The sequence below is a fragment of the Microtus oregoni genome, unplaced genomic scaffold (assembly GCF_018167655.1).
Source record: "Microtus oregoni isolate MIOR12 unplaced genomic scaffold, Mior012 000121F_000, whole genome shotgun sequence".
Taxonomy (NCBI): Eukaryota; Metazoa; Chordata; class Mammalia; order Rodentia; family Cricetidae; genus Microtus; species Microtus oregoni.
Window position 1 is genome coordinate 185,104 of NW_024544750.1, and position 72,089 is coordinate 257,192.

A 72,089-nucleotide genomic window follows, 5' to 3' on the forward strand; every position below is an offset into this window, starting at 1 on the left:
TATTCATAGTGTTACAAATGGATTCCATTTAGTTTTATGATTGAACAGTGTTCTGCTGTGTATGTACCACATTTCTTTGGTCTATTTCTCAGTTAATAGAAACTTAGATATTTCTGTTTCCTACACATTGTAAATAATGAGAAAGTAAACATGGGAGCAAAGGTATTGCTTCTGTATGTGTCTTCCTTTGGGTTTATAATAGTAAGCATTTCTCAGAAAATTTTGGCCATTTTCTTGCATTGTTTTTGAAAAACTGACCTTATTAATTTTAATCTAATCTTTTTTCTTGTGAATTTGGGGAGCTCCCCATATATTCTTACTACCAAGCCGTTGCAAATATCTGCTCTCACTATGCATGTTGTTTCTTTTGAATTTTTTTGTCTTTTATTTAATTTTTTGTTATTGTTGTTGTTTCTCTGGACAGCATTTCTCTGTGTAGCCCAGGCTGTCCTAGACCTCACTCTGTAGACCAGGGTTGCCTTGAGAAGTGCCTGGCTCTGCCTCCCAAGTGCTAGAATTAAAGTCATGTGTCACCACACCTGGCATTATATATATATAGTCTAATCACATAGCACATGCTGGTCTTGAGCACAGCACAGCCAGCCAGCCTCTAAAATATGGGTATATGGCCACAATCCTGGCTCATTTTTATCATTTTCATTTTCCTATAATTTTATAGGTTGTGTAATTTGTTCTCTAATGATACAGAGGAAGATTTAGTTTGATATAATTTCATTGTTTGTATTTCTTATGCTTTTGGGAAATCTGTCTAAAAACTATCTGCTTATTCATATGCCCTAAGGCATTTCCATTTTATCCTAGGATTTATGTTCTTTAGTTATTTTCAGTCATTCACTGTTTTGAATTGATTTTTGTAATTAGTGAGCAATAGTAATCTCGTTGCATTCTTCTGACTACGGGCATCCAATTTTCTCTCACTGCTTATTAAAAATATCCTTTCTCAAGAAACCAGAAGCTATGAATTTGAGAGTAGGGGCAGGAGTAGACATATGAAAGGGGTTGGATAGAGAAAGAGAAAAGAGAAAATTATGTAATTACATTTTAATTTCAAAAAGAAAAAATAATGTTCTCTCTTGAATGCATGTTGTTGGTATCATCAAAATCAGTGATTCAAACAAATGAAGAAGCGTCATTCAGGACACAATTTCATCCCACTGTTTTGCCCTTCTGCTTTTCACTCTGACACATTTTTAATTACTTCAGTTTCATGGCATATTTTAAGAACAAAACGTATGAATACTACAGCCTTAATTTTCTTTCATGTTTCCTTTGGCTATTACAGGACAGTTCCTTAGAAATATAACTTTATTTTTCCTAGTTCTCTAGAAAAACAAGTTTTTCTAAGTAGCCAAAGTATGGGTATATGGACACAATCCTGGCTCATTTTTATCATTTTCATTTTCCTATGATTTTATAGGTTGTGTAATTTGTTCTCTTATGATACAGAGGAAGATTTAGACATGGACTCACAATTCTACTGCTTCAGCTTTCTGAGGGTAGGGAGTACAGATACATGCTACCACAATAGAATGTATCATTGGTGTTTTGACAAGGATTGTACTTTATTGGTGAATAACTTTTTGTTGTAGGGAGATGTGGGCTGCGTTCCTGCCACCTAGCTCCCAGCCACTGGCTAGCTTATGCCCCAAAATATCAACACACAAACTGTATTCTTTTAAACACTGCTTGGCCCATTAGGTCTAGCCTCTTAATGGCTAATTCTCGCACCTGGACTAGCCCATTCCTAATAATGTGTGTAGCACCTCAAGGTGCAATTACTGGGAAGATTCTAGCCTACGTCCATCCTGGGTCGGAGCTTCATCGTGTCTGCCAGGGAGAGGGGAGCATGGCGTCTGTCTGAGGCGTCTTACCTCACTTCCTCTTCCTCCCAGCATTCTGTTCTGTTTACTCCACCCACCTATGTTCTAACCTATGAGGACCAAGCAGTTTCTTTATTTTTTAACCAATGACCTTCCTCCATCAACTTTTAGTAGCATAGAGCCTTTATTAATTCATTTTAAATTTAATTTTGAGGAATTTCATACAGATACATAATATGTTTTGATCATATTCACCTCCTATTCATCTCCTCCAACTGCCCACAGACAGCCCTTACTTCAAACTTTGTTTTCTTTTTTTATTATTAAGAGTTATATATCACTGAGTCCAATTAGTTCCATATATGGTATGTTTGGGGCCACCCACTGTTCCATGAACAACTTACTAGTGACTATCCACCCAAAGAAAAACTGGCTCTCCCTCCTTCAGCAGCTGTCAGCTATAATAAATAGCTCTTTGGCTAATGGTGGGTCCTCATGTGTCCCAACCCATTCCTGCAGGAATTTTCACTTTCTTGATCTAGTGCTGTTGTGAATTCATAAATGGAATGCCAATGCCACTTCTAAAAGATAGTATTTTACAGTACCCCTTACCATCCTCTGGCTCTTACAGTCTTTTTGGCCCCATTTTCATGATATTCCCCAATGTAGGGTAGTTGATACAAAGATAAGCACTCACAATCCCTTTCTCTCAACACTTTAACCACTTGAGAGTCTCTACATTAACCACTACCCATTGTAAAACAAGTTCTTCTGATGAAGGTTGACAGTACTACAAGTATATGAGTATAAACATAAATGTTTCAAAAGCAGTTTGAAAACATGACCACTTAGAAAAACAACAATACTAGGTCCCCACCCCCAAATGCTTATGACCTCCCCCTGATCTTTTGTCCATGCTTATAATACCAGGCATGTCTTCCTTCTTGTGGAGCAGACCTCAAATCCAATAAAGTTGTTGGTTGCCCCATGATATTCATACACAATTGCACTAGTGGAAAATTCTTTCCTAACAGGTCATTATTGTAGTATGCAGGGCTCAGTGCAGGGTCTAACCATTGATATTTTTTCTTCTCCAGTAGGCTGCACAACACCTCTGGCATTATGAATGTTTGTCAGGATGGAAGAAGTTTCCAACTCAGTCCAAGATTGATTTTTCTATGTTCTACCTGCCTAAGTATGTTATGTGTTCAGCAATAGGATCCCATCATCTAGTTGTGGTGGGCAACAAAGATCACTGACAATAACCTATGTTGTTTTGTGGGGTTTCAGGGCCTCTCTGGCCAATAACTCATAGAGATGTATCTTATACTGTGTTGGCACTTGTTTTTTAAAGACAAGGTCCCAGGTATCCCAAGCTGGTTTTGAATTCAATAAGTAGTTAAGAATGACCTCGAACTTCTCATCCTCCTGCCTCTACCTCCCAATTTGAGATTGCAGTTAAACACCACCACCCCCAGAATGTGCAGCAATGAAGGCTGAAGTTAGGCCTTCATGAATGCTTCGCAAGCACTCTACCAAATGAGCTATGTATGTCTCTACCAGATCTATTAACAGTAGTAAATCTTTCACATTAAGAACATTGGAGATCATTCCATTTTTGTACATTCTTCAGTTTCTTTCATCACACTATCATAAGATTCATCCTAGAGATCATTAACAGCTATGGCTAAATTTATTTCTAGGTATTTTATATATCTCTTGGTTATTAGTGTGATTTTTGTTCATGATGTCTTCATCATCAACATCATTTTCCTTTTATACTTCAAACGCTATTTATCTACTGTATTACTTTTCCATGTGATAAGGAAACTAGATTAAAGAATATTGTACCCAATTTTAGTATAACAAAAAGAAAAGAGGGTGTGGAAGACAGCATGAATGAAAGAGTTGCCCATATCACCCTTCTTTAATGTCTAAGCACCAAACTTGTGCAACGGAGAGAGAATTACATACATCATCTACTACCCTTGAATTCCAGCACTAGGTCAACCATGACAAAATCTGGTTTGGGGGTTGAGCTTCACTACTATAACCAAAGGGCCAGTAGCTATAGATTGACACACTGGAAATGTATTATGCAGGTGACAAAGAAATGATCCTATTACTCCTTAGTCAAACTTGGGAAGCAGAAATAAAGCTAGCACTAGACCTCACAATGTCACGCAGTGTCAGAGTGAATATGATTACAACCACCACTGAGCAGAAAAACAGAGGACTCATATTTGGTCCAGAACACTAAGATACAGCCTGTAGATCTGTCCTAATATCAGGTAGATTCCTGCACAGTAATGGGGAAAACTAGAATTCCAATATACTTCACTGTCAGCTTTGCAGTGAACTTTCTGCAGTTTTCCCTCCTGAAGCTGTAAGTTGCTTCAATTATGAAACTTGGGGATGACTCAGCTTGCCATTAGCGCTGCTGACAAGTTCCCACTGTGATGGATAGTATTACCAACTTGGCAGAATCTAGAATCACCTGTTAGATAAGCTTCTGGTCATACTTATAAGGATTTTTTTATTACATGAATTGATGTGGAAAGACCCATCTTACCTATGGATATGACTTTTTTTCTGACCAGAGGATATTAGACTATATAAAATAGAGAAAGCAAGTAAAGTGTGAGCAAGCATTCATTGTTCTCTGTTTCTTGATTATGAATGCAGTATGATCTGTTGTTTCGAGTTTCTGCTGTTTTGACTTCCCTGTATTGATGGAATGCTACCCCTAACTGTGAGCAAGAATAAACACTTTCTCCCTCAAGTTGCATTTGTCAGTGTATTTTATCATAAAAACAGAAAAAGAAAGCAAGACAGAAGTTGGTAGCACAAATGGGGTCGTCTCTGCACTAAAATGGATCATGTGGTTCTTCAGACTTTAGGAATGGTTTTTGGCAGCAATGTGGAAGACTTAGGATGTTTGGATTAGAAAACCTTTTGAATTCTGTCAGTACAATTCAGTGGATTATTCTGGCTGAGAGACTGGAAGACAAGGACACCAAGAGAAATGTAGATCTTGGGGGCCCAGTTAATGTAGTTTCATGGGGAAGGAATAAGAAGTCTATCATAAACGTGGCTAGAGGTAATTCATGTGACATTCTAACATATAATTCACCTGTATTCTGACCATGCCCTGAGAATTTCAATGACATCAAATTTAAAGATGTTAGACTAATTTATTTTTTTAGGGGAATATTCAAGACAGGAGAACATTCAAGTTGGTACTGAGAAATCAGCTCTAGCTATTAGAGAAATCAGCATCACTGACAAGAAACCTCTTGTATTATGCTTTAACTATAGGAAAGATGTCCTGCAGGCAAACCCCCATCCCTTAGAGGTTCCATTTGGTTAAAACAGAGATTAATTTAAAGGCAAAGGGCCTAAGCTGAAGCATTCCTCCTGCTCCTTAAAAGCAACTGCATAGAAAAGTGTCCCCCTATGTCAGTACATAGATGCTGATATAGCTGGGGGCCCATGGGGCAGGCTGTATTTCATGCTGCAAGTACAACTTAGCAGTATTGTGAACATGGCACTGGTTTCGGAGACATGAGGGGTACAAGATTGAGGGGTGTCATAGAATGTTTCTCCACAGTTTCAAAGACTGACTGAAGTCAAGCACTGTGCAGCATGGTTGGACTCTGTAGGAAGGTGTTGAGAAGTCACTGCATGAAATTGTGAGGGTAACCCTGAGCTGCAGTGGAGACCTCAGGAAGTTGGAGATATCAGGATGATTTCTCCTGAGGAAACCGGCAGGAATGAACTGTAATCAGCATATAAGAGAATGTATGTATGTTTAAGGAAGCCAAGGTGGAGAGGTGCAGCCACCTAAGTCTTCTGGAGCCACAGCTGATTTCATCATGAGTCCCAGACTCAGGATATATAGATACAGGGTATGTTATTTCCCATGCTAAACATTGGGCAGATGACTCTTTGCTAACTCTGATTCTTTTCTTTAGGAATAAGAATGGATAAGATCAAAAAAACACCAATGATAGTTTATGCTGGAGAGGATTTGAGTAAGGGGAACACTCCATCATTGCTGGTGGGAATACAAACTTGTACAACCACTTTGGAAATCAGTATGACAGTTTCTTGGAAAATTGGGAATCAACATACCTTAGGATCCATCAATACCACTGTTGGACATATACCCAAAAGATGCTCAATCATATTACAAAGACATTTGTTCAACTATGTTTGTGGCAGCATTATTCATAACAGGAAGAACCTGAAAACAACCTAGATGCCTCTCAACCAAAGAATGGATAAAGAAAATGTAGTACATTTACACAATGGAGTATTTACTCAGGGGTTAAAAAAAAGACATCTTGAAATTTGCATGCAAATGGATGAAACTAGAAAAAAAAATCCTGAGTAATATAACTCAAACCCAGAAATATGAACATAGTATATACTCATTAATAGGTGAACATTAGCTGGAAAGCAAATGATAAGGAGCCTATAGTCCATGACCCCAGAGAAGGTAAGTAACAAGGAGTACCCTAAGAGAAACATATATAAATCTCCCTGGGAAGGGGAAATAGACAAGATCTCCTGAGAAAATTGGGAGCATGGGGGTGCGGGGAGAAGGGAGAGTGAAGGGGAGGAGGAAGGAAGACGGGGAGGAGGAGGAGAGCTTGAGGGTACAGAATAGTCGAGATGAGGGAATGACAGAGACGGAGAACAAGGAAAGAGATATCTTGATTGAGGAAGCCGTTGCTAGCAAGAAACCTAGCACTAGAAAAATTACCAGGAATCCACAATATGACCCTAGCTAAGACCCTATGCAATAGTGGAGAGGATGCCTGAACTTGCCTTGCCCTGTAGTTACATTAATGACTTGAATGTTTTCATAGAATCTACATCAAACAACTGATGGAAGCAGATGCAGAAAACCACAGCGGAGCATTGGGCTAAGCTCCCAAAGTCCAGTCGAAGAGAGGGAGGAATGAGAATATGAGCAAAGAGGTCAAGACCACAATGGGGACACCCACTGAAACAACTTATCTGAGCTAATGGAAGCCTTCCAACTCTGGCCTGGCAGTGAGTAAACCAGCATAGGACCAAAGGAGGCCCTCTGAATGTGGCTGACAGTTATGGCTGGGGAAGACTCTGGGGCCACTGGCAGTGAGACCAGGATTTATCCCTACTTCTTCTTTTGGCTTTTTGGAACCCATTCTCCCTGGAGGTATTGGGGGGGCTTGGTCCTTCCTCAAAACATTTGTTGACTCCCCACGTGAAGCCTTACCCCTTTCTGAGAAGTGGATGGTGGGTGAGAGGGGATAAGGTGGAGGGAACAGGAGGAGGGGGGGGAGTGGGAAATAGATTTGGCATGTAAAGTGAGATAGTATTTTTTAAATAAATTAAAATAAAAAAGTGATGTATCTGGATACCAAATTGTTGAGGGGTGAAATTATGATGGTTCCTGTCAATTATCTATTTAATGGAATGTAAGCTCACCTGGGAGCCAAGGCTTCTTGCCAAGTCTTGCGAGATCATCTTGCTTACATTATTTAATGTGGGAAGACCCATTTTGATTATTTCCCAGATGGTATTCAATAAAGAAAGCAAGCTGAGCATTATAAAATATTTATTGCTCTTTGTTTAACTATGGATACAATGTTACCATCTGCTTCAAGCTCTTGCTGTCTTGACTTTTCTGCCATGACAAATTCTCCCTTGAACTGTGAGACAGAATAAACCCTTCCTCTCTCATGTTGCTTTTGTCAGAGTGTTTTATTATGACAACAGAAAAAGAAGATAAGACATTTACTCTCCATAAACATAGGAAGAACAGCTGCTTCTCCTCTTCTGTGCCAGATGGATCTCTACAATGGCTCAGGCCCCAGACAGAGACATGTGTACTGTCAGGACATACATAGTTTAAGCCTGAGTCAGAATGAACTGCACCATGAGCCATGATATGCTCTCGAGGCTGTGCTTCTCCCAGTAGTTTTGAGATAAAGGTGTGGTACAGTTCAGCATCAAACTGGGCAATTGAAAGTTATCCATTCATGGTACCCCAGACACAAGCAGAAATAGCAAAAAGCAGTGCCACTTTAATGGGAGGATAGGTCTAGGTAATGAGCTCTGAACACAAACACAACAAGCAGATCTAGTCTGTCATATTTCTATCCCACCCAGAAATACGTATATTTGTTAGCAGAAGTTTGGGGGTCACAGGTGTACCTCAGCATAACACTATGCATCCCACAGCAGTGTGAGCCTTGGACTATCACCAGTGATATGCTGATATTAGTGGCTTGTGGGTCAATAGTTGTAAGAAAGTCTGGTGGGATTGATGATCATAGATGTGACATGGGAATCTAGACTGTGATACAGTGAAAGCTGCTCTGAATCCCACAGTTCCTTTCCAAAGGCTGCTGGATATAGATGAGATATTTGGAAATAGCCAAACCCCAGGACAGGCTTGACTTGATGAAGCACCCTTTCTAGGTCATTACTCTTCTCCACTCTAAAGATATTAAGGATTTAGAATAAAAGCAAGAATTAAAAACACAAAAGAGCAAAAGAATAAAAAAAAGAAAAAAGAATTAAAAACACTCTATAGTGTTGGAAATTGGCAACATACCATATAGCAGAATCATAGAAAATTTGGAGTTGAGAACTATCTCTTTGGTTGGAACCCCTAGCTCACTCCTTTTTGATCTGGAAAGCCCCATTCTGCTCTCTCTCTCTCTCTCTCTCTCTCTCTCTCTCTCTCTCTCTCTCTCTCTCTCTCTCTCTCTCTCTCTCTCCCTTTCTCTCTCTTTCCCTCTAGACCTGACCTTCTCAGGGAATATCCCACAAATAAAAGTTGCCAAAAAGCCCAGTTCTGAATTTTTGGCTGCTATAGCAATTTCCTCCCCTATTGCCACAAGCATCACAAGTCCCTGCCTAATGTTCTCAGCTTTTAACCACACTTGGCCACAAACCCAGTTTGTTACAGACACGTCATCACCCCTTGCCTACAACCTATATAATCTTCCTGCTTTCATTAGTAGGCACTGTTTCTCTGGCCTCCAATCTCTGGGACTGGAGAATCTGTCTGGAAGTTGCTTTGCTCAAATTGTTGTACTTTTTCAGTTCCACTTGATCTGGCTTACTGCGTCAGTGAGGAAACTTATTATTGGCAACTAAAAACCTATTACTATCCAGCAATGAAATAGTGACATTAATTTGAAAAGAAAACAACCTGCCCAGAATTTCCAGGAAGTCAAGCACATAATAGATGAGCTAGTGGAGAGTGCAATGAATACATGATCATTCAATGCTCAAATGACATTAAATGTCAACATGCATAAAGAGTTTCATGAAAGACCAGGTGTGGTAATTCCAGCACTTGGGAAGCTAACGCAGGAGAACAAGCTTGAGGTCAGCATGGCTATACAGAAAAAAAAAACCTATGTCAAAATACAACCTGGCAAAAAGCATTTCAGAAATTTGAACACATCTTAAAAGCAAAATACTGTGCTAGACAAGAGACTCTTCATAAAAGAAGAAATTTAAATGTATAACACTTTGCTGAAAACTGTTCGATATCATTAGCCAGGGTGGAAAAGCAAATTAAAACTGTAATAATACAGTATCTTGTCTAATTAGAATAGCTGTTATAAAAATATAAAAATTCTGGTGAATATGTGGAGAAAAGGGAACTCACATAAAGTGTTTATCTGAGAGCCTGAAGCTGGCATTTAGAAGTTGATCTTGCTGAAAAGCTTTGTCTCATCCCTTTGACCCACAAGGTAACTGTTAGGTTTCAAACACAGGACAACAATCTGAGGCGCCATTTTAACATATCTAAGCAGACCTTGCCTCCATGCTTTTTCAGCATCCCTCAGTCCCTACCTGTTACAAGGTATAGTTGGCATACCCTGCTCTCTATTCTGAATCTATTCAGCCCAGGGTTGGGCTGCCCTTCCACCACAGGTTTTTCCCTATATAATCCAGACATTTTGTAATTTGGGGACTCCTGGCTGCTGCACCTGGTTCCTCTCTACCTCACTTCCCCTCCCTCAACTGCTCAGAGATCTGGGGGAATGTGGCATTTAAATATGTAATTATTAAAAGACTTTTCATAACAAAAAGAGACAGGTTGGCTCCTAGCAGCAACACTCTATTTCCTCCAAAGAAGACAGAAGACAAATGGACACAAAACAACATCCATCTGCTCATCATTTCAACTGCCAAGTGCTGACCACTGGGCACAACTGCCTTTTATCTAAACCGAAGATTGGACAGTGGACAGAATCACTGGAATCGACAGACTAGCTGCTCAGGTCAAAGTAAGCTTATCTTCCTACAGATTTCTTAGCCCACAGGGTCTTCCGGAGCCTGGCAGGCCCTGCACTAAATAGCAAAAGGCAAATTTGACCCTCAGTGAACATGAAGGACTCTGAAGAGTAGCTCTAAGTGCCAAGCAAGTAAGTTCTCTGTCATTTTTTTAATCAATAACTCAAGTAAAATTTTTTCCTTCTCAAAGATCTCTGATGCAGTTTGACAGCTGAGAGGTTTTGTCAGCTTAAAAGGACAGTCTCATCAAAGAAATTTCAACAAAATACAAATACAAGTTATTAAGGTGTATACCTACAAGTTATAAAGGAGTGAGGACAAATACACACTATGAAATTACTCTCTCAAGTTCCCTTCCATAGTCTTAAAAATACTTTTTATTGTGCAAAACCATCTCTCACAACCATTCTGCTGCTGTCTAAAACTTCTGTTTTCCCAAACCCAAAGAATTCTTGTGAGTTCCAGGGAGCTTAATTGAAGGATCCACCTTGAACAGGTCAGATACACCCCTCCCAAATCCATGGTCCTAATTTTTTCCCTAAACTTAACTTTGTCCTCTGTTCTGCCAATACCTTAAACATGTATAACATACACCAGATATTTACATACCACAAACACCAGACAGGAACAGAGACCAACTACCCCAGGATGTGACCAGCACGCAGCTGTCTCAGGCTCCCCCCCCCCCAAGATAACACCCACAAATAAGCAGAAAGCAATCTTGAGAATCTGTAGCCCCAATTCCTTTAACCTGTGGTGCTTAACCTCAGGCCTTTTTATTATAAAAAAGATGGGAATGTAATGGTCTGTTCTGTCCCTTTAAGAGACAAGTCATGCCCCCTCCCTTCCCCATCCACTGAGGCAAGCTGATCTTCAGCTTCCAACCTTTTCTGTCCTTCTCAAAGAAGCAGCTCTTGTCACTCCCTTCTCCCCACTTCTCCTCTTCCCCCCTCTGTTTCTCTCTCTCTCTCTGCTCTTCTCCCCTTTTCTATTTTCCCCTCCATAACACACCTCACTCAGCATGGTGTACCTATCCATGTCTCTGTTTCTTTCCCACCACATGGCTCCCTGCCTAGAAACAGCTGTCTTCAAAGACCTGCAGCATGATCTCGTGGCTTGCCCATCAGTCTTTCTCTCCTTGTGGAACTAGCTGCTCTGTAGAGGTCTCTCACCCACCATGCAGCTCCCTGCCTAAGACTCACTGCCCCTCATGGCCCACTGTAGCCACTTGAGGAACTACACCATCCTGGGACTGGCTGCTCTAGGGACCCACTGCCATCTGCCTGCCACCACCTCAGGGACCTGCAGCATGGTCTCAAGACCTGTAGCCCACTGCTGCCACTCAGGGACCTGCAGCATTTTACGTAAACACCTTTCTCCTCCGCTATACCTAGAAATAGTCATATCCTTTCCTTTCCATCTTATTTCTATTGTCATTTAGTAAGTGTTGTTCCCTTGCAACACTACAACTCCCAACATCCCTCTGGACTCCAGCGCACGCAAGCGCGGGACACATTTCCCAGAAGCCTTTGCATCCTCCGTTAAAAGCAAGGACAAGCCACAAGTTCGCCCCTTCTTATCCCTTCCCTTTGTCCCTTCCTTTTACTTTTCCTAGTGTGTTTTCCCCTCCCATTAAAAAGTGTACCACGTGGTACCGCCGCATGTCTGTGTCTTTTCTAGCGTAACCCTCGTCTAACCCGCAGGAATTAAGAACAACCAGCAGGAAATTAAGAACAACAGTAAGTAAATGTAGAATAAAGTCCGGTACTTCTAAATTTTTGTAATTGTCTCCTTTACTTTGGGTAACCCGTTTTCTTCTGAAAATTGCTATGTGATTCGTTAAAGGAGTGTTTGTAGAACCTGTTTTCCTTCAAGGCTAAAGGCACAGAAGTAAGTTGTTTTAATCCAAGTCATAGGCATCTTGGATTCCAAAGAGAAGATTTTAGAGGACCCCTACTCCCATTAAGGCAATTATCCATGAGGGCAAGCTTTAACCCCAAAACAGAAACAATCATCACCCGAGAGTCACTTTGTCCTCTCTAGTCATTAGGACTTCTTTCACAGCAACAGGGCTGAAACAACAATCAAGGAGAGCCCACACCCAAACCCAGAATGCTTAAACATAAAGCCCATTTCCAGTTCTTCTCTGTTGTAGCCCCATGTCTTTTAAGCAGTTCTTAGCTCTTTAACTGGAATATTGGAAATAAATGGCTAAGTCTGGCTTGTTGGGACTAATTTTCTAAAATCTTAGGTTACAAGCCCAGTACTAGTCTTGCTATGGTTAGATCAAATACACAGTAGAAGCTCCAAGCCCCATATTCAGGCCAGAGTCTCCAAATCCTCTTTGGTATTGGTGGAGACCTGAGACTTTGTATGACAAAGATGAGGTTTAGTTACAGCAGTTCTAGCATTGGAGTAAGCCTGGCGGGGGGAACATCTGCTACTCTTCTAAAAGAATGCAAACCCCTAAAGCCATTAGGACTTACACTACTGCCGCTGAGCACAAGCCTTGGGTGGTCAACACCTGGCCCCACAAGAAATTCCTTTCCCCAAGGCTGAGTATTTAGACAAAGCCACCATCCCCTCAGGGGCTAGAAGAAAGTTCCTACTTGCTAAAGAAGAGAGTAATTCTCCAAATCTCTGGCCTGAGGGACCTGTGGATCTTTCATTAACATATGAATGTGGCGCCTATTAACTTCTCAAGGACAATAACCACCCCTAAACTCCCTCAATCCCTACTCCAAAGGCCCCCTTTCTTCCCTTCTCATTAACCCTGGAAATCTTTCCCTTGTTGATTCTCCTTGCTTTCCAGGGAGACAGCCTTAGCAGCTTGAAACAAACTTTTCCCTTTTCACCCACAAACAGCTATTTTGGTTTCTTTACTAAACCCATTTTCATTCAGTCAAGGTGACTACCTAATAGTTTCAGGCAGCATAGTTACTATCCTTATAGTGCTCACAGATGGGACTCTTGAACTATGTCATCATCAGGCAGAAAATTATGGTCCAAAATGTAGAAGACTAAAGTCTCAGCCCACAGTACCACTGAAAGCTGAATGTGCCTGTGTGTCACTGAGATTAAAGATCTTTGCAGCTTGGAGACTTGAGCATGACCTAGTTCAGTCTCAGACTGCCTGATCTTGAAAACATGCCTAATATATCTACAAATTTGATTGTTATGTGTGACTAATTAGTAATCAGTTTCTTGATTATTCTAAATAGTTTATAATAATTGCTTTCAAAACTAGAAGTTTACCTTATATTTTTAAATTAACTGCATAGGAACAATACCTTAAACAAAAAATGTTGTAACAAAAACAACCTTATATTTGTATTAATATACAAAAGTCCTTTAAAGAAGAGTAGAAACATATGTACAGTATAACAAAAATTACCTTAAATCTGTATCAGTACACAAAATCTATACCAATACAAGATATTTGTGATTAATAGTTGTTTTTAGCTTAAAGTAGATTCAGTAATCTGCTCTTTTATCTTATTATTCCTATATTCTCCTAAATGATAACAAACATCTATAAGCCAACAAATAACCAAAGATCATCCACTCCATCTTTTTGGAATGTGGACATTGTCTTCTCTAGACTGCTTCCTGTTGTTTGTGGGTAAAGGCATCTTTAGGAGTCCTGAGAAAATTGAGGTAATGGTTAAGTTCTAGGAGGACCAGTGGTAATCTTTGTTGATATATATTACCTGTCAAGATTCAGGAGATCTCTCTTTATCAAACCTGATCCATATCAACCCTGAAGGAATTGACAGCCTCTTTTTTTTACCTGTGAAAATAAAAACAAAACCTCTTCTCCAAAGCAATGCATATTTTGAGCTACATTTTAATATTAAAGCATTCCTAAAGTATCTAGGCTGGTTTAATTTAGCAATCCAATTCACAATCCCATGTATGTAAGCAGTTCTCATTTGCTCATCAGAATTAAAAAAAATTCAAAATCAGCAAAATAGTATACAGGACCCATATTACCTGTGTATTTTCGATCATATGTGCCTTCTTCTTTTATATTACTTTCACTCTCTTTTAAAGAATTTACTTTATTATTTTAAAACTATGTATTTCTTTCTATGACTGTAAAAACCCATTTTCTTTCTTTCTTGAGCCTACACACATTGCAAAAGAAACTGCAATCTGTTTAGAGATTTTTTTTTTTCATCTGGTTGGTACTTCTTTTGCTCTTTACTCTTTGGGAGCCCACCACCTAGCTCTCAAATAAATACATGGTGTTTTATTCTTACTTAAGAATGTCCAGCCTTATCTTGGTTTGTTTCTTGCAAGCTTTTCTTAAATTATCTCATCTATCTTTTGCCTCTGAGATTTTACCTTTCTCTATTGCTGTATATCTTTGTTATCTTCTTATTCCATGTTTTACTGGATAGCTGGTTGGCTGACCCTGGAGTTCTCCTCTCCACCTCGATCCTTTTTCCCTCTCTTCTCTTCCTATTTATTCTTTCTGAATCCCAGCCCCAACTTTTTTTCTCTCCTGCCTAGTTATTGGCAGTTCAGCTCTTTATTAGACCAATCAGGTGTTTTAGACAGGCAAAGTAACATAGCTTCACAGAGTAAAATAAATGCAATATAAAAAAAATGCAACACATCTTTGCATCATTAAACAAATATTCCACAGTATAAACAAATATGACACATTCAACTAATATTCCACAACACACACTTCAGCAGGAGGCAACTCATAGTAGCTTAGCCACATATATAGCTCAATGTTTTGCTGGCACTAATAGACTGTGTGATCGGGATGTGACAAAACTTGGTGGCTTTGATGGGCACAGGTTGGACATAGATAGGAGATTTAAGTTGGGTCTCTACCCAGAGTTGAGCAGATGCTCTACTACTGTGGTTAGATCAAGTACGCAGTAGAAACTAAAAGCCCTATATTCAAGCCAAAGCCTCTAAATCTCTTTGATATTGGTAATAAATTGGTAACTGGATGTGGCATCTAGGATGACCCTAGCCACAGGGAGAAATTCATGGGGATAAACTTTTTTCTCGGTACTCCAGCTTTTTGTTTTGTTTTAAAATTATTTTTGTTGTTTCCTTCAATGGAATATTTGAGCTAAACCTGGACTTGGAGCTCCTTTTACTACCTTAATTGGAAAAGCACATCAAGCAACATCAGACCTTAGCGCCCTCTGGTGTTGAAATCATGAACGACATTACAGACCAGCAGTTTTCTCAGAATTTCTGCAAGGAGAGAAATTAAAAGTGCTGCACTGAAAAGATAGGCATAAATAACTTGTCCTTATATACTAAGTGGCTGTTGCACAGCAACAAGGATAAAGAGTTTTCAGGAAATGTATGACAATGCTAGTATGTATGTGTGTGTGTATGTGTGTGTGTGTGCCAGAAACTGACAAGGCAATTTTCAATGTGAAAAGCTCTAATAAAAAATATTTACATGACTGTTTTAAGGGAACTGAGTGAGTTTGAAGAACGCATGGGTGAATATTTCAGTACACAGAAACTTTAAGAAGGCATGAAAACAAATAAAACCTGTAACTCTAGAACTTAAAATACATAAAGTAAAACTTAAATTGTAGTAGGGGATATTAATAGAAGTAATAATTAAACAGAAGAAAGAATTAGTGAGCCCCAAAATAGGTTTTATGAAAATACATAGTCAAAAGACCAGGTAGGCTACCTGCAAAACTTCTCTACTCTGTTTCCCTAGACCCAGTCCTCAGGGTCATCACTGGCTGCAATAGAATACCAGCTTTAGCCATACCTCTCCTGTGGATCCCATAGAACATCCCTTCATTGCCTCCCTTCCCCCACTCCTATTTACTATGTCCCAGCAGCCAACTCAGCTGGGCATGCCATGCTCAACTACAGGCCATTCCAGAAGATCAGGTAGGGTGTCTGAGGGCTTTAACACTCTCTCTGTTTCCCAAACCCAATACTCATGGTTGTCCCTACCTCTATAACACAACAGCAGCTGTAGCCTCTTTGCTCTGCTGTTCTTGCCTCCTGTAGATCCAGCAGATCATCCCCATTCCCTGCCCTTCGCTTCCCCATCTTCCAACACCAGCAAGTATTCCCTGGGAATACATCAACTTAGAATGTCAGTAAAACAGACAACATAGAGCCAACATACACACTGAAAATGCAACAGAAAACAGAAAACAAGCAACAAAGCACCCACAAAACAAAGACAAACCCAGAAATCAGTACCTAGACCTATAATCCAGATAAACCAATGACAGATGCCTAAACATCAGCATACGGACACAATAACAGCCAGGGCAATATGTCTCCATCAGTGCCCAGATATTCTACCACAGCAGGCTCTGAATATTCCAACACAATTGAAACACAAGAAAAAGACTTTAAAACCAACTATATGAAGATGGTAGAGGTCCTTAAAAGAGAAAATGAATAAATCCCTTAAAGAAATTCCAGAAAAACAAGCAAACAGGTGAAGGAAATGAAGAAAAGTGTTCAATACCTGAAAATGAAAACAGAAGCAATAAAGAAAACACAAACTAAGGGAACTATAGAAGTGAAAAATTTAGGACAGATGCAAAGCTTCATTAACAGAATACAACAGATGGAAGAAAGAATCTCAGGCATTGAAGAAGAAATGGATACATCTGTCAAAGAATATGTTGAATCTAAAAAAATTCATGATGTAAATTATCCAGGAAGTCTGGGACACTATGAAGAGTCCAAGTCTAAGAATAATAGGAATAGAGGAAGAAGAAGAAACCCAGTTCAAAGGCCCAAAAACTATTTTCAACAAAATCATAGAAGAAAACTTTCCTAACCTAAAGAAGGATATGACTATAAAAGTATAAGAAGCTTACAGGGCACCAAATAGATTGGAACAGAAAAGAAAGACCCTTTGGTATATGGCAATCAAACCACCAAAACTACAGAACAAAGAAAGAATATTGAAAGTTCCAAGAGACAAGACAAAGTAACATGTAAAGGCAGATCTATCAAAATTACACCTAATTTCTTAATGGAAACTCTAAAAACCAGAAGGACCTGGACAGATGTGATGCAGACTCTAAGAAGCCACAGATGCCAGCGCAAACTACCATACCCAGCAAAATTTTCAATTGCTATAGTTGGAGAAAATAAGATAGTCTATGACAAAGTTAAATTTAATCTACAATATCTACAGACGGTGTTAAGAGGAAAACTCCAACCGAAAGAGTAAACTACATCCATGAAAACATAGGAAATAAATAAGAAAACCAAAAGAAGGGATATCCCACCACCACCACCACCAACAACAACAACAGGAGCAAAATAACAGGCATTAACAATCATTGGTCATTGGTATCGCTCCATGTCAATGGTCCCAATTTCCCAATTTAAAAAAATCTTCAGACTAACAGAAGGCTAAAAAAAAATAGAAGGGTCTATCCTTCTGCTCCATGCAAGAGACACACCTCAACATTAGAGATACAGATTACCTCAGAGGAAAGAACTATAAAAAGATGTTCCAAACAAAATGGACCTAAGAAGTAAGCTACTATAGTCATTTCATTATCTAACATAACAGACTTCAAAACAAAATTAATCAAAAGAAGTGGGAAGGACACTACAATACTCCTCAAAGGGAAAATCCACAACAATAACATTTCAATTTTTAATATTTATTATATATATATACATACATACATATATATATATATGGGTGATCTCTCTTTCTGGGCATCACATCTCATTACAGATGGTTGTGAGACACCATATGGTTCCTGGGAATTGAATTCAGGACCTCAGGAAGAGCAGCCAATGCTCTTAACCACTGAGCCATTTCTCCAGCCCCCTCAATTCTTAATGTCTATGCCCCAAACACATGGGCATCCACTTCTTTTAAAGAAACACTACTACAGCTTAAATACATATTGATTCTCACACACCAATAGTGGGAGACTTCAGTACCTCACTCTTACCAACAGAGAAACAGGTCATCCATCCAGACAGAAACTAAACAGGGAAATACTGTATCTAACAGATGCTAAAAATTAAATTGACCTAACAGATACCAATAAAACATTCCACACAAACACAAAAAGAACATACCTTTTTATCAGCAACTCATGGAACTTTCTCCAATATTGGTCACATATTCAAACCCCAAACAAGTTTCAACATATACGAGAAAATTGAAATAACGCCCTGCATCCTATCTGACCACCATGGATTACAGCTGGATATCAACAACAACAGAAACAACAGAAAGCTTAAAATCTCATGGAAACTTAAAATCTCATGGAAACTACTGAATGAAAACATTAATTAATTAATTAAAGACTTCCTATGATTGAATGAACATGCATGCACAACATACTCAAACTTATTAGGCACAATGAAAGTAGTGGTGAGAAAAATTCATAACAGTAAGTGCCTATTAAAAAAAATGGAGAAATCTCATGCTAGGAACTTAATACCACATCTGAAAGTTCTAGAACAAAAAGAAGCAAGCACACCCAAGAGGAATAGAAGGGAAGGAACTATCAAACTCAATTCTGAAATCAATAAAATAGAAACAAAGAAAAAATACAAAGAATCAATGAAACAAAGAATTGGTTCTTGAGAAAATTAACAAGATAGACAAACCCTTAACCAGACTAACCAAAAGGCAGAGAGAGAATATCCAGATCAACAAAATCAGAAATGGGAAGGGGCACATAATGACAGACACTAACGAAATTCAGAGATTCATAAGGTCATATTTTAAACACCTGCACTCCACCAAATTGGAAGTAGTCATTAAATAGCCGAACTACATAAAGACTCAGCAAAGAATAAAAATTATAGACCAATTTCCCTTATGAACAAAGTTGAAAAATACTCTAGAAAATACTTGCAAGCTGAGTCCAAGAATATATCGAAGAGTTGATCCACCATGATAAAATATACCTCATCCCAGATCTACAGAGATGGTTCAACACATGAAAATCAGTAAATGTACTTCACCTTATGAAAAAACTAAGAGAAAAAACAACAATAACAAAAATGATTGTCTCATTAGATGCCAAAAAAGTCTCTAGCAAAAGTCCAAATCCCCTTCTTGATAAAAGTCCTGAAGAAATTAGGGAAACAAGAGACATACCTAAACATAATAAAGACAATTTACTGCAAGTATATAGCCAATATAAAATTAAACAGAGAGAATTTCAAAGAAATACCACTAAAATAAGAAACAAGACAAAGTTGCTCATTCTCTCCATATCTACTCAAGTTGAAGTTATAGTCAGAGCAGTAAGACAACTAAAGGGATCAAGAGGGTACAAATTTGAAAGGAAGAAGTAAAGGTATCTTCATTTACAAATGAACACTTTCTGGAAAGTGACTGGATACAAGATTAACTCCAAAAACTAGTAGCCCTCCTACATACAAATAAAAAAAAGACTGAAAAATTATTCAAAGAAAGAACACCCTTCATAATAGCCTCTAACCAAGCAACTGAAAGAATTTTATGATAAAACTTCAAATCTTTGAAGAAAGAAATTGAAGAAATACCAGAAGATGGAAAGATCACCCATGCTTATTAATCAATAGGATTAACCATAGTAAAAGTGGCCATCCTACCAAAAGCAACCTACAGATTCAATACGATCCTCATCAAAATTTCAACACAATTATTTACAGACCTTGAAATGACAATTCTGAAATTGTCATACAAAAAAACAAAAACTTATGATAACTAATACAATCCTGTACAATAAAATACTGCCAGAGTATTACGCCATCCCTGATTTCACGTTGTACTACAGAGAAAAGTAATTAAAAAAAAAACACATGGGGGCTGGAGAGATGGCTCAGTGGTTAAGAGCATTGCCTGCTCTTCCAAAGGTCCTGAGTTCAATTCCCAGCAACCACGTGGTGGCTTACAGCCATCTGTAATGATGTCTGGTGCCCTACTCTGGCCTGCAGGCATACACGCAGACAGAATATGTATACATAATAAATTTTAATAAAAAAAACAACACATGGTATTGGTATAAAAACAAACAAGTTGAACAATGGAATCGAATCAAAAGCCTAGACATAAATTTACATATTTATGGACAACTGATTATTGATAAAAAAGCCAGAAAAATATAATGGAAAAAGAAAGCATCTTCAACAAATGGTGCTGGTCTAACTGGATGCCATCAGGTAGAAGAATGCAAATAGATTCATACTTATCACCCTGCACAATACTCAATTCCAAGTGGATCAAAGACCTAACATAAAACTAGATAATACTGAACCTGATAGAGGACAAAATGTGGAATAGCCTTGAGCTCACTGACACAGGAGACAGCTTCTGTAAGGCAAAGGACACCATCAGTAGGACAAACAGAAGCATACAGAATGGGAAAAGATTTTATCAGCTTCACACCTGATAGAGGAGTAATATCTGTAGTATACAAAGTACTCAAAAAACTAGGCATCAAAAAAACCAAATAATCCAATTAAAAATTGAGTACAGATCTAAACAGAGAATTATCTCCAGAAAAATCTCAAATGACTGAAAAACACTCAAAGAAATGTTCAATATCCTTAGCCATCAGAAAAATTCAAATCAAAACTACCTTGAGATTCCATCTAACACCTGCCAGAATGGCTAAGAAAAATAACACAAGTGACAGCTCTTGTTGGCAAGGATATGGAAAAAGAGGAACACTTCTCCATTGCTGGTGGGAATGCAGACTTGTACAGTCACTATGGAAATTACTATAGTAGTTCCTTAGAAAATTAGGAGTTAATCTACCTCAAGATCCAGCTCTTAGATACATACCCAAACCACACTCTGTCCTACCACAAGGACACTTGCTCAACTATGTTCATCGTGACTTTATTCATAATAGTCAGAAACTGGAACCAACCTAGATGTTTCTCAGCAGAGGAATGGAAAAAGAAAATATGGTACATTTACACTAGAGATATTACTTAGCTGTTAAAAAACATGACATCATGAATTTGCAAGCAAAAAGATAGAATTAGAAAAACATCAATCCTAGTGAGGTAACTCAGACCCAGAAAGAGAAACATGGTATCTACTTGCTGGTGGCAGTGTCAGAGGAGCAGCAGGTGGGAATTGAGGTTCAGGGTTTCAGCCCACCAAAAGGCAACCTCCTGATGGATAATTCTCAATGAGGCACAGTCCCTGAGATCACAGACCGTGGAATTTCTCTTGCTTCTGCTGTGTCCTTTACATGTTTACTGTTGCTATCCTTCTCCAATTTCTGGCATGGTTGAATTGGGTGTGGGAAGGTTCCCACTGCCTGTAAGGTAATGTGTTTATCTCACGGAAATATCCCATTCTGCTGGGTATTTTACCTGTGGATTATTATGAAAATGACTTCTTCCCTAAGTTGTACTATCTAGTTGATAATAATAATTTTAGCTTATACAGAGATTTGATGCATAAAAATATATGCAAGGATGTTTCACAGCTAAGGTCTGTAAGTTCTGCCTAGCAAGTGTAATGACTCTGTGTGGGAGGGACCTTGGTGGCAGGTGAAAGCCCACAGTGTGTGAGGGACAGACAAATACACCGTACAGACAGAGTTTAGATGAGTTTATTGAGAGAAACGAAAAGGGGAGGGAAGAGACCAGCCTCTGGGGACAGGAATAGTGGAAAAGAAGAGAGGAGACAGAGACAGAGAGAGATGCAGAGAGAGAAATGGAAAGAGAAAAGAGGGAAGTAGGTGGAGTTTCACTTTTTAAAGAGGCAGGATACTGCCTGCCCTGCACCTAGGTGTGAAGCTGGGCTTGATGCACTGTCAGGTACTCAAGGGGCGGGTTCTTGTTAGTCCAGATGTTAATAGAAATTGTTTTGGATCACAGCTCAGGTTAATGATTAGGGGTAAAACTGAAATCTCCAGGAGCCAGAATGGCCCTAATTCTCTTAATGTTTAAAAGATATTAACTTCTTAGACCCATCCCTGCCCTCAGTTTCCTGATGTGAGAAACTAGTAATAGATGGCTATACATATTAAAGATCTTGAAGTACAACTGACCGATTGTCTTTTATGTACAAAAGTTTAGGTTTGGGATTCCTTTAGGATACGGAACCTAAAGAAATCCTAAAGAAAGGAACCTAAAGAAAGAATGATTGTTTCTTTCTGGGTATCAACGATTCCTGCCAGCAAGGGACTTGGTTGTGAGAAGATGTTTTCTGTCTACTCATATTCTGTTGATCTGCAATAAGTTACTTAGACATAAGTGTACATGGAATATTGGGATGACTGTTTTCAATCATATAAGGGTTGCCTTGTCTAACCTCAATGAGGGTTTTTGCCTTGCCATATTGTATCTTCTTTTGTTGTGTTTGGTTGTTGTGTCTTGGAGGTCTGCTGTTTTTTGAAGGGAAATGAAAGATTAGTGGATGTGGGAGAGAGAAGGGGAGGGGGAAAGAGCTGGGAGGAATGGAAGAAGGGAAAACTGTGGTTGGAATGTATTGTGTGAGAAAACAATTAATTTTCAATAAAGAAATAAAAGAAAAGAAAATATATAGTAGTCAAAAGGGGGAAAACGGATGAATAAAAGTGAAGACAGATTAAGAGAACTTTGCAGGCAGTATGGAGAAAACAAATGTATGAGCTCTTCATGTCCCAGAACCACTAGAAAGGGCAATGTTTTAGAACACTACTGAAAGAAATAATTGCAGAAAATTTCCCAAACCAAAAATAAGATACAAATAAGAAATAGGAAGTTCAAAAGTAACCAGTCAAGTTTAATATCAACAAGTCTCCTCTAGAACATCTTTTTTTTTTTCAAGACAGACAGGGTAGGGGGCTGGAGAGATGGCTCAACAGTTCAGAGCACTGCGTGCTCTTCCAAAGGACCTGAGTTCGATTCCCAGCAACCACATGGTGGCTCACAACCATCTGTAATGAGGTCTGGTGTCCTCTTCTAGCCTGCAGGCATATATGCTAACAGAATATTGTATCCATAATAAATAAATATTTAAAAAAAAAACAGACAGGGTTTCACTGTAGCTTTGGAGCCTGCCCTGGAACTAGCTCTTGTAGACCAGGTTGGCCTTGAACTCACAGATATCTGGGTGACTCTGCCTCCCGAGTGCTGGTATTAAAGGTGTGAGTCACCAGTGCCAGGCTTTCCTTTAGCACATCTTAAAATGAAGTGAAAGATATGAGTTTCAAGGCTGCCAGAAAATAAAGCAAATAATACATGGGGGTGTTTTGATGCTTCAGAGAGATGATTCCTTAGGAGAATCCAAATAAGTAAATAAGCAATAAGAAGTAATTTCACTCCAAGCAACCACCCACATGACTTTTCTGTGCCCCATCCACCGCTCCACTTTGTGCCCAGAATCCTCACATCTTCCATCAGAATCTAATATGGTTCCCCCATCTTGTGTTTCAGCTTTGTCTGATCTCTCTGCCTGCACTGGAGGTATCCTGCCAGCACCCGCCCTATCTGCAAGTGCCCACAGGGCCCTTCTGCATATAAACTCTCCCCGTGGCATCCTCTAGGGTCTAGTCAGGTAATACCCCAGACCTCCCAATCCAAGGGTTTTCCCAAACCCTCCAGACCTAGTTTGGATTCCACAACCTGTTCCTTGGCCTATTCTGGACAGCTCCAACTTGTAGCAGACAACTTTTAGGCTTCCTTCAGTGTCCCACAACCATTGCTCCTGCATATTCTGATCAAAACCACTTGCACCAAAGGCAACCTCTAGGTTTTCACCAGGACTCACCTTACCTGCAACCACCTATAGGAAACTTCTGCACTGCCTCTACCATATCACTTGGTACCCAGACTTCCTATAGCCTCCTCCAATGTCTAGACTGTTTCCTTCTGGGTATCCCCCATGAACCCACTCAGTACACTGACTCCTCATGATCTCCTCCAGGGACCAGCAGGGGACCCACATGCTTTGCTCTAGCCTAGTCTGACCATCCAATACTTATACTGCAAACAAGTTCTCTGCTTCAAGTAGGACCCTTCTTACCTAGATTTCATGAGGGTCCCACATTGTTTACCTTGGCCCAGTCTGACCAATCCTGCCTTCCTATCATCCAGATCTAGGCTGCAAACAGGACATACCTTATCTGTAACCATCCACAAGTCCCTTCTGTGCCTTTTCACAACCCCACTTGATACATACACTTCCTATATCCTCCTTCAGATTATAGCCTGATCCATTTGTCATGGTCTCTACTACCCTACTTGGTACTCAGACTCCCTCGTTCCTCCACAAGGGTGATACATAGGTCTCGTACCATGCCACATGCCACACAAGCAGCATCCTGGGCTACTTTGCTCATCCTAGCCTGCACAGCAGTCAACGTTTAGGCTTCTTCAAGGTATCACATTCTTTTCACTGGCCTAGTCTGGACACCATGGCCTGTTCTTCAGACAAGCTCTAGGCTTCAGCCAGGACAGCCCTACCTGAAACCTCCTCTGGGGTCCTTCTGAGCAGCCTCTGTACCCAGACTTCTCATGACATCCTCCACGGTCTAGTCTAGTAAGTACACCTGACCTCCCTTCACACCTTTTCTGAAGCCCACCACATCTGAGCCTGGTTTCTACAACCAGTGCTGCGGCCTAGTCTGGTCAGCCATGCCTATTCAGCAGACAACTTCTAGGATTCCCCAAATGGTCCCACATCTTTTTCACTAGCCTAGTCTACGTACTCCACACTGGGACAGAGACAAGCTCTAAGCTTTAGCCAGAACCTGCACTACCAGCAATCACCTACAGGTCCCTTCTGTGACATAAAATAAACATAAGCAAATCTATTGTGAAGACCTGGAGAGGTCTTATATTAATAACTTAACACTACATCCAAATGCCTTAGCAAAATAAAAGCAAGCAACATCCAAAATGAGCTCAGGGGAAGAGATGATATCAAGGCTGAAATTAAAAAATAGAAATGAAAAAGAATCTATGAAAACAAGAGTATATTCTTTGAAGAGATTAACAAGATTGAACGATCTTTAGCTCAGTTAACACTCTCACATGGGGGAAGGAGGGAGAAGGGGAAGGAAGGAGAGAGAGAGAGACTCAATAAAATCAAAATAGTGGAAAAAGGGAAAAATTATGACTTACTGAAAAAATTCATAGAATCATAAGGACATATTTTTAAAAGGTCTATTTCCCTAAACTTGAAAATCTTAAATAAATGGGCGCATTTATTTAATAGGAACCAAACTAAGAAAAGAGTCAGTCACAGTGGTTTGAATGAAAATGTCCTTCATAGTCTTCCATATTTGAATATTTGGTTCACAGTTGGGCGCCCATTTAGGGAAGTTTAGGAGATGAGGCCTTGCTGGAGAAAGCATGTTACTGAGGGCAGGTTTTCAGAGCTAAAATACTCCTGTCACTTTTTTTTTTGTCTACTTAATTGTGCCCGTGATTCAAAACATGAGATCTCAGCTTCCCGCTGTTACTATCTTACCTACTGCCTGCTGTCATGCCTTCCAGTCATGATGGACTATTAACAGCTGGAACCACAAGCACAAATAAGCCTTTCCTGCTATACATTGTCTTCTTAGTGATGTTTTATCACAGTAATAGACAGTTAACTAATATAGCACTATACAATATGCCTACATTGCTGGTGGGAGTGAAAATTTGTACAACCAATATAGAAATCAGTGTAGCAGTTCCTCATGAAGGTAGGAATTAATCTAGCTAAATTGATCTAGCCAAATCACTCTTGGGAATAAGCCCACACGGTGTTTCATCCTACCACAGAGACACTTGCTAAGCCATGCACATTGCTGCTCTCTTCATAATAGCCAGACATTAGAAACAGCCTAGATGTCCCTCAGCAGAAGGATGAACAAAGAAATTGTGGTACATTTACACAATGGTGCATTACTCAACCACGGTTTTGGGAGAGCGGTAAAATGAGATCATGAAATTTGCAGACAAATGGATAGAACTAGGAAAATCATCCTGAGTGAGGTATCCCAGACCCAAAAAGGCAAATGTGGTATGTATTTGCTTCTATGTGGATATTAGCTGTAAAGGCAATGATAACCAAGCTATTGCTAATAGAACCACAGAGGGTAGGTATAGAGTAAGGGACTAAAGGGTACAGATAGATTGCAGTAGGAAAGGGAATTAGAGTAGATATTTATGGATAGATGGAGGCTTCTGGAATGGGAGTACCAAGATATGAGGAGAAGATACGAAGGGGTTGTGGGAGGGAATATGGGAGAGACAGCTAAATTTAAGGGGCATTTGAGGAGTAGTATGGAAACTTAATAACAGTAGAAACTTCCTAAAGTATACACATACATGAAGGTGATGTAAGTGAAATCTCCAAACCATGAGGGAGACAGAGTCCTTACTGTCGATCTCTTGTCACCAACTGAAGCTTCGAGTCCCAGGTTTGTATTACATCCAATTGAGTTACATCTACCTGGCCAAAGGGGACAAACGGGACTCCCCAAACAACCCAGACTGTTGCAAAGGCTATAGGCTCCATTGCTGAAGACAACACCTACACAACTCATTGAACATGGAGATGTCAAGCTGATCCCTACATAGAGCCTTCACCCCTGTGTTCCAGCATCTTTGGTTCAGGAATGTACTCTGCATGATATCAAAAGAGAAATGTAAACACTACGCTAACCACAAATACGATATCTACAATGGTGTACTATCTAGAAGATGTACTAGGACAATGGTGTCACAAATCTTGTGGAATAACTACCCAATATCTGATTTGTCTTAAGCTCAACTGCCTATGATGGAACCTATACCCAACACTTCTTGGGTGATCAAGAACCTGATACCAGATAGCCCAGGGACCTAGGGTCAAACTAAATACTGCTATTCTAAAAGAAAAAAAGAGAAAATGGAGTGATAAAATGACTCCTAATGATATTTTGCAATACTCATAGATCAGTGCCTTGTTCAACTATTAACAGAAAAATTTCTACCTGCAAAATATGGGAACAAATACAGTGAGCCATAGCCAGACATTACCAAAAGAATGAGAGACCTTGGAACATTTAGCACTAAATGGTATGACTCCATCAAATCCTTCCAGTCAGAGATCAGGGAACCACACAGAAGAGGAGGCCAAAAGAATGTAAGAGACAGAGGGGTCATATGAACTCACAGAAACTGAAGCAATATGCTCAGGGCTTGCACTGCCCTGTACCAGGTTCTCTGCATTTAAATTATGGCTTCCAGTTTAGTATTTTATGGAATTCTTGGGTATGCAGACAAGTGGTTCTCTGATTCTTGTGCCTTCTCTTGGACTCTTTTCTTTCTATTTGATTTGTGTAACTTTGATGTGATAGTTTTTATTTTACCTTATTGTATTTTATTTTGTTATATTTTTAAATGAATTAACTAAAACCTAGCCACTGGGGTAAAGGTTAACAAATGAATTGTCATTTATACCTGCTGGGAGAGGGAAAGTCAGTTTTTTCCAATGAAATGTTACTGAGTATACCAACCTCTCCGGGCAGGTCTCATAATCAGGAGTAGTTGACCATCAAACAATGGACTTCACAGTTTTTTGTGTGTGGTTTTATTTCATTACAGTCATTGTTGCTGCTGTTTTCCTTTTTTGGATGTTGTTGTATTTTGGTCTCTAGGTTTTGGGGCGTTTTTTGTTGTATTGAGTTTTTGTTCATTTTTTTAAAAAAGAACTTAAAGTTGGGTGGGTAGGGAGCATGAGAGGATCTGGAAATACTTGAGGGAGAGGAATGGTATGATCAAAATATTTCATGTAAAATGTTTCAAATAATAATAAGAAGAAACAACAAAACAATATGCCTATAACCAATCCCGTGATAAAAAGAGAAAAATTTGAAGGATTTCTACTTAAATCAGGAACCATACAAAGATGTCCATTCTCTCCATTCCTGTTCAATACAGGGCTTGAAGTCCCCTTGGGTTCATCACAATTCTGAAAGGTTATAGGATTGTGTTCAAGGAGAACACTGAGGCACACTGTCCTTTGGAAGTAAAAGGTTGAATTATTAATGCCATAGACAGACAGATGGAATCATGGAGGAGGTTCTGAGGTAAGTGATTTCCCACATGGCAGGGGGCAGTCCCTTCCTATAGACCTCAGGGGAAGGAGGAAGTTTCAAGCTGTGTGATCGATGAGTAGTCCATACTATGCACTTGTAGCTACGCTGTCTCTTTTTCCTGGGTGGCAGGGGAAAAAAAAGTGGTCTTACATTTTGGGTAATCAATGCATGTCCTTGAAGATGGAAGCTGGGGATAGGGAAGACGGGTGCATTTAGCTATTGTGTATCAATCACACAGATATGCTATTAATAGTCCCAGCAAGCTTGGAGCCTGTTAGTCAAGAGTCTCTACACAACTTGAGATGGGGGTAGCCTGAGTAGCAGCTGATCTGAACTCTAAAATTACAATAATTTCTTTAGAATCTTTGACAGTTTCATATCTCAAGCACCTTTTCCCTTATTATTGTTGCTATTGTTTTACAGACCTAATGAGTAATTAGTGATGTCCATATGCTCATTGTGGAGCCATGCGGTGTATGGTCAACCTACCCAGGAGGCCAAACCCCTAAAGAAAATGACTCTCCTTCCTCTAGCAGTCATCAACTGTCAATAATTCCTCAGTTATGGTGTCCCTAGCTCATGTGCCCTTCCCCAACCCTTGCAGAACTGTTGACTGGCTTGATTTTGTGCAGTCAACCACAACTGCTATGAGTTCATCAATGTAATAATTATGCCACGTTTCCAAGACACTATTTCATCCTGATCCTCCCTAACATGTGGCTCTGATAATATTTCTGGCCCCTTTTCTATGATGTTCCTGAGGGAGTGTGATATAATTGCACCCTTTATGATTAAGCACTCCACAGACACTGCATTTTGATCAGTTGTAAGTCTCCATATTAACTACAGCCCACTACACGAAGAAGTTTCTTTGATGCAGATTGAGAGTGACACTAATCTATAGATATCAAGATATATATTTAAAAGGCAATTTGATATTGTATTCATTTAACAAAATAATAGCAGTAAGTTTCCTTCTAGGGCCTATGATTTTCTTTTCCACAGGCACTTGGTTTGGTTTACTGTAGCAGGCATGGGTTTTTTTCTGTGGAGTGAACCTTAAACCTAATAAGAAAGTGACTGTTTACTTCTATTACATTCATGCCAATATTGCACCTGTGAGTACATCTGTACAGGCCCATCATTATTTTACCTTGCAGGGTTTGCAGCTGGGTGAGGCTATTAATGATTTTTTTCCCCCAGTAGCTGACATAGGGACTCCTGGTACTATCAAAGCTACTTAGCAGAGAGTAAGACTTCAGTTCAGTTACCAGATTGATTTGTCCATGTACTGTGATCAAATGTGTGAGGTTCTCCACAGTAGGGTCTTATTATCAAGTTCTGAAGGGTGATTAAAAAGCAACAGCAATAGCTTGCATGATTTGGGTGGGGATCTCTTGGAATTCCCTAACCTGAAACTCGAGGGGATATGTACCACATATATGCACTGGGCTTTTTATTTAGCCACCTGTGGTTTCTGGAAGCAACGTTATCCCCTATGTAGGGTAATTATATTAAAACTCATCTATCCTATCATCCATCTATCTATCTATCTATCCTATCTATCAATCTATCTATTGATCTATCTACCTATTAATGAGTTTATTGTTTAGAAGATATGTGTATATTACATATACACATAATTATTCATTGTATGTGTATGGGTGATTTGTCTGCAAATGTACCATGTGAATGTCACACACAGATTTATGAGGAATTAAACTTAGGAAAGGAACCGTACCTTTCAAGGAAGAAGACTGGTTCAGGGGCCTCAAAAAGCAAGAAGAAGGTAAAAATTCCTCTGAAACTGCAGTCCCAGATGGTCGTTAAGCACCATGTGCATTCTGAAACTAGTACCTGGATATCCTGTAAGCAGAAGAGCTCTATCCTCAGAGCCATTTCTCCAGCCCCTGTGTACATAACTGTTTAAGAAATTTTCTAAAATATTATGTTCCCATACAGTTATTTCAAGCATCCTTAGTGTTCGTTATCTCTTACCCTGCCTATTCCTCTGCTCTACCTTCCTGTGACCCTCACCTCTTAACTTCCCCTCTCATTATTTCCCTTTCCTCCTTCATACAATCTGTGTTCTGTAATGCAGTTCTCTGAAAGCCTTATTCTTCATCCCTTTCCAAAGTCTCATACTAGTTTCCCGACTTCTTCAGTCATTTTAAGACAAACACACAATGTAAAGATCTGACACTAGGACCCATATGAGAGACAATATGTGTCAATTGTCCTTCTGGTTCAGGATTAACTCATTCAGTATTTTTTCCCAGTTCCAACAATTTATCTTGAATTTTAATAATTTCATTTTTATTGGGAATTTTTTATTATTTTTTAATTTTTATTTTTCCATTAAAAATTTCTACTTCCTCCCCTCCTCCCATTTCCCTCCTACTTCCCCACTCACCCTCCTCCCTCCCCCTCTAGTCTTAAGAGAGGGCATGGTACCCTGCCCTGTGGGAAGTCCAAGGCCCTCCCCCTCCATCCGGGCCTAGGAAGGTATGCATCCAAATAGACTAGGGTCCCAAAAAGCCAGTAGTCCATGCAGTAGAGACAAATCCCAGTGTCATTATCATTTGCTTCTCAGTCGGCCCCCATTGTCTGCCAAATTCAGAGAGTCCAGTTTGATCACATGTTCATTCAGTCCCAGTCCAGCTAGATTTGGTGATCTCCCATTAGATCAGGCACACTGTCACAGTGTGTGGACCAACCCCTTGTAGTCCTGACTTCCTTGGTCATCTTCTCCCTTCTTCTGCTCTTCAACTGGACCTTGAGAGCTCAGTCCAGTGCTCTGATGTGAGTCTCTGTCTCTATCTAGATCCATCGCCAGACAAAGCTTCTATGGTAATATCCGAGATATTCATCAGTGTGACTATGGGACAAGGCCAGTTCAGGCACCCTTTCCTCTGCTGTCCAAGGACCTAGCAGGGGACATCCCCATGGACATCTGGGATCCCCTCTAGAGCCAAATCTCTTGCCAACCCTAAAATGGCTCCTTTAATGAAGATAACTTTTTCCCTGCTCCTATATCCGCCCTCCCTCCATCTCAACTCTCCCACTACCCCAAGCTCTCCCCAATCCTTCCCTTCTCCCTTCTCTCTCCCCCTATCTACCTCCTCCCACCGCACCCCTGCCCCCATGCTCCCAACTTGGAGATACCATCTTACACCTGTCAGAATGGGTAAAATCAAAAACACCAGTGATAGCCGATGCTGGAGAGGATGTGGACTAAGGGGAACACTCATCCATTGCTGGTGGGAATGCAAACTTGTGCAACCACTTTAGAAATCAGTGTGGTGGTTTCTCAGGAAATGAGAGTTAACCTACCTCAGGATCCAGCAATACAACTCTTGGGAATATTCCCAAGAGATGCACAATCATACTACAAAAGCATTTGTTCAACTATGTTCATAGCAGCATTATTTGTAATAGCCAGAACCTGGAAAGAACCTAGATGCCCCTCAATGGAAGAATGGATAAAGAAAGTGTGGAACATATACACATTAGAGTACTACTCAGCGGTAAAAAAAATGACATCTTGAATTTTGCATGCAAATGGATGGAAATAGAAAACACTATCCTGAGTGAGATAACCAAGACCCAAAATGTGAATATGGTATGTACTCACTCATTAGTGGACTCTAGCCATAAACAAAGGACATTGATCCTATAGTTCACAAGCCTAGAGAAGCCAAATAATAAGGTGAACCCAAAGAAAAACGTATATTGATTTTCCTGGAAATTGGAAGCAGACAAGATCATTGGGGATTTTTTAAAAATGGTATTATAATTTTAATTACCACATATCTCCCTTCCCTTTCCTCCCACGAACACTCTCATATACCCTTTCACACTCTTCTTCAAATTCATGGCCTCTTTTTGTCAATAGTTGTTATTGCATTCATATATGTATCTGTACATATGTATATATTCCTAAATATAACCTGTTTAGTCCATATAATGCAATCTATATGTATGTTTCAGGCTGTTTGGCACTGAAAAACCAACTGGTGTGCTCTTCCCTGTGGAAAGCAACCTCTCCCACTCCCAGCTTTTCTCAGTTGCCTATAGTTCTTTGTATATAGTTGAGGCCTCGTGGACTTTACCCCATTAACTTTGGCATTCTTGTTCACCTCACATTTTGGCAGTCATATTGATGGGAATACCTTCTGCTGTTACTGGGAGACACACTCTCACAGCAAATTTCCTGATCCAATGTTTCTTACAGTCATTCTGGCCCTCTTCTAGAATGTTCCCCAAGCCAAATACACTTGTCTTTTGTAGATGTATTGCTTGGAACTGGGCTCCACAACCCTGTACTTTGATTGGTTTGAGTTTTCTGTAGTAAGCTCTGTTTATTGCAAAGAGAAATCTCTTTGATAAAAACTGAAGACTATTTTTATCTGTGGGTTTAAGAATAAATGTTCATAGGTTGTTGTTAGGGATTATGCTGGTTCCATAAATTAGTGGCTGTATATTCACCTCCAATTACCATAACTTCACTAGCATATTGTAGTTAGCTAGGTTTCTAGTACCAGGTATGGTATCTCCTCCTGTTGAGTGGGTCTTAAATTTAATGAGAAGCTGTTGATTACTGCCAACGTATGTGAACCACTACTGCCTTATTAGGGTTATAGTGCCATGCTGGTGGTAGAGCTGGTTCATAGGCACCATAGCTGGGTATGTCTGTTGGTCACCTCCATCTTTTGGCAGAATACAAGCCATCTGATAGGGAAAATGGGAAAGGGAGAGAGATTTAGGGATGGTGAAAGAGGTAAATACAGAAGGAAGAGGGGGGTGGATAAAATATCAATAAGTGTATCTGAAAATGAGAATGTCTGAAAATGTCACAAAGAATCATACTATTAACTATTTATCTGAAAACAATAAAACCCATCATGCAAGCAATTCAGTGTATGAATTTTATAAGTTTTAATGATGTTTTCTCATCTGGGACAACAAAGTTCCCTCCAAGAGTCAATGACTACATAACAAACCGCCATTACTAGGTTGTTGGCCAGTGTTGTCCAAGAGATTCCCAAAACTTATACTATATTGGTGTTGCCCTTGATTATCCATATAGGTAGAAGGTACGTCCGTATTGCCAGAGACACCACGCACTTTAGAAACAGGACACATGGAACTTTGAACTGGAACTGAACTGAATGCCCCTCTCTGAGAACTGGCTTTAATGGTACCAGATTTTCATTATTCATTCATCCCCCATCATCCAAGCTGCTTCAATTTGTTAGACATTATGAATAGAACAGAAATTAATAAGTATTAGCATGTATCTCTGTTTTCAAACATAGTTTTCTCATTTTAATTTATTCTTTGAAAACTTTGCACATTGTGTTTTGTTCATATTTGCCTGCCTCATCCACCACCTCCCAAATCCATCCTCACTGTCCTCCCCATCCAACTTTAAGTCTTCTTCTTTGTAACCCATCTTGTCCAATTTGTGGTGCCCATATAATCATAGACATTTGTCCTTCCAATGGAGCATGTTCAACATACCAGGAGCTACTACACTCTAAAAGGAAGCAGACTCTTCCTTTCCCAGCAGCTATTGGTTGCCAGTAGCTTTTCAGCTAAGGGTCGACTTCTTGCCCACCTCCACTGAACATGCTGGGATTTTTTTCTGAGTTGATCTCACTCAGGTCTTGTGCACACTGTCACTATTGTTATGAGTTCACATGTGCAACTTCACTTCTTTTTTTGTTTTGTTTTGTTTTTGCTTGTTTATTTTTGCGGCTAGATCCCCCTCTGTAGCCCTGGCTGGCTTCCGATTTCAGAGTACAGAAAACTGCCTGTCTCTAGTGCTACGATTAAAGCTGTGAGCTACCATTTCAGGTCTTATCTTGATTTTTAAAAATGTTCCTTGCAGGTACTTCATTTGCTCAGCTGGTAGATCAAAAGCCTCAGAAATACTCCATATTCTTTATTTGCTATATGGCATATGTATATTTCTAACCTGTGTTTCTACTATACTTGACGTGGGTAATTATTTGTGTTAGACTCTGGCTTCTGATAATAACCTTGGCAGAACACTGTCCGACTTCCTGCGCTGCTTTTTCTTTGGCTTATCTATACCAATCCACTTGGGTTTAAACTCAGACTTCAAACTTCTGTTTCATTGTTTTTGACTGGTTTGCAGAAATAAAAAAAAAAATGTTAACTGAACAATCACGCATGCCACTTTCAAGATTCAGCCTGGGAATGATGTGTTGGCTTATGATATCATAGCTAAAGTCAAAGCATTTTACTGTATTTCATGGGTCAGTCTTGTGCTTAGGCAAAGGACAGGGCTAAGCTATAGAAACTGGTCAGGTTGAGCAGGGACCCAAGAGCAATGATTCTAAGAATACCCTTGCTGGAGGCCAGAAAGACCAGAAGAGAGCTCTGGTCCCTGTTCCTTTGTTGTCTTCTAAAGGAGCACTCTGCCTAAAGACTGTATGTGTCTATCTGACAGAAACCCACGCAAGCACCTGGACACATGGTGGTTGGGTCCAACTTCAGGATCAGCTCATGCCCCTAGTATCTCATCCCAGTTTCTGTCATTAGTTCAAAAAAAAAAGAAAAGAAAAAAGAAAAGAAAAAGAATGCAAAAGCAAGCAAACAACCCAACCAGACCAAGAGCTTGATGGTATCCCAGTCCCAGGGACCCCCTGATGTGCAGGAGTTCTTCCTTCTCTCCTTCTCTTAGGCTCCCTGTGATAAAATATTTCTATCTAAAACTCACCCTCTGTATGCTGTGAATTGTTTTCTTCAAGAGTCAAGACCATAAAGCCTTTATCCTGGGGGCAGTTTTGGAGGATGTTGAGTTTCTGGCAGCCCATCACTCTGAGCTAAGCCCATGCAGAAGTTGAGACAGGCTCCACCACCCAAAGACACCCAAATGTTTCTTTCCATAACTTAATATTATGTATGGAATTCATACAGATTTGTTTTTAACAGTCATAAGATTCAGTTCTCTGAGGCCCCTGGTACCAGTCTTCTTCCGTGAAGGGTATGGTTCCTTTCCTATGTTTAATTCCTCCTAAGTCTGTGGGTGAGCCTTCTCTAGCTGTAAGTGCCACTGGGCTTTCAGGGAAGACTTCTTTCCCTATAGAGAGGACCCCTTCAGAGCTATAGCTGGTTTGATTGCAGACAGTGGTCACCTACCCTTAGTCTTTTACCTGAGTCCTTTAAACTCCATAAGTTTGCCACTTGCCCTTGTCACATTGGTGATGTTGGCTATTGGGATTATAGGAGCGCCTCTGGAGGAGTTCCATGTTTTAGTAGCACTGGCATTAGTAGATACTGTGTTTCTAGTGTCCCTGTAGCTTGTGAATTGGTGGATATTAATATTGAGGGAGCACCTCTGGAGGAGTCCCATGTTCTAGTGTCCATTAACAAAGAACTGAACAGATACAGGGAGAAGAACAGAAGTAGGGACTCTATTAGAAAAATATATGTATTTCCAAAGGAGGAAGCAGCTAGAGAAAGAAAAGAGCAACTCAAACAGCCCCAGCTCAACAGAGTTGGGGATATTTAGGCCACACAAGGCAGGATTTTTTGGCCTCTTTGCATAGTGTGGCCTTTCAACCACTTACTCTGTTTACATCAGTGGGTGATGGAACAGGAGGGGGTCCCAGCCATCTTCTCTGCCCACTGCTTTCTTTCATATGCTAATTTGTTGAAGCCTTTGTTTATGGCTTTCCAAGACCTCATTCTCAGCCCTACTTTCCCTCCTCAGTGTCCTTCTGTTGTTGTGTGGAATGCTTCATTCTCAATAAGCATTTGAAAAGTAAAACTCTGTCTCTCTTGATTCAGGGAGCTCCTCTTAGCTGTGGTGAAGTATCATTTTCAAGAGGGCTATGCTCTGTGAAGTAACCCTCTGGCACTAGTTGGCTCTGAATTTTTACACCGAGAAATATCGATGGGCTGAGGTTGTGACTCAGTTGTGGAGTGCTTGCCTAGCATGTTTCTGGTCTGTGGTTCCATCCAGAGTGGTGTGACAGAACAAAGGAAGCACAACATTATAGCAGACATCAGATCAATTGTGTATTTTAATTCACATAACTTTTTATAATCATTAGAGCTTATGAGAAATATGAAAGCTATATAAACACACTTTGCCAGAAAGGAATCTGGCTTATCACCTTAATACAATGTAAACAGACTTTCTACCCCCTCCTGCTCTCTCCTTAACCTTCTAACACCTTCTTCAGCTGATAGTCAGCAGGACTCTGACGTTCTGAAAGGCTTGAATGTGACCTTCATGGAAAATTATCTGAGAAGGCTCAGCCCTGGAAACTTTCCAAGAGGAGTCTGAACACTTGAGTTCTCTCTGCACATACACAAACAGGTGTTTTCCATTTATTCTATCACCAAAAGCCTCGAGTCTTTAGCTGCACTGGAAAAGTGTGTGTTTGAGACAGTGTCTTCTCATTTTCTTCTCTCCAGAACCTGTCTCCTCTACTGATTTCACCTTCAAATTTCTCATTCCAAATATTCTGAAAGGATACTGTATGTCCATAGATCTACTGGGAATGAAAGTATACTGGTAACTCCAGGAAGAGTAAATCATAATGGTCCAGTGGAAACACTAGTCCTAGTTGAAGGTGCTGGCCACCAGCTGAGTTGTTGTCATGGATTGCTCTAAGACTGACTATTGACTCTCTGGAGAAACGCTGTGTGCTGACAGATGTATGACATACTTCTGGGCAGAAACTGTGGACTAATGCTTTTTGTTGATGGCAAATCCAAGGTTTACTTTTGGCTTCTTGGTGTCTTCAATAAAGAATTTGAAAGGGACTGAGAAGGAAGATAAAGGACAATATCATTAGTGTATGAGATATATCAAGCTAATAGGGCAGGGAAACTATAAATCTTGGTGGTTACCAAAGACGGGAAAGATGGGAAATGGAAGAGGGAAAGATATGCCTTTTGCAATGACAGTGAGCATTGACACAGCAGGATGGGACAGGGAACTTCAGAGAAAGACCAAGAGAGCTTAGAGTGCCAGGATAAACATGCTTAGTTTTAGGCAGCATCCACATGAAAATGATTAGAGAAAAAGGAAAAGTTAACACATTTCTGTGACACCAAAAAGCTGGGAGGCAATGCAGGGCTGTAGGATGGAAGAATGGAAAGAGTTTGGCAGGAGGGCAGGGCTGCTTGAGGGAGGGGTTGCCTGAGGGAGGGGCTGCCTGAGAGAGGGGCTGCTTGAGGGAGGGGCTGCTGTGAGGAAGGAGCTGCTCTGTGGAATGGACTGCCCTGAAAGAAGGGCTGCATTAAGGGAGGGGCTGTTGTGAGGGAGGAGCTGCCTGCAGGATGGGCTTGGTGAGGGAGGGGCTGAGTAAGAGAGGAGCTGCACAAGGGAGGGTCTGCCTAAGGGAGGGGCTGCTCTGAGGGAGGGGCTGTTCTGTGGAAGGGACTGCTGAAGTAGTAGCTGCCTGAGGGAGGAGGTGCTCTAAGAGAGGGGCTGCATTAAGGGAGAGGCTACTGTGAGGGAGGAGCTGCCTGAAGGGTGGGCTGTGGTGAGGGAGGGGCTGCATAAGAGAGGAGCTGCATGAGAGAGGGTCTGCCTAAGGGCAGGGCTGCTTTGAGGGAGGGGCTGTTTTGAGGGAGCGACTGCCTGAGGGAGGGGCTGCTCTGAGAAAGAGACTGCCTGAGGGAGTGGCTGCTGTGAGGGAAGGGCTGCCTGAGGGAGGGGCTGCTGTGAGGGAAGGGCTGCCTGAGGGAGGAGCTGCTGTGAGGGAAGGGCTGCCTGAGGGAGGAGATACTCTGAGGGAGGGGCTCCCTGAGGGAGGAATTGCCTGGGTGACCCAAGCCAGGGGCTTCTGTGAGGGAAGGGCTGTCTGAGAGGGGAGCTGCTCTGAGGAAGGGGCCTCATGAGGAAGGAGCTGCTCTGAGGCTCAAGGATATTAACTCCAGAAGGGTATAATGAGTTTTCCTGTTGCCTTAGCATGTCTTCAGGTCTCCTGGGGTGGTGAGGTAGGGAGACACAGCTCTGTGCTGCCTACTATAGCAGCCAGAGGAGGTCATTTCAGAGGCTTCTGCTCAGGAGAAGTTGGGATTCAGTAGCAGAGTTGGAATTTATTAAGACAAAGTTTGATTATAGTTGTGGCAGAGGGAGGCAGGGAGAATGGCTCTTAGGAAAAGGAAAATACATAATCAAGACATGGGCATGTGCTCAACAGAGAGTTCCACTTAAGGGTCTTGACAGTTTAGGTGGCTTAAATTTCCTTCCTTGAAAGGATTTCTAAGGAACTTTTAAAAATGACCTCATGGGATTGTTCCTTAAGAGCTTTGGATGATGCAGTCAGATAAGATACAATCATAGGTCACCAGGATCAAGGACATTCTCATTTTGATAGTTTACCAAAAATAAAGCATAAAGTATATGTTTTTACTAAGCAGGTTCATAATCTTGTTTGTGAGAGTCTCAGAAAGTTCAGACCTAAAGCTGGCACGTGTAGGTAACATATACCTAGATCTTGAGCACAATTCATTGAAATGTTCACATTCTTGAAATATTTCAAATATAAAAATATAAAAAAAACCAAAAGATAAAATATTCCTGAAAAGTTTCTGCACCCCTACAAACCTCTCTGCTGACACAATAATCCAATTCAGACCAAATCAAATGGAATTAGAACAAGCCCAGCTTTAATGGATACCAATGCTCCCAGATGGCTTTTCAGCACCCCAGAGAGGAACCTATCAAGGAAGACCAAAAGAACGCGTGTTTATTCTCTGGGCTGTTGTTTAAATACCCTATAGGAGTGGTCATGAGCATCTCTGGGGAGGGATCATCATTTGGCAGGCTTTCTCGGGAGTGGGAGTGGATTCTGGACTGAGACAACTCCCAGGGGAGGGGGCTTGAGATGAAAATTTCCACCGAAATATTCCAGACTCTTTGGGTATATGGAGGCCAGGGACTGGGGTGAGGCTTCCACCCAAACATCTCAGACTCTTTGGATATACGAATGTCAGGGGCTGGGGTGAAGCCTGAACCCAAACAATTTCTATAAACTGAGTATTGTTTCTATTGTGTCCATGTATAAGCAACTTTTATGTCTTCCACTGAAATGCCTCCCTCTCAGCTAAGGAGACTCTTGCCTGTGGGAGTATTCACACTAGGCTACAACTAGTCTGCCTCCAGTGCTAGCACCTAGCCCCAGTCCATCTTTTGTTTCTCAGTTACCTTTTGCTTCTCTTGGTGCCCTCTACGTGAATCTTGTCTGAGAGTTTCCCAAGGGTATAAAGCAGACAAAACTTGTTTGGAACAAATGGGGCAAACTGTGATATTCCTAATTGCCTGTTTATATTTGGCATTGTCCTTTGGAGGCCCAGTCAGGTTGTTTTGAGGATTTGGAAATCAACTTGCTTAAGTATAAATTTAGAAAACAATAAAGATGCCCTGGAATAAGGGATGGTGTCTTAGTCCTTAGAGAGTCTGATTCCCACTACAACTGAAAAGGCTAGACACATCCTAAAGGTGAGCTGTGTCTTCATCCCAGGCACACACGTGAACCCACACCTTTACTCCAACATCTGCCATATTCTACCTAGTATTAGAGGCTCATTTTCCTTGACAGCTTCCGTTAATTCCCTGTTTCTTTCTAGACTGCTCTACCCAAGGATGATAAAGAACTGGCTGAGGAGTGGAGAAGTCAATACAATGTATGGCTAATGACTCAATTTTCTTGTCCTTCCACGGATAAAGACCTGGATGCCTAACTGCAGAGTGCAGTATTACTGGAGTTATTACGGGCTGTGTGCCAGCAGCTCTAGTCAGACTATCCTCCCTTGTGTACCAGGCCAACAATCCTTACTAGAATGCTCATGTGTACCAGGTCACCAGTCCATACTAGGATTCCCATGTGTACCAGGCCAGCAATCCTATTATTATAAACAGAGCAATAGTATTATTATAAACAGAGAAGTTTATATCACAGCAGCAATAGTATTATTATAAACAGAGAAGTTGTGTGTGTGTGTGTGTGTGTGTTTATCATTTTGAGCCATCCCTTACACATATCTTACAGGATATTATATGTGTATATACATATATATGTATATATGTGTGTGTGTACACACATATCCCTTAACAGGTCACTATTCTTATAAATGCATGACTCTTTCTACCTGACAGATAAATTCTAAGATACCAGACCTTCCTATTAGAAAATCTACAGGTGTCTATTTGGAGATGTTCGTCTCTGAATGCTGCTACTTTTGTGCAGAGAACAGTCTGGCCTTCTCTACTCCTCTCTGCCCACGAGAGGGTGTGACTACTAGAAAGAATAGCTATAGCAGCTATGGCTATATTTATTAATGTCCTAGAGATGAGCGGCTAGGTCTGTCTTTATACCATCCTATTTCTTTTCACTCCTTCTGACCCATCTAAACTGAGAAGAACATAGGCATAGAGCTCTGACCTGTATCCAGGACACATGATCTCAGTCTAGATAACTGCTAATTGCATGGTTACTGTGGATGAATATCTGAGCTTGGTTTCCTTTTTACAGTGTGTGGGGTGATAGTAGGTCTTGTAAGAATAATATTCATGGTCTCTTCTATCTCTGATGTCTCAGGAACCTCACATTCACAGAGACAATTTCCTCCTTATTGAAAGAGATGAATTAGGCATAAATGTACTCAAGACTGTATAATATGGATGGAAAATACTAAAGTTTATAGTGTCAAAGCACTTCACTTAGACCAAAGGTATTCTCCACAAAAGTAACAGACTGAGTAGGTCCATAATTTGGTAATTTTCTGGAGGGTACAGCCATCTCTGCTATTACCACATCATCTTTAGGTGTGGGTGATCCAAATAATAGAAGAAATGTGCTTTCTACATGAAAAAGTGGCAGATTTTAAGATATTAAAAAAAGGAAAGCTATCTTCCTCAGAACAGACTTATTGTCTGGAAAATTCAAAGGAATGTTCATCTGCTAGTGGACTGTGGGTGAATAATATAAACCAGAAACTCAGCGTGAACTTGTTCTGCATGGAAAGAAAGTTGAAAGCTGGTTAAAAGCTGGGATCTTAGAATGAAAGCCAAAGCAGGATGAATAGATTTTTATTGATAATACAAATGGGAAAAGACATTTATAAAAATACTATCAAAGGAGCATGAGACTCAAACATATGAATCAGTTAATCCAGTTGTAGCAGACCTCCAAAAATATGATTTCAAGGAGTCATTTAATTTTTGAATCAAATTTCCATATATTCCCATATCAATTTCAGCTATAGTAGCACTTCAAAGGGTTTCTCCCTAGAGCCACAAACTAAAACAAGCTACAAATGCTCAGCGAAGATACGACAGTGGATACAAAGATAATTCCAGTTGAAGATTTAGTCAATGAGTTTTAATGAGATTCTTTGAGTTTACTTGAAGTTCTAAGGAAGTATGTGCAGATTGGCTCATGTCCTCATATTTACAAATCCTGACAGTTTTGCTGGAGATAATGAACAGAGGCCACTTTTCCCAAAGGAAGTTCAAGAAGACTCTTTTGTTTCAAGCCTCACTTTCAACCATATGGGACAAATAAGTATGACAAAATTTCTCAATTAAATAGACTATAGAAGCTAATAAGAACAGAGGGAGGATTTTTATTGCTGATAAAATATCTCTGGAGTTGCTGTGTCCAGGATGTTCTGGTAATAGCACAAGTGAAATAAACAGCCCTTAGTTTTCTTCTTCAAAAGAAGAGAGCAGTTTGTTGTCAGGATAAAAGAAATGCCATTAAAGTCAAATTCTTCCCTATCAATATCGAAGAAAAAGCCTGGTCATATGTTTAAAAATCAAGATATTTAAGGTAGAATATACTGGGTTGACATAGTACAACCTTGTTTCCAAAAGAAGTAAACCAAAACACAACCCTAATTAATCTCAAATAAATGTGATTTTAAAACTTTGTTGATTTTATACTCAGTTGACAACTCCATAAATGTCCAGAGTTCTGGTACTACAGTCATGTGCCATCATACCCAGCTAGTTCCTAATTTAAAACCAAGCAAACAAATACTTTTTTTTTTTTAAGAAGGAGAAGGCTGGAGCAATTTTTTAGTGTACTCTTGTATAAGATCTGGAGTTCCATTTCCAGCACCCATATAGTACCCCACAACCATCCATAGCTCCAGTTCCAGAGGATCCAGCACTTTTTTCTGATCTCTATGGGCACTAGCTGTGTGTGTAGTTCACATGAACATATGCAGGCAACATACACACACAGACACACACACAGAGAGACAGACAATGAAAGAAAGAAATCTTGAAAAAAAGTGTTTTCTTCAAGGAAACCCTGGCACTTACAGGTATGTCTAATTCAGTGATAGAGTGCTTAGTGCTTTGCTAGCTTGTATGTGTCTCTATGACCTCTCCCACCACATACACAAGACTTAGGAAAGAAGAGGAAGTTCTCTACCATGAAGCAGGCCTTGGAGCTGAGGCAAGCAAGACCCTGGTACTATTAGCAGCCTATTCAAGTCACTAAACTCCTGTTCTAGTGAGAGATTCTCATGAACCCCAGACTCTAAATCTGCCCTGTAAAGACACAGTGGGAAGCTTCTTGGCCTGAGAAAACCATCTTTTGAAACCTCATCTTTTTTTTTCTTTTACTTTGAGAGCTGAAATCAAGGTGATAATCTGATAACCCAGTGGATTCTCTTGAGACTCTTCACTGAAAGCTTACTGACACTCAAAAATGCCAGGAGCTCTCTATATGCACTGAGAATGTCAATGCAGGGGAACCAATGGATGGTGCTGGTGAAAGATCAGGATAGCACATTTGAGTGTGACCTGTGCTTGGAGAGAGCCAAGGACACTGTCCTCAGCCTATGTTTCCACCTTCATTATAGGTTGTGTTTAAAACCTGGAGGTTGTAAAGGCTGGAGAGCAGACCTAACAGATAAGTGTGTTCAGTTTATAAATCCAGCAGCAGCCAAGTAAGGGGCAGCAAAGGGCAACAGAAATCCAGAGAGAAACCATCCCCTAGTCCTTAAGGTCAGAGACCAGAGATGGAAAATTGGTGTGTGTGTGTGTGTGTGTGTGTGTGTGTGTGTGTGTGTGTGTGTGTGTGTGTGTGAAGGATTTGGATGTGGAGAGAGTAATTATCAGATGTCTTTTTTTTTAATTGGAGAGTTTCTATGTAGGATATTTGTCACAGCATTTAATATAAATGATGGACAGTGTCGTCCTGCTATCCCTGGGATACCTCTTAGGTGGTTGAACAATTATTGCCACAACTCTGTTTGCATCCCTATTTATTGTGTTCTGGTTTCTGATTGCTGTTAGGTGTCAAGATATTCCTTTTCCCAAGGACATTTAGACAAAAGACAGCATTCCCTCAGAGACTTAAGAAGGTAGTTCCTACTTGCTAAAAGGACTAATTCTCCCCATCTCTGGCAAAGGGGGCTTAATCCTCCATTAACCTGTGCCTGTGGTGCTATTAGCATAGTAAGGTCTATGCTGGCCTCTAAGCTCCCTCACTCCCTACTCATAAGTAACTTTTACAGAGACATCCTGGCTGGTATACCTCTACCCTAACCCTCTGTAGCCCTTGAGTTTCTCTTCCCTTCCTTCCAGTTTCATTTCCCTATATAACTAAGCCATTTTGGCTACATGTCCTCTTGGTCTCTTGATCCTCCTGGTTCCATGTGCTTTTTTCCCCTCCCCCCTTTCTTCTTCCTTTTCTCATCACCCAAGTCAGTCTGTTGGTTATGTTCAGTCTGAACCCTTACAGCTGCCTCTGGCTATATTCTTCCTCTTATCTACTGTAGGGCCTGGGTCTACCCTTGTTCCTGGGGTTCATCTTGAGGACAATTTCTGGTCAGCCAACTAAAACATTCTGTTTGTTCTGGTGCTCCAACTGGTGATTAGCTGTAGGGCATCCGTCTTTGGTGTGGTAATTTCCCACCTGCCTGGGGGGAAATCCTTGTGCAGCTAGAGGTATATAAGGATTTCCCCATGGTTGAATAAACAAAATTCGGCTGATCTCCTTTCGAATGACCCAGGTCTCTTGTGTGTTCTTTCAATCTCCAGACTTTTGCCCGACTCATGTAAGGTACAGTGACAGACGAACTGTACCAAGAGGGTAACACAGAATCAGGTGTTACAATCTACAATAGCTCTTCTCTTCAACCATACTTTGGAACAGTTATGCTATCATTTTTTTTTTCATTCAGTTGCCTAATAGAGGGTTCCTGTTTGCATTCACATCAGAGCCTCTGGATGGGTGCTATGCCACCCCAACTCCTGGTGTTTGACTTGCTGGCTAATCTGGACTCCTTGAATCAGGGGGTCAAAAGCACATCAAGGAGTCTTGCTTCCCTGTTAAAGCTTTGAAACTCAAAACCAATTATTGAGAAACCTCCATATTCATTTCCAAAGTGGTTGTACAAGTTTGCACTCCCACCAGCAATGGAGGAGTGTTCCCCTTACTCTATATCCTCTTCAACATAAACTTTCATCTGTGTTTTTGATCTTAGCCATTCTGATAAGTATAAGATGGTATCACAGAGTCATTTTGATTTGCATTTCTCTGATAGCTAAGGATGTTAAGCATTTCCTTAAGTATCTTTGGGCAATTTGCAATTCTTATGTTGAGAATTCTCTGTTTGGATATATACCCATTTTTATTGGATTATTTGTTCTTTTGATGTCAAGTTTCTTGAGTTCTCTGTATATTTTGGATATCATTCCTCTGTCCAATGTGGTGTTAGTGAAGATCTTTTCCCATTCTGTAGGCTGCAGTTTTGTCTTGTTGACCATGTCCTTTGCCTCACAGAAGCATCTCAGTTTCAGATGGTCCCATTTATTAATTGTTACTCTCGGTATCCATGCTGCTGGTGTTATATTTAAGAAATGGTCTCCTGTGCCCATGCATTCAGGGCTACTTTCCACTTTCTTTTCAATGAGGTTCAGTGTGGCTAGATTTATGTTGAAGTCTTTAATACATTTTGGACTTAAGTTTTATGCATGGAGATAGATATGGATCTATTTGCATTCTTCTACAGGTTGACATCCAGTTATACCAGCACCATTTGTTGAAGATGCTTTCTTTTTTCCAATGTATAATTTTTAGCTTCTTTATCAAAAATCAGGTGGTCATAGGTGTGTGGGTTAATATCAGGGTCTTCAATTTGATTCTGTTGGTCCAACTGTCTCTTTTTATGCCAATACCAAGTTGTTTTCATTAGTGTAGTTCTATAATAGAGCTTGATGTCATGGATGGTGATGTCTCTGGAACTACCTCAGGACCCAGCAATACCACTGGACATATACCCAAAGTATGTACACTCATACCACAAGGACATTTGCTCAACTGTGTTAATAGCAATATGATACATAATAGCCAGAGTCAAGAAACAACCTAGATACCCCTCAACCAAAGAATGGATAAAGAAAATATGGTACATTTATACAATGGAGTACTACTCAGCAGGAAAAAAACAATGACATCTTTAAAATTGCATGGATGGAACTAGAAAAAAACATCCCTAAGTGAGGTAACCCAGACCCAGAAAGATGAGCATGGTATGTACAAACTTATAAGTGGATATTAGACCTAAAGCAAAGGATAATCAGCCTATAGTCCATGATCCCAAAGAAGCTAGGTAACAAGGAGAATCCTAAGAGAGACATACATGGGATACCCCTGGGAAGGGGAAACAGACAGGACCTCCTGAGAAAATCGGGAGTGGGGAGAAAGGAGGATGGAAGGGGAAGGGAAGAAGGGAGTAGGAAAACATGAGGGAATGGGATGCGCAAAAGGGGGAAGGAGAGTGAGGGAGAGAAAGGAAAGAGATATCTTGATTGAGGGAGCCATTAAGAGCTAGTGAGAATCATAGCACTAGGGAAATCCCTAGGAATCCACAAGGATGACCCTAGCTAAGAAGCTAAACAGTAGAGAGGATGCCTAAACTGGTCTTCCCCTGTAATCAGATTGATTGATGACTACCTTAATTGCCATCATAGAACCTTCAACCAACAACTGATGGAAGCAGATACAGAGATCTATAGCAAAGCACTGGGCTGAACTACTAGAGACCAGTCAAAGAGAGGGGGGAGTGATAATATGAGCGAAAGGATTAAGACTATGATGGTGATACCCACAGAAACAGCTGACCTGAGCTAGTCAGAGCTCAGACTCTGGATTGATAGTAGGTGAACCTGCATAGGACAAAATTAGGTCCACTGAATGTTGGGGACAACCGTGAGGCTTGGCAATCTGTGGGGCCACTGGCAGTGGGAACAGGATTTAATCCTGGTGCTTGAACTGGCATCTAGGAGTACATTCTCTTTGGAGGAATACCTTGCTCAGCCTAGATGGGGAGCTTGGTCCTGTTTTGAAGTGAAGTGTCAGACTTTGTTGACTCCCTTACCCTTTCTGAGGAGTGGATGTGGGGAAGGGTGGGGTGGGCAGAAGGAGAGGAGGGAATGGGAACAGGGATAGCTATGTAAAATGAGAAAAGTTTGTATTAAAAAAAATCTTAATAAAAAAGGCAAGAGAAAAAGGGAAACAAAACAGTTGTTGAGGAAATTCCCAGTGTCACCATTGCTATCAATGCCTATCTGTAAGCTCAGGCCTTAGTGTGGATGCCCCTCTCATGAGTGGAAGTATGAAGTTTTATTCCAGAACTCAGCCCAGGAAGAGATTGGAAGAGAGAAACAGTTTCTTTCTCCTGAACTTTAGATTACAAAAAAATGAAGGGATGAACCAAATGGTATTTATGGAAGCTTTCATCTGTTTAAATACTCCTTAGTCAGACATCCATCTACCCTGCTCCCAATGTGCCGTTCCCTGTGAGCTCCATGGAGACCAATACTTGGTGGACATAAGAGGTGAGACAACAGTGGCCCTGGGACCCTGGATCCTCCACTTCCTAAAACCTCCACATGGGAGAAAGGCCAGGGACCAAAGGCCAGGGGCCTTCCTCCCCAGGTGACTTTGGCATTTCTAGAAGCCAGCAGGAAGCGAGTCTGCTAGACAGCTGTCTACCCTTCCCCCAACACATCATTCCCTGCAAGCTCCATGGAGGCCAATTCTTGGTGGACATAAGAGACATAAGAGTTGAAGGAAGAGATGGGAAGACACCAATGCAAGAACTCCTCCAACATCCTAAAAAGCAACATGGTACCACCAGAACCCAGCAGACACACAGCAGGAAGACTTTATCATCCTAACCCAGAAGATATAGAAAACAACAACTTTAAATGTTACTTAATAAAAATGATAGAGACCTTTAAAGAGGAAGTGAAAAACTCCATTAAAGAAATGGAGAAGACAAACAAAAACTGGAAGAAATTAAAAAATCCCTCAAAGAAAACCAAAAAAAAAAAAAGCAATCAAACAGGTGAAGGAAACAGTTCAAAATTTGAAGATTGAAATATAGGTAATAAAGAAAACACAAACTGAGGGAACTCTGGAAATGGAAAATCTGCGTAAACGAACAGGAACTACAAAGACAAGTATAACCAACAGAATACAAGAGAGAGAAGAAAGAATCTCAGGAGCTGAAGATTCTATTGAGGAAATAGACTCATTGATCAAAGAAAACACTAAATCCAACAAATTCTTAACACAAAACATCCAGGAAATCTAGGATACCATGAAAAGACCAAACCTGAGAATAATAGGGGTAGAAGAAGGAGAAGAATTCCAGCTCAAAGGCACAGAAAATATATTCAACAAAATTATAGAAGAAAACTTTGCCAACCTACAGAAAGATATACATATGAAGGTACTAGAAGGTTCCAGAACACCAAATAGACTGGATCAAAAAAAAAAACCCTCATCATATAATAATCAAAACACAAAACATACAGATCTGTAGAGGGACCCAGCCAATCAACTTGCTTGTAGGGCAGGATCCCCCGAGGATATTTTTTAATTATAAAGATTGCGGGCATGCTCCCTGCCTTCCCTTCTGCTTTCCTGTTCTCCGCTGGAACTTCTGGTTCTGTAAGTCTATTTCCTAATTAAAGCTGTATATATTATTACAAAAAAGGGGGGATTAACTGGTTTGATGGGATGATTGGTATTTGTGAATTACTGTTCTTAGAAAATTTTATTGGTACTGTTTCTTGTATATTGATATATTAAATATTGAATGTGAGTGTTCCTACCTCTATTTTTGTATAAGAGTATGCTTATAATGTTTTCTATATTGTATTGATACATTTACCATATTACAATATATATTTCTACCTCTGATATTATTTATATAATAACATTGTTTACATTTGATATGTAATGACATTGTTTACAGTTAAAGATCATTGTCTTCATATATTGCACAGTTGTTTATTCTCTTAGTCTTCAAGTTAGATAGGTATTGAGAATTATATGTTTGTCATATTTATTTTTAGGTTCATGAGGTCTTTTAGATACATAGAGATTATATTTAATATAGATAGTATAATCTTCAGCCTCTTCGAAGAGCTGTAGAAAATGGCCTTTAATCTAACCTAGAATTCTGTGCAAACGAGATACAATCACTCCTGGCAACACCACTCTACTCCCGAGAGAACGTTGAGCACCAAAGACACTCCACTGGGAGCTTGTCTTCTTGGCAGAACTGGCCTTTGGGTTAAGAAAAACCCATACCTCAACTACTGACAAAGATACAGAATATCCATAAGTGGATGAAACAGGATTGTCTTATCTTGCCAAGACAGGGTAGGATAATTCAAAGAAAGTTTCTTGCCTTTAATAATGGTATGTCAGTTATGTTAGGCCTTAGCCAAAGTTGGTTGACTCAACATTGCAAACAAGACTTTGGGTGATTGCCCAGGTAGTCAGTTGTCTCTGTCATTTGTTGCGCATTTTGGATATCTCTCGTTTGTTAAATAATATTAATTCCCTTCTCAGATCTTTGATGGAGTTAAAGATTAGATAATTGTAGTTACTCTCTACATTATTTAGACTCCTTGAAATAAAATGTTTAATGTATTTATTATTTGTTCCTATTGTATATAGTTGTATTTGGTTTGGCTCTATCTTATTTAGACAAAAAGGGGAGATGTAGGGGGACCTAGCCAATCAACTTGCTTGTAGGGCAGGGTCCCCCAAGGATATTTTTTAATTATAAAGATTGCGGGCGTGCTCCCCGCCTTCCCTTCTGCTTTCCTGTTCTCCGCTGGAACTTCTGGTTCTGTACGTCTATTTCCCAATTAAAGCTGTACATATTATTACAATTTATGTCTGAGTTCATTTAAGCCACTAAACAGATCAAAGAAAGAATATTAAGAGCTGCAAAAGAAAAAGGTCAAGTAACATATAAAGGAAAATCTGTGAGAATTACACATGACTTCTCAATGGAAACCATGAAAGCCAGAAGGTCCAGGATAGATGTGCTGCAGACACTAAGAGACAATGGATGCAAGCCCAGACTACTATACCCAGCAAAGATTTCATTCACTATTGATGGAGAAAACAAGGTATTCAATGACAAAAAAAAAAAAACAGATTTAAACAATACATACCCACAAACACAGCCTTACAGAAAGTACCAGAAGGAAAACCACAACCCAAGGAAGCTAACTACACCCACAATAACACAGGCATCTGATAACCTCCATCAGCATAACCCAAAGAAGGGAAACATACAAACACTACTACCAGAAGATAACTGGAGCTAACAACCACTGGTCATTAATAATTTTTAATATCAATGGTCTCAATTCACTTATGAAAAGACACAGGCTAAGAGAATGGATACGTAAACAGGATTGCACATTCTGCTATTTATAAGAAACACACCTCAACCTCAAAGACAGACACTACCTCAGAGTAAAGGGTTGGGAAAAGGTTTTCCAATCAAACTGACCTAAAAAACAAGCAGGTGTGGCTATTCTAATATCTAACAAAATTGATTTCAAACTAAAATCAATCAGAAGAGATGAAAAAGGACATTTTATACTCATAACATGAGCAATTAATCAAGATGAAGTCTCAATCCTGAATATCTATGCCCCGAATTTAAGAGCACCCACATATGTAAAGAAACATTACTGAAACTTGAATTGCATATCAAACCCCGCACACTAATAGTAGGAGATTTCAACAGTCCTCTCTTGACAATGGACAGTTCAAACAGACAGAAACTTAACAGAGAAATAAGAGATCTAACAGATGTAATGAATCAAATGGACTTAACAGACATCTATAGAACATTCCACCCAAACAAAAAAGAATATACTTTCTTCTCAGCACCTCATGAAACCTTTTCTAAAATTGATCACATTCTTGGTAACAAAGCAAACACCCACACATACAAAAAAATTGGAGTAATCCACTGTGTCTTACCAGATCACCATGGAGTAAAGTTAGAATTCAACAATAATCTACTCCCAGAAAGCCTACAAACTCATAGAAACTAAACAATCAACTACTGAACCACTCCTGGGTCAAGGAAGAAATAAAGAAAGAAATTAAAATCTTCCTTGAATTCAATGAAAATTAACGCACAACATATCCAAACCTATGGAACACTATCAAAGCAGTACTAAGAGAAAAAGTTCATAGCACTAAGTGTCCACATAAGGAAAATAGAGAAAGCTCACATCAATGACCTAACAGCATGCCTGAAAGCATGCTCATCCAAAAGGAGAAGACAGGAAATAATCAAGTTGAGGGCTGAAATCAACAAAATAGAAACACAGAAAACCATACAAAGAATCAATGAAACAAAGAGCTGGTTCTTTGAGAAAATCAACAAGATTGACAAACCCTTATCCAAACTAATCAAACGGCAGAGAGAACATCCAAATTAACAAAATCAGAAATGAAAAGGGGGACATAACAATGAACACTGAGGAAATTCAAAGAATCATTACATCCTACTACAAAAATCTATACTCCACAAAACTGGAAAATGTAAAAGAAATGGATAATGTTTTAGATAGATTCCCCCTATCAAAATTAAATCAAGACCAGGTGAGCAACTTAAATAGTTGCTCCTTTAAGCCCCGAGGAGATAGAAGTTGCCGTCAAAACCTCCCAATAATAATAATAATAATAATAATAATAATAACAATATTAAAAAGCCCAGAGCCAGATGGTTTTAGTGCTGAATTCTACCAGAACTTTCAAGAAGAGCTAATACCTATACTCCTCAAAGTGTTCCACATTAATAGAAACAGAAGGCTCACTGGCAAACTCTTTTTATGTAGCTACAGTTACCTTGATACCAAAATGGCTCAAAGACTCAACCAAGAAAGAGAATTACAGACCAGTCTCACTCATGAACATGGATGCAAAAATTCTCAATAAAATTCTGGCAAACTGAATCCAAAAACACATCAAAAAAATCATCCATCATGACCAAGTAGACTTCATCCCAGAGATGCAGGGCTGGTTAAACATACAAAAATCAATCAATGTAATCAACCATATAAATAAACACACACACAATCACACACACACACACACACACACACACACACACACACACTTGTCAACAACTGAGGCAGCAGAGCCAACTCAGAAGTCCCCTTTCTTTATGGGATAGACTTCTATAGGCTTACTATTCATCTCTTGGCAAAAGCAGCCTTCCTTTCTGTGTTTTCTGTGTCCCCAACCTCCACCTTTTTGCCACAACCATGAACAAGGACTCAGTCCGTAGAAAAGTCAGAAAATAGTCATAGATAGAGAGATATAGATATAAATAGATAGATAGATATAGATAGATATGTAAAAGTAATTTGATTTAAAAGTAAACAAATGGTTTTAATTTTTAAATATATATTCCATCTATCTGTAGCAAACACGTTTCTCTCTTTTAAGAGCTCTTTTGGGGAAATTACATATTTCAAAAGAATACTTATTTTATTTCATTTTTTAAAAAGAAAACAAGTGATTTTTTTCATTTTACATACCAATCCCAGTTCCCACTCCCTCCCTTCCTTCCATTCACTCCCCCTCCCTCCACCCCCTATCCACTCTTCAGAGAGGGTAAGGCACACTGCTTTGGGGAAGGTCCAAGACCCTCCCTACTCTATCTAGACTGCACAAGGTATCCATCCAAAGAGAATAGGTTCCCAAAAAGCCAGTACATGCAGTAGGGATAAATCCTGGTGCCACTACCAGTGGCCCTGCAGTCTTCACCAGCCATGCAACTGTCAACCACATTCAGAGGAACTAGTTTGGTCCTATGCTTGTTCCCTCCCTGTCCTGCTGGAGTTGGTGAGCTCCCATTAGTTCAGGTAGATTGTTTCAGTGGGTGCCCCATAATGGTCTTGACCTTCAAAAGAATACTTTTAACAGATAGACTCACCTTGATTGACTTTTTATTTATCAGAACACAGGATACAATTCCTTGGCTAACCTGAGGAACTAGATATCACACATACTTAGAGAGTTTGTTTTAAAAAATTATTTAATTAATTAAATTAAATATATGCATCAATATGGATCATGCAAATTTTTCTCACTTTTCTTCAAGCAGTGTATAAAATACTTAGACATTCTGAAACTATGAGTATTGAGCCTGTGGTCCCAGGTATCAAACAAAGTTTACCAGGGTCGCAGCAAGCACCATAAGCCATTTCTGTTTTTTTTTCCTGTTTGTTTTGTTTTATATTGTTTGGGGCCCACCACCCAGATCCCGAATAAATACATGGAGACTTCTTATTTATGAATGACCAGACTTAGCTTGGCTTGTTTCTAGCCAGTTTTTCTAATTTAAATTAACCTGTTTTTCTTTATCTACCTTTTGCCTCTGGACTTTTTACCTTTCTTTATTCTATATACCCTTCTTCTCTTCTTATTCCGTGACTAGCTGGGTGGCTGAGTGGCTGGCTTGGGTGTCTCCTTCTTTCCTTCTTCTTTCTCATTTTTCCCTGTTCTCTTGAACCTAGATTTCTCTTCAAGTTTATTCTCTCTGCCCCACCTATCCTTCTGTCCTGCCTTGGTATTGGTTATTCAGCTCCTTATTAGACCAATCAGCTGTTTTAGGCAGGCAAAGTAACACAGCTTTACAGAGTTTTAAAAATGCAACATAAAAGAATGGGACACATCTTTGCACCATTAAACTAATATTCTACAGGCATATCCTTGACTCTTTTTTAAGTGGGATATTCTTATTTCCTTTTTTACTGTTTTGATTGAAATATACATTTTTCTTCACTCCTTTCCCTTCCTCCCCTCTCCTTTCTATCCTGTCCTGTAAATTGGGGATATAGGGGTCATGAGAGAGGATAGAAGGGAAGAAAGGAGGAAGAGAAAGGAGTAGAGAAAAATTTATAGCTCAATACTTAGAGATTTTGAAAATTTATATTGTCACAAAAACTATATGTATTTTTTTCACAGTAGAGCTGATGTGAGTGAATCTGTGATTTTTTGCAGATGTTCTCAGTTATGACTATAATGCATACCCTTTATCAGGGACTACAATGCATCTCTAGCTACATAGGGCATAACACATTCCAACAAAGCCCTAGTAGTGACTCACTGCTAAGGAAAAGGATCACATTTTTGACTTGCACATAAACCCCAGTGTTTTCTCATTTGTTAATGTTTTGGGAAATTTGTCAGGTAGTGATACACTTCTCTTTTGACTTCTGCTTGGTACCTTTAGCCTGTAAACTCAACCATTGCCATATCTTACTCTGCTGACCATCCCAATGGGGAATAAAGTTCAATCATTTTATCCAAGACATTGGAAGACTTACTTTGAAACACCACTTTGGAGGATTGACAGCAGAAGGACTGATTGACAGGACACATGGATTGATGGGTGGAAATGGAGCCTAGCCTAAGGAAAGACAGCCTGCAAAGGCAACTCAGGATGAGCCCACTCAAACTGCTCACCTTGATATTTGCTTTCTCCCTTTGAGTGAGAATAGTGGGAGTGACTTCCTGCCAGCTAGCCTTAGCCATTTTCTTTGGAAGTGGGCATAAAAGAAAAAGACATGATGTTACATGGCTATGGCACTGATGAGACATAGAAACCAGCCTGCCAATAAAATTGAGAGCTTGGTTATGGTTTTATCTAGTGGTATTTGAATAGAATTAATACACATATTCTGGTGAGTTACAATTTGTTGATTGCTCTGTTCTTGTAATAGTAATAATGAGTAACCAAGTATTCTATCATCTTGAAATAAGTCTTCAAGTATTTATCATCATTATCATTATTATTTTAGTCTTGAAAATGTTTTAGAGCGAGTTAACTAAGTGTGAAAAATGTCTAAATAATATGCTAAATATCAGAAAATATTAAGGAATAAATCAGAACATAAAAAATAGATGGGATATTTTAAATTTAGATTTAAAATGTATAGGATGCAAGGACGAGTATAAATAAACTATGGGGGTCATTTATAGTTAAAAATAATCTGATTTTATGTGCACCCAGCTTTAATATTGATTTTAAGAAATCAAGTTTCTACTCAGGTAGTTGTGGTTCGTTAAAGAGGCCTTAAAAAGCCAAGGATGAAGTAAATAGAGGGAACTAAGCTGCCAACAAAGCCATAAAACAGGCAACAAAATAGCCAGTTTCTCAATTGACCCCCACACTGTCTGCATGGAAACCAATACTCAGAAGATTCTGGTTGGCCTTCTGCTCTTCTATTAAGGTATGCAGAAGACACCATCTCCACTTACATGGACCCCCATGATCAAAGGCCTATAAAGCTGTTTGCAGCAATTGATATGTAAATAGGGAGAAATAATTGATCCTATGTAAAATTTATTTTCAGAGGGAACCTCAAAGGAAGAGTAGTGCAGGTTGTACAAGCCTTTGACCTTTTTGCTCTTAATAATCCTCAAATAGGAAAATTGTCGAAGCCCACAGTTTTGTATCCCTTCCATCTTGACTAAAGAGTTCAAACGTATTCTTGTCCTCAAAGACAAATAATGGGATGTTTGATTAAAGGTGTGGCTACTGAATCTCTTGCTACTCAAAGACCAGACAACAGGATGTTTGACTTAGGGCATGGTTACTAGATGTTTTTGAGTTATAAGGAGGTAATTATGCTTACTTGTTCTTTGTATCATGGAAGTCTTGTGCCCTCACCTTTTGATTGGGGTAGATAACAAGTGTAAGTGATAAACTAGGGGCTTTTGTCACAGTATTCACTGGAAGCCCTCAGATTCTATCTTCTGTCGCTTGCCCATTTCTTTCTTCAGTCCTTACTCCCCTTTTCAGAAACCTGCAAACGAGTTGGCAGGTCCCAACCCAAAATACTCTATGATCACTGCATAGGCATGGGACTTATTCTTGGGAGGGTTGGCAGACAGATTTTACCCAACTATCCATTGCTCAAAGATTGAAATTCACATTAATATTTGTTAAAACACTTTTGCTCAGTAGACAGCATTTACAACTGGAAGGAGAGGATAGATGGTCTCGAAGGCACCCCTTCAAGATATTCTACCTCAATCTGGGACATCTGTCTTTCTACAAGTTGACAAAAGATCCTGTTTTTCATAAGAAGTAACTAAACATATTTCCAAGGCATTGGAAATTAAATAATAATTCTGGTCTTCCTGGAGGCCTCAGTACTTGGGGGAAAGTGGAAAGTACAAAGCAAATCTGTAAGTGACACTTAAGGAAATGTTGTCATGATAGATGTTACAGCAATCTCTCCAATCAGCTGAAAGAAAATTCTTTTGAGTCTATGTATGGCCAAACTTACACAGTCAGATCTCCTTTTAGATATGAAGCAGAGGTAAGCATTAAAATATTTAACCTCACTTAGCAAGTCAGAATGCAGCAAAGACAAACGCTCAATCTGATTATTGTGCTTCTTTCTCTTTGTCTTCCTGAACCCTATGTAATGATCAAATCCTGTAAATGTAGTTCTAAAGCATCTCAGTCTAATCTAGTGTGGTGGTTTGAAAGAAAATGGTACCAAAAGGAAGTGACACTATTAGAAGGTGTGGCTTTGTTGAAGTAAATATCATCTTGTTGGAGGAAATGTGTCACTGCGGGGGTGGACTTTGAGGTCTCCTACGCTCAAACTATTCCCAGTATCTCAGTCCACTTCCTATTGCCTTCTGATCAAGAGGTAGCCAGCATCATGTCTACTTGCGTGTTACCATGCTCTCCGCCATGATGTTAATGAGCTGAACCTCTGAACTATAAGCCAACATCTCAATTAAATGTTTCCTTTATAAGACTTGCCGTGGAAAGAATTCGGGACCACGAGGTGTGCATCCACCCACTGAGACAGTGGAGCTGATCTACGGGGAGCTCACCAAGGCCAGCTGGACTGTGACCGAAAAAGCATGGGATAAAACCGGACTCTCTGAACATGGCGAACAATGAGGGCTGATGAGACACCAAGGACAATGGCAGGGGGTTTTGATCCTACTTAATGTGCTGGCTTTGTGGGAGCCTAGCCAGTTTGGATGCTCACCTTCCTAGATATGGACGGAGGGGGGAGGACCTAGGACTTACCACAGGGCAGGGAACCCGGACTGCTCTGTGGACTGGAGAGGGAGGGGGGGGGAGAGGAGGGGGGGGAGGGGGAGAAGGGTGGGAGGAGGGGGAGAAGGGTGGGAGGAGGGGGAGAAGGGTGGGAGGAGGGGAAGGGAAATGGGAGGCTGGGAGGAGGTGGAAACTTGTTTTTTGTTTATGTTTTTTTTTCTTCTTTTCGCAATAAAAAAAAATTAAAAAAAAAAAAAAGACTTGCCGTGGTCATGCTGTCTCTTCACAACAATAGAAACCCTAACTAAGATACCCAGAGTGTTAGGAATCATTTCAAATTAATGTATCTACCACCAGAGCTGGCAAGGTCCCAGGAATAGCTAGCTGATTTCACCATTCCAACTAGGAAGCCACAAGTGAAGCTAGGAGCACCTGTGAGGAAGACTGCCAGCTAGATCTACAGCAACCGCAATGGGAGACCTCTATTATCTGTACAAATGCCAAGCAAATTCAGTGCCCCCTGAAAGAGAGCCTACCACAATACTTGAGAGCTGGTGTCTTATGTTCTTTATTTTCTGCTTGTCATAGCTTTCCTCCCCTGCTTAATTACAAACTTGCAGGTTTCAGGAACGCAATGGCTTTCCTACGCTGCTTCATCCTAAAATCTTGTACGTTTCAGGTATTCCTCATTCCCTCTCTGGCACTCCATCTATAAACAAAATAACATCCTTGTACAAACTAACCAACTACTGGATTTGCCTACAGAAAGACTCTATACTACTAGATTAACTGGCTTCCTGAGCCTAGCCCATGACCATAGAAGACGTTTAATTTTTCTGGCCAGTACTTGAGAATCTTCTTTATCCACAGTCAGAACAGAGTGGGAGGCTCCTCAGCCCATATGAAATCCTAATGGATGTGTGTGTGTGTGTGTGTGTGTGTGTGTGTTTCTAGCTTCTAGATATTCCTGTCCTTACTTATTTGCTATCTTGTAACATCTCCCAAGTTTTTGTAAGGAAGCATGCTCTTTAATTTCATTCATATATGTCCTTAGTCCCTTCTGTCTTTCCTAATGCTGTCCAAAGATAGTATATATGTAGGTATGGAAAGGAAAGTTTTAGAAGAGTAAGTCTGAATATTATTGAGAGTTTCATGCATCAATATAATGAATTTTAGTCATTTTCAGTCCCTGTTCCCTTCTCCGGTCCCCTCCTTCTATAGGAACTCTTCTTTTCAACAATTCTTTCTTGTTTCTTGCCTGAGCATGCATAGGAGGTTATTTACTGCAGCAAGGGCAACTTATTAGTGGTTGCAGTGTTGAAGAAAATGAGACCCTCTCTCCAATGAGCATTAATTGCCAGTTCTCCTTTAGAAAGGGATGGAGCTTTATGGCCTCCTCCTACACCCAAGTAGAAATGTTGAGGGTCTCATTTTGCTCAGATAACCAGAGCTATAGTGAAACTTGTGAGTACAAAGACAGCGGCATGTCCAGAAGACGTCCTTTTTGCTACACATCTACTCATCCTCTGTCTATTACATCCTTTTGTCCCGCTCCTTTCTGATGTTATCTGAGCCTTGAAGGGGAGACATAACTCCTCCATTTGTGGCCAAGAATTCCACCATTGCTCATTTGTGTAGTTATGGTTTTTTTTTTTTTTGATTAACCACTACATGCTGTAATAAGCTTCTGTGATGAAGGCTGAGTAGAACAGTAATCTCTATGTAAACATGGGTATTCAGAAAGCAGCTTGACAAAAATGACAATTTAGCAAAACAATAGTAGGAGGTTCACACCTAGGGCAAGTGACCTCTTCAGCTATGGGCTCTTATCCTATTTTACAGAGCCAGGCATGGGTTCTTCCCTGCACAGTAAGCTTGAAAACCATTAGGAAAACAATTGGTTACCTCAAGTCATGCCTCTATTATATTCAAGGCATATCTTTGGAGGCTGATTATTACTGCATCATCACAGGATTCACAGCTAGGGTAAGGTACTGATGACTCCCCCACTCAAGCAGCCTGCACAGCACCTTCTGGCATTATGAAGTCTAGCTAGTATAAAGAGGTTCCGTCTAGCTCAGTTTCATCTTGATTTATCTATTTCCTGTGACCAAAGCAACAATAGAGTATTACCATCCTGACCAACAACTCATAGGGAATTGTTCCACATCTGACACTGGGATGGCTTCGAGGAAGTGTTAAGATCAGGTTTTATTCTCTTCATATTTCATGTCCAAAGAGTTTTAATGAAGAAAGGTTTCACTTACAATCAGAAAAAATATGTAGCTATTTGCGCTTTTGAAAACAACTACATTTTAATGGTTAAATAGAATTTTTGGCTTCTGTAAGAAACCAGTTTCTTTCCCTTATCTTGTAGAATGGCTTTATACATTCAAAGTCAGTCATTGTTTCTCCTTCCTATGTAATCTGGTGGCTAACAATGAGATGGAAGGCAGATATTTGGGATGCTAGTCCACCATCTTCTTAGATTGGTAGCTCTGTGAATAATATACATCTTAAAGACTGAATTCCTGCAGTTTGCCTATGTGACCAGCAATATGGGTTACTGCTTACAATATGCCATGCGAAATAAGGAGACAAATGCTGCATAAGTTTACACAAATGCCAATTTATAAATGTCAAACTTGTCATAACAGAGCAAATGGTAGTCCCCAGAGGTTTGGAGGTGGAGGAATCACTGTTCAAAGATTGCAGATGTTCACTTAGAATGTGATTATATACTAAAGATATAATGTACAATATGGTTACCACCATTTTCATAATGCATTATAGACTTGCAATTTGCTCAGAGTAGATACCAAAAATTCTCACCACCAAAATTCAATGGCAGCTATGTGAGAGGATATGCATGTTAATTTGCTTGAATGTGATGCTTTGAGTAAGAATGGAGAGAGTACATGCTAACTGTTGCCATAATGGTCAGGGTGGAGGCTGGGTTTGCAAATTTTATACATACCTAAAAAGAAAATAATCCTGGGATTCCATCTTGATTTGGGACTATTTACTTATTATCCTTTCTACCCTCAGAGTTTCTATTTTCTGTCTTCTCACTTTTGTTCTTAGGAAATCACCCAGAGGTTTATTAATTCTGTTTATCAGAGAACCAGATTTTAATATTGTTTCTTTTTGTTATTATTTTGATGCTATTAATTATAATTTTGGTATTATCAACTGTAATAAATTTTGCTTTTTACTATCTCCCTCAGTCTGCCTTCTTCAGAGATTTTTTTCTTTTTTAAAACAAAAACAGCTCTGAGGTGTAACTTATAATTTGCCAGTTTCAAGTATACAAGCAATGTTTTTAAATAAATGTAGAAAGTTAGCACTTCCCACAGTAAGTTCCTGTCCATTTCTGAGCTTGGGGTTTTGGTCAGTGGTCCAGCATTTGCTTCACATATGCAGACTCTGGATTCCATTGCCAAAATGTACAAGAACCAACCCACACTTCTTTTGTTCCCTGGGGCTCTAAATAAGCACGACTCCTCTCAGTCTCTCCAGATTTGCCTTTTGAGGCCCATTGACATAGTTTGGGATTATAAACTACTTAGTCTTTTTGTATCTGGCTTCTTTCATTAACATAATGAGTTTTATCCATATTGCCACATATATGAGTCATTAAATTTTTATAGCACTAATGACATTTTGTATGGAGGCAGTTCGTCTTTTTTTATACATTCACATATGCATAGATACACAGGTATTTCCTATGTAAGGCTATTAAAAATAATGGAATACTTACATTCAACATTCATGTACAGAAATATAAAGTTTCATTATCTTGAGTAATTCCCAGGAAGATAGCATATTTTAACTTTATGTTTAATTCTTTAAGAAACTGCCAAAGCTGTTTTCAAGGTATCTATATCATTCCTGCCAACCACATACAAGGGTGGTAAAATCTCAGTATCCTCAAAAGTAGTTCATATTTTTCATTCTGATGGCAGTCATTCTAGAATATAGGAATTAGTTTTAGATTTGTTTTTCCATAATGAATAAAAGTGAGTTTCTATTTATATGCTCCTTGGAGATTCACAGTTTACCATTAATTAAATGTTTACTCAAGTTTGCTAGACAAATTAGTCAATGTCTTTAATCCTAGTATCCAGGAAGCTAAAAATAAGAGGATGGGGAATTTTAAAGATAGTTGTGAATAAATAGTGAAACTTGTGAATGAAAATTTCCAAAAGAAGCTGTGAACTTCAATGATGTGAAAAGATCGGAATGTAGTAAAGGAGCAGCGGGCTGCTTCCCGCCACCCGGCTGCCGGCTAGCTTTACCCAAAATAATTACATAGAAACTGTATTCATTTAAACATTGCCTGGCCCAATATCTCCAGCCCCTTATTGGATAACTCTCACATCTTGATCTAACCCATTTCTAATAATCTATATTGCCACTTGACTATGGCTTACTGGCATGAGTCTAACCAGTGTCCGTCTCAGAGAGGAGAGCCATGGCGTCTCCCTGACTCTGCCTTTTTCCTCCCAGCATTCTGTTCTGTCTGCTCCACCCACCTAAGGCCAAGGCAGCTTCTTTATTTTAACCAATAAAAGTAACACATAGACAGAAGACCCTCCCACACCATCAGAAAGTAACAAACTCCACATCAAATTACGTTGGATTGTTTTCAGCTTGCTTTGGAGACATGCATTGTCCTTCTTGCTAGCTGACCTAACAGTTTGTGACCATTAGGTAAATAACTTGGAATGTATAAACAGACTCACTGGTTTCCAACTAACCATAGGGCTAAGAAGAGTATCAGCGTCTGAGATGCACAGCAGAGTGTTCCTTGTTCACTGTGATCTGCTCTCTGATGTTTTCAGCAAAGTTTGTTGTTTATGGCTTTCTTTGTTTTGTTTCTATAAAAGTTTCATGAAATTGCTATATCACTAGAACATGGTATTCAAGGAAAGTCTGTGTTCCTGGGCCATAGTTCCTCCCATTTGGCTCCAGAAGAAACCATCTCTTCTCTTCCTTTGGAGTGAGAATATTTCTGTTGTCAACAGAGTCTATTTTCAGAATTAGAAAAAATCCTCAGTTTGTTTTAAATTCAGTATATTTGTCCTATTATTTTTTTCTGTTAGAATTTTTATAATTTAGGAAACAAATATTTATTAGACATAATTTGATTCTTTTTCAAACTAATGTATGGCTTGTTTGTATTTTCTTTGTGCTGTCTTTCAAAGTATTGAAGTATTGAGGTTGCTTAGAAAAAATTACTACTTTTCTAATTTATAGATTATGATTTTAGTGTTATAGAGATATTTGTCTAACCTTTAGTCATGAGAATTTGATTATATGTCTTGCTTTAATTTATACTATCTAACTTATAATCCTATTTTAACTTTTATATCTAAAGTTACAATTTGATAAGATTAATTTTGTATGTTAGATCAAGGTCTAGAGAAAACTTTTTACCTGTTAATTTCAAATTTTCCAACAATTTTTGAGAAACATGCCCTTTCACAGTGACTTCTTCAGTCGTTCTTGTTTGAAATAGTCAATTATTGATTAATGTAAGTGATTGTTTTTAAATTTGTAAATCGATTCCATTGAAATGTGTATATACTTAAGCCAGTTTTGATGATTACAGATTTATAAATTGTTTTGAAGACTGGGAAATTGTATTACAAATCTTCCAATATTTTATCTTGGGTCTTAATCTCACTTGTGAAGTGAGTGTGGTAGAAGAGTATACCAGCAATCTCAACACTTAGCAGGTCAAACCATGAAATTCAGGGAGTAAATATAGCTTCAGCTCCATAGTGAATACTAGAACAGCCTGGCCTACCCTACTCATGGACAGATAAACAAGTGAGTCTGGCTTGTTTATGCTATATGATCTTTGTTTATATTGTTATATTTTATTCACTAATTTAAACACTGTGTGTATGTGTATGTGTGTGGCTTGTGTATGCATCTCTCTGTGTGTATAAGTGCATGCCAATGAAGATGCTTGCTAGAGCTGAGAAGAAGGCATAGGATCTCCTGAAGTTAGAGTTATAGACACTTGTGGACCACCGAACATGGCTGCTAAGAATCAAACTTTGGTGCTCTGCATAAGCAGCAAGCACAATTAATCAATGAGCCATCTCTTCAGACCAATATTTGCTAATAATTTATTGATTGACTAACTCTCACTAGGTAGGCTGAGCTAGCCTAGCTAGAACTTGCTATGTATACCATTATGGCATGGAACTCATAGAGATCCACCCTCCTCTGTCCCCCAAGTACTAGGATTAAAAGTATGTGCCACGATGTCTGATATTTGATCGACTTTTGAATGTTTAAGTGTTTGTGTACTGTTTCTTTAAGAGAAATTTCTCTAGTATTGGTTTCAAGGGAAATTTGGCTTTACATGAGGAATTAAGAAGTATTTCTGTTGTCGCTTAAACAAAATTGGCCCCCATAGGCCTATAGGGATTGGCACTATTAGGAGGTGTGGCCTTGTGGAAGTGGGTGTGACTTTGTTGGAAGAAGTTTGCCACTAAAGGATAAGCTTTGGGGTCTCAGAAGCTTAATTATGGCCAGTGAGTCACTGTCACTTCCTGCAGAACCAGGCATAAAACTCTCAGCCACCTCTCCAGTACCATGTCTGCCTGCATGCCACAATGCTTCCCACCGTGAAGATAATGTACTAAACCTCTGAACTGTAGGCCAGCCCCAAATAAAAGTTTTCCTTTATTGCCTTGGTTATGAGCTCTCCTCACAGTAATAGAAAGCATAACTAAGACAATCTTCTTACCTAGTCTCTAAAAAACAAAATGCAAGTTATTATTATTTAACTGTTAGCTAGAAACATCAGCCTGCTGATTTGGTTATATGCTTTTCTTTCAGAAAGGTTTACTATAAATAGGCATAGCATATTCTCAAATGCAGTGTCATTTGAGACTCTAAGTTATTTGAGACAGTGTCATTTTCTGGTGCAACTATAACCCTGTTATTTGCTTTACCTACCCTATTGAATTTGTAGACTCAATTGACTGAACTTTTTCTTTCTTCTTTCTTCTTCCTTCTTTTCTTGTGGGGGAATACATGGAATAAAAAACTCCACTTAAAGTATCTAACTCATATGTGGCTTCTGGGTAAGATTGTGGCTTAGAAGCTTCCTCTCTGTGAAAGACAAGAGTGGGGAAAACAAAATCTACCTCCTACTACATTACTCTGGGCAGCATGATGAACCCAAAACCCCAGATAAGGACACCCATAACCAGTCCAGCTGCCCTGCTGCCTGCCAAACCATCTGCTTCCCTACTCTGGGACTACATGAAGTCCTACAATTGGAATTCCAGGTAGAGATGTTCAGAACCCTACCCACAGTTCAGCCTGGGGACCATGTAGCATCTTGATCCCTGCTCCCATCGACTGTTTCCCCAGGCCCTGCCACCCAAGGAATACCTGTAGAATCTGATAAGCCTTCCACATGATGTAGGAGGCTGCTTGTTCATTTGCCTGCTTCCCAGACTCCCAAATTAACACACAGAAACTGTATTAATTAAATTACTGCTTGGCCTGTTTGCTCAACTTCTTATTGGAGCTCTAACTTCTTATTAGCTAGCTTTTACATCTTAATTTAACCCATTTCCATTATTTTATATTTTACCAAGAGTTTCATGGCCTACCGATAAAGTTCCAGCATGTCTGTCTCCAGAAGCAGCTCCATGGCTTCTCTTCTGACTCTGCCTTTCTTCTCCCAGCATTCAGTTTAGTTTTCCCCACCCAGCTCTGTCCTGCTCTGCCCTGCTATATGCTCAAGACAGCTTCCTTATTAACCAATGGTATTTGCAGCATACAGAGGGGAATCCCACATCATCCACAGACTTCTAAAGATTGACAGTGAGAATCTTGTAAGCCTACAGAAGGCTTTTCTTCTAGACTGAGAAATGGCACCTATCTCTACCTGTGCTTTAATCAACACATAGTAGCCCCAAGATTAAATACCAAGTACCATTCAGCTATTCCACAATCTGACAAGTTGGACCAACAGCAAAAGTCCAAACACCAACTCAACAGAGGTACACCACACCAAGAAACAACAAAAGTGACATAACTCTAGATGTGTAGATTCCATTCCAAAATTTTAAACAACATAAATAACCAAGACAATATGTTTCCTCTGTAAATTAGCACCCCCATTGTAATGTTTCCTGAGAAAAACAACTTAACTGATACGAAAGAATATGATTCCAACAAAGATATCATATTTAAGGAATGTCAGCTCTAGAGAGGATATTATAAAGCATAATTCAATATGAAGACAAGATTAAGCACACATAGTAGGGTATAAGGAATAAATAATTACAGAAGTTAATAAAAACAATCTAAGGAAACAATATCGTTGCAACAAAATAAGCAAAATGAATAAATATTGTTCAATAATAACTCTCAATGTCAATGGTCCAAATTAACCAATAAAAAGACAACAGACCAACAGATTGGATGAGAAAATAGGACCCATTGTTTTTGCTAACCCCAAGAAACACACTTCACTATCAACATTAGACAACACCTTAGTGTAGAAGGATGGAAAGTTATTTCAAGAAAATGGAACAAAGAAACAAGCAGGTATAGCTAGCCTAATATCTGATAATAAAAAGACTTCAAAACAACATTAGTTAGGAGAGATAGGGAAAGATATTTCATACTAATTGAAGAAAAAGCCTACAGAGAGAATATTACAATTCTAAATATTTGCTCACCAATCACAGGGCTACCAATTTCATAAAAGAAACATGTTACAGCTAAAATCACAGATTGACCCCAATGCAATGATGGTGTGTGACTTCAGTACCCCAATCACCAGTAGACTGGTCATCTAAACAAAACTAAATTAAAAAAAAACCTCTGTGTTAAATGACTAGATGTATCTAACAGACATTTACAGAAAACCACACCCAAACACTACAGAATACACATTATTCTCACCAGCCCATGTGACTTTCTCCACAGTCAACACAAAGATTTAAGAAAATTGAGATAACAACTTTCTTTCTCTTTGACCACAAAGGAATAAAGCTGGGTATCAACAACAATAGAAATGGCATAAGGTACACAAACTTATGGAAACTAAATAAAATCTTACTGATTGAAAATCGGGTCAAGAGAGAAATGAAGAAGGAAAATTTTATAATTCTTAGAATTGAAAGAAAGCATGAAATACTAATATCTATGGAACACAATGAAAGCAGGACAAAGAAGAAAAGCTTATACAACGAAGTCCCTATATCACAAAACTGGAAAGGTTGCTGGAGACATACCTCAGTAGGTAAGAGCATTTGCTGTTCTTGCAGAGGATCTGGGGTTGGTTCCCAGCAGCCACATGTCAGCTCACAACCATCTGTAGCTCCAGGTTCAGTGCAGGCATCCTCTCCTGGCCTCCTCAAGAACTGCTTGCACCCAGTGCCTATGTATGTATGCAAGCAAATTACTCATACACATAAAGTAAACAAAAACAAATCTATTGTGAAGACCTGGAGATATCTTATATTAATAACTTAACATTGCACACTAAATGCCTTAGAAAAAATAAGAGCAAACATCATCCAAAAAGAGCCCACGGGAAGAGAAGATATCAAGACTGAAATTAATAAAACAGAAATTAAAAAGACTCTATGAAAACAAGAGTTTATTCCTTGAAGAGATTACCAAGATTCAAAGATCTTTAGCTCAGTTAACACATACAAACACAGAGGGAGGGAGGGAGGGAGGGAGGGAGGGAGGGAGGGAGGGAGGGAGGGAGGGAGGGAGGGAGGGAGGGAGGGAACAGTTAATAAAATCAAAATACTTGCAAAAGGGAAAAATTATAAGTTACTGAAAACACTCATAGAATCATAAGGACATATTTTTTAAAAGGTCTACTTCCCTAAACTTGAAAATCTTAAATAAATGGGTGTACTTAAATAATAGGACTCAAACGAAGAAAATAAGTCAGTCATAGTGATTTGAATGAAAATGTCTTTCATAGTGATTTGAATGAAAATGTCTTTCATAGTCTCCCATATTTAAATATTGGTTCACAGTTGGTGGCCCATTTAGGGAGGTTTAGGAGATGAGGCCTTGCTGGAGAAAACCCAAGTGGGTTTTCAGAGTTAAAATACTGCCAATTTTTCTTTTGTTTTTTTTCTGCTTCATTGTGCCTGTGGTTCAAGATATGAGTTCTCAGCTGCCATGCCTCCCAGGCGAGATCAACTCTTAACATCTGGAACCATAAACCTAAATAAAACTTTTCTTGTTATACATTGTCTTGTTAGTGATGTTTTATCACGATAATAGACAGTTAACTAATATAGCACCATACATTATGCCTACAACCACTAGAGGAACCAATAGTGGAAGTGAAAATTTGTACAACCAATATAGAAATCAGTGTAGCAGTTCCTCATGAAGGTAGGAATTGATCTACCTCAAGATCTAGCTAAATCACTCTTGGGAATAAGCCCACACGATGTTTCATCCTACCACAGAGACACTTGCTAAGCCATGCACATTGCTGGTCTCTTCATAATAGCCAGACATTAGAAACAGCCTAGATGTCCCTCAGCAGAGAGATGGATAAAGAAATTGTGGTACATTTACACAATGGTGCATTACTCAACCATGGTTTGAGGGTTGATGGAGGAAGGTCATTGGTTAAAAAAATAAAGAAACTGCTTGGCTGGCCCTTATAGGTTAAAACATAGGTGGGAGGAGTAAACAGAACAGAATGCTGGGAGGAAGAGGAAGTGAGCTCAGACTCGACAGTTCTCCTCTTGGGGGCAGACGCCTCGGAGAGACACCATGCTCCCGTCTCCAGGGCAGACGTGAGAGCTCTGCTCTCTGAGGCACACGCAATGAAGCTCTGACCCAGGATGGACGTAGGCTAGAATCTTCTTGGTAAGCGCAACAAGCTGTGCTACATAGAATATTAGAAATGGGCTAGTCCAGGTGCGAGAGTAAGCCTAGAAGAGGCTAGATAGAAATGGGCCAAGCAGTGTTTAAATGAATACAGTTTGTGTGTTGTTATTTCGGGCATAAGCTAGCAGGCAGCTGGGGTGTTGGGGACACAGCCCCGCCGTTCATCTTACTACAGAGGGTGGGTAGAATGAGATCATGAAATTTGCAGGCAAATGGATAGAACTAGGAAAATCATCCTGGGTGAGGTATCCCAGACCCAAAAAGGCAAATGTGGTATGTATTTGCTTCTATGTGGATATTAGCTGTAAAGGGAGTGATAACCAAGCTACTGCTAATAGAACCACAGAGGGTAGGTATAGAGTAAGGGACTAAAGGGTACAGAGAGATTGCAGTAGGAAAGGGAATTAGAGTAGATATTTGTGGATAGATGGAGGCTTCTGGAATGGGAGTGCCAAGTTGTGAGGGGAAGATACGAAGGGGTTGTGGGAGGGAATATGGGAGAGACAGCTAAATTTAAGGGGCATTTGAGGGGTAGTATGGAAACTTAATAACAGTAGAAACTTCCTAAAGTATACACATACATGAAGGTGATGTAAGTGAAATCTCCAAACCATGAGGGAGACAGAGTCCTTACTGTCGATCTCTTGTCACCAACTGAAGCTTCCAGTCCCAGATTTGTATTACATCCAATTGAGTTACATCTACTTGGCCAAAGGTATTTTGAGTACTTATTGGGGATTTCTTTTAAAAAATTGAGATTATAATTTAATTATCATATTTCTTCGCCCTTCCCTTTCCTCCCCTCAAACCCTCTAATATACCCTTCCCCATTCTCCTTCAAATTCATGGCCTCTTTTTGTTATTGCATTCATATATGTATCTGTACATATGTATATATTCCTAAATATAACTTGTTTAGTTCATATAATGCCACCTATATGAATGTTTCAGGCTGTTTGGCACTGAACAACCAATTGGTGTGCTCTTCCCTGGGAAGGCCACCTCTCCCACTCCCAGTTTTCCTCAATTGCATGTAGTTCTTCATGTATAGTTGAGGCCTCGTGGACTTTACCCCATTAAGTATGGCATGTTCCTTGGCATTCTTGTTCACCTCACTTTTTGGCAGAAATATTGATGAGGCTTGACAGGAATACCTTCTGCTGTTACTGGGAGAAACACTCTCACAGCAAATTTCCTAATCCAATGTTTCATCTAATCATTCTTCCCCTTTTTCTAGAATGTTCCCTGAGCCAAGTACATGTGTGTTTTGTAAGTGTATTACGTGGGAGTGGTCTCCACAACCCTGTATTTTTATTGGTTTGAGTTTTCTGTAGTAGACTCTGTTTATTACAAAGAGGAATCTCCTTGATGAAGGGTGAAGACTACCTTTTATCTATAGGTTTAAGAATAAATGTTCATAGGTTGTTGTTAGGGATTATGCTGGCTCCATAAATTAGTGGTTGTATATTCCAATGACCAATATTGTACTTAGCTAGGCTTCCAGTACCAGGTATGGTATCTCCTCTTATTGAGTGAGTCTTAAATCCAATGAAAGGCTGTTGACTACTGCCAACCTATGTGTACCCCTATTGCCTTCTTAGGGTTATAGTGCCATGATGGGGGTAGAGCTGGTTCATAGGCACCATAGCTGGTATGCCTGTTGGTCACCTCCATCTTTTGGCAGAATACAAGCCATCTGATAGGGAAAATGGGAAAGGGAGAGAGATTTAGGGATGGTGAGAAAAGTAAATATAGGAGGAAGAGGGAGGTGGGTAAAATAACAATAAGTGTATTTGAAAATGAGAATGTCTGAAAATGTCACAAAGAATCATACTATTAACTATTTATCTGAAAACAATAAAACCCATAATACAAGCAATTCAGTGTATGAATTTTATAAGTTTTAATGATGTTTTCTCATCTGGGACAACAAAGTTCCCTCCAAGAGTCAATGACTACATAACAAACCGCCATTACTAGGTTGTTGGCCAGTGTTGTCCAAGAGATTCCCAAAACTTATACTATATTGGTGTTGCCCTTGATTATCCATATAGGTAGAAGGTACGTCCGTATTGCCAGAGACACCACACACTTTAGGAAACAGGGCTCATGGAACTTTGAACTGGAACTGAACTGAATACCCCTCTCTGAGAACTGGCTTTAATGGTACCAGATTTTCATTATTCATTCATCCCCCATCATCCAAGCTGCTTCAATTTGTTAGACATTATGAATAGAACAGAAATTAATAAGTATTAGCATGTATCTCTGTTTTCAAACATAGTTTTCTCATTTTAATTTATTCTTTGAAAACTTTGCACATTGTGTTTTGTTCATATTTGCCTGCCTCATCCACCACCTCCCAAATCCATCCTCACTGTCCTCCCCATCCAACTTTAAGTCTTCTTCTTTGTAACCCATCTTGTCCAATTTGTGGTGCCCATATAATCATAGACATTTGTCCTTCCAATGGAGCATGTTCAACATACCAGGAGCTACTACACTCTAAAAGGAAGCAGACTCTTCCTTTCCCAGCAGCTATTGGTTGCCAGTAGCTTTTCAGCTAAGGGTCGACTTCTTGCCCACCTCCACTGAACATGCTGGGATTTTTTTCTGAGTTGATCTCACTCAGGTCTTGTGCACACTGTCACTATTGTTATGAGTTCACATGTGCAACTTCACTTCTTTTTTTTGTTTTGTTTTGTTTTTGCTTGTTTATTTTTGCGGCTAGATCCCCCTCTGTAGCCCTGGCTGGCTTCCGATTTCAGAGTACAGAGAACTGCCTGTCTCTAGTGCTACGATTAAAGCTGTGAGCTACCATTTCAGGTCTTATCTTGATTTTTAAAAATGTTCCTTGCAGGTACTTCATTTGCTCAGCTGGTAGATCAAAAGCCTCAGAAATACTCCATATTCTTTATTTGCTATATGGCATATGTATATTTCTAACCTGTGTTTCTACTATACTTGACGTGGGTAATTATTTGTGTTAGACTCTGGCTTCTGATAATAACCTTGGCAGAACACTGTCCGACTTCCTGCGCTGCTTTTTCTTTGGCTTATCTATACCAATCCACTTGGGTTTAAACTCAGACTTCAAACTTCTGTTTCATTGTTTTTGACTGGTGTGCAGAAATAAAAAAAAAATGTTAACTGAACAATCACGCATGCCACTTTCAAGATTCAGTCTGGGAATGATGTGTTGGCTTATGATGTCATAGCTAAAGTCAAAGCATTTTACTGTATTTCATGGGTCAGTCTTGTGCTTAGGCAAAGGACAGGGCTAAGCTATAGAAACTGGTCAGGTTGAGCAGGGACCCAAGAGCAATGATTCTAAGAATACCCTTGCTGGAGGCCAGAAAGACCAGAAGAGAGCTCTGGTCCCTGTTCCTTTGTTGTCTTCTAAAGGAGCACTCTGCCTAAAGACTGTATGTGTCTATCTGACAGAAACCCACGCAAGCACCTGGACACATGGTGGTTGGGTCCAACTTCAGGATCAGCTCATGCCCCTAGTATCTCATCCCAGTTTCTGTCATTAGTTCAAAAAAAAAAAAGAAAAGAAAAAGAATGCAAAAGCAAGCAAACAACCCAACCAGACCAAGAGCTTGATGGTATCCCAGTCCCAGGGACCCCCTGATGTGCAGGAGTTCTTCCTTCTCTCCTTCTCTTAGGCTCCCTGTGATAAAATATTTCTATCTAAAACTCACCCTCTTTATTCTGTGAATTGTTTTCTTCAAGAGTCAAGACCATGAAGCCTTTATCCTGGGGGCAGTTTTGGTAGATGTTCAGTTTCTGACAGCTCATCACCCTGAGCTAAGCCCATGCCACGTTGAGACAGGCTCCACCACTCAAAGATACCCCAGTATTTTGCTCCATAACTTAATATTAAACCTAAAATTCATACAGATTTTTTAACAGTCAGAAGATTCAGTTCTCTGAGGTCCCTGGTACCAGTCTTCTTCCATGAAGGGTATGGTTCCTTTCCTATGTTTAATTCCTCCTAAGTCTGTGGGTGAGCCTTCTCTAGCTGTAAGTGCCACTGGGCTTTCAGGGAAGACTTCTTTCCCTATATAGAGGACCCCTTCAGAACTATTGAAAGACCCCCACTCACTAAGCAGCAGTAACGCCATTTTGCAAGGCTTAAACTTTGGAGCAACGCAAGTAATTAGAGCAGGGAAGTTCGACTTGAGAATAAGGGCGGAGAAGCCAGGCAAGATATCTGCGGTCAGCCGGTCAGCCATCTGGCCCCAAGCGATAAGGAACCCGCAGCTGGCCTGCTCTAATGAGAACATCCCGTTTGCTTAGGGAAACAGGATGCCTATAGTCAGCACATGTGCCCAACTTAGAATATCAGTAATTCACAGAAGAGACAACTCCCCCTATGAAAGATCCCAGCTTATCTGCTGTAATGTCATTTCACAAAGCTTTTGACGAACGACTGTAAGTGCAGAGTAAGGTCAGGGTCCCTGGCTGCAAAACAGGATCTTTATATCCATAGATTAGGACAGGACATCAATTAACAGGATATCTGTTCCCATACATCTGTGCTGGGAGAGGAAAAACCACCTGTGCCCCTTGCCCCATTCCAACTGACCACTAACGATGCATTTGCTTCTGTAATCTGCTT